This window comes from Aulonocara sp. 'chitande type north' Nkhata Bay, linkage group LG2 (assembly GCF_057382095.1).
Source record: "Aulonocara sp. 'chitande type north' Nkhata Bay isolate Kocher_YH1m ecotype deep benthic linkage group LG2, A_spYH_male_GT1.1, whole genome shotgun sequence".
Taxonomy (NCBI): Eukaryota; Metazoa; Chordata; class Actinopteri; order Cichliformes; family Cichlidae; genus Aulonocara; species Aulonocara sp. 'chitande type north' Nkhata Bay.
This window is the reverse complement of record NC_141345.1, coordinates 15,041,488-15,113,233: the sequence shown is the minus strand read 5'-3', so window position 1 is coordinate 15,113,233 and position 71,746 is coordinate 15,041,488. Positions and strand designations below refer to the sequence as shown.

General features: G+C 39.0%; 4 protein-coding genes and 1 long non-coding RNA gene across 8 annotated transcripts; all 5 read left to right on the top strand.

Annotated features, from left to right (window-relative positions):
- The first annotated feature begins 16,329 nt into the window (after positions 1-16,329).
- LOC147337509 (uncharacterized) lies at positions 16,330-21,470 on the top strand. The gene is made up of 3 exons (XR_015130942.1): positions 16,330-16,733; positions 20,765-20,924; positions 21,144-21,470. It is a non-coding gene; the product is annotated as an uncharacterized LOC147337509 (long non-coding RNA).
- Positions 21,471-30,385: 8,915 nt separating this feature from the next.
- Positions 30,386-38,099, top strand: LOC147337508 (uncharacterized). The gene is made up of 5 exons (XM_086308884.1): positions 30,386-30,623; positions 31,314-31,342; positions 31,771-36,100; positions 37,109-37,789; positions 38,092-38,099. Exons 3-5 carry the CDS (start codon positions 32,578-32,580, stop codon positions 38,097-38,099), a joined length of 4,212 nt encoding a protein of 1,403 aa, XP_086165010.1. The 5' UTR covers positions 30,386-30,623; positions 31,314-31,342; positions 31,771-32,577.
- A 266-nt stretch (positions 38,100-38,365) lies between these two features.
- Positions 38,366-43,292, top strand: LOC147337507 (ATP-dependent DNA helicase PIF1-like). 2 transcript variants are annotated; one of them, XM_086305381.1, is made up of 4 exons: positions 38,366-39,648; positions 41,307-41,423; positions 41,540-41,643; positions 41,746-43,292. In XM_086305381.1, the coding sequence occupies exons 1-2, from the start codon at positions 38,386-38,388 to the stop codon at positions 41,310-41,312; spliced, it is 1,269 nt and encodes a 422-aa protein (XP_086161507.1). In that variant the 5' UTR covers positions 38,366-38,385; the 3' UTR covers positions 41,313-41,423; positions 41,540-41,643; positions 41,746-43,292. The 2 variants fall into 2 exon arrangements, with proteins under 2 accessions (XP_086161507.1, XP_086161503.1); XM_086305377.1 differs by lacking the exons at positions 41,307-41,423; positions 41,540-41,643; positions 41,746-43,292 and adding an exon at positions 39,732-40,827.
- Positions 43,293-48,292: 5,000 nt separating this feature from the next.
- Positions 48,293-56,012, top strand: LOC147337506 (uncharacterized). Its single transcript, XM_086308872.1, has 5 exons — positions 48,293-48,530; positions 49,221-49,249; positions 49,678-54,013; positions 55,022-55,702; positions 56,005-56,012. The coding sequence occupies exons 3-5, from the start codon at positions 50,491-50,493 to the stop codon at positions 56,010-56,012; spliced, it is 4,212 nt and encodes a 1,403-aa protein (XP_086164998.1). The 5' UTR covers positions 48,293-48,530; positions 49,221-49,249; positions 49,678-50,490.
- Positions 56,013-56,278: 266 nt separating this feature from the next.
- On the top strand, positions 56,279-60,001 carry LOC147337505 (ATP-dependent DNA helicase PIF1-like). 3 transcript variants are annotated; one of them, XR_015130940.1, is made up of 4 exons: positions 56,279-57,561; positions 59,221-59,337; positions 59,454-59,557; positions 59,660-60,001. XR_015130940.1 is itself a non-coding variant. In XM_086305365.1 (2 exons), the coding sequence occupies exons 1-2, from the start codon at positions 56,299-56,301 to the stop codon at positions 59,224-59,226; spliced, it is 1,269 nt and encodes a 422-aa protein (XP_086161491.1). In that variant the 5' UTR covers positions 56,279-56,298; the 3' UTR covers positions 59,227-59,387. The 3 variants fall into 3 exon arrangements, 2 of the variants coding, with proteins under 2 accessions (XP_086161491.1, XP_086161478.1); XM_086305365.1 differs by lacking the exons at positions 59,454-59,557; positions 59,660-60,001 and having other exon boundaries at positions 59,221-59,387; XM_086305352.1 differs by lacking the exons at positions 59,221-59,337; positions 59,454-59,557; positions 59,660-60,001 and adding an exon at positions 57,645-58,740.
- The last annotated feature ends 11,745 nt before the right edge of the window (positions 60,002-71,746 follow it).

Sequence of the window (71,746 nt, the reverse complement as noted above, 5' to 3'; positions counted from 1 at the left end):
TTCTCTAACTGGATTAGCGTGGGCGCTCCTGCTGCTGTCACAGGCGAGATAGAGCAGCTATAGTGCTGCAAAGCTTCCTAGTGATGGGAGAACATCCAGAAGGGAAGGGGGCTGCTGTGGCCACATCCAAGCTTCATCTCAAGTCTCAAATTTGTAATCTCTTATTTTAGATATTTGGGAGTTGGGTCTCTCCAGGGCATGTCCACAACTTTTTTTTTCTTTTACCCCCAACACCAGGCGAAGAAAAAGCTGCCTCAATCACATTTTGTGCTGATCATGAAAACACTCAGCCAAGCACTTTCTTTCCATATGAGGAGCATTTTAACCATGATACCTGCTAAAATCAGCAAACACTACTTACATACAATCTAAACACTTCCAAACTCCCAACAAATCAGTGACTTTGTCACCTGAGGGGAAAACTTGAGGTGCATTTTAAGAAAGTTTAGACATCACTGAATGGATACCGAGTAGCTGCATAAAGATGGTCAAGGCCATAAGGGAAATGTATGTATTATGAATGGGTTATGATTTACACAGACTGTTAACCATCAAGAGCTTATGAATGTGATTTGACCACGACCCGTTTTCATTCTCCTCGTGTCTTTTGTGTTTTGTTTGCTATGTTTCCTGGAAACACACTGGGTGTGTGTCTGTGAGCACAAATCTCAGGCGAGGCTTCAAATCCCACTGGGAGCTTTTCAGAAGAGCAGCATTGGTGCTGAGCTTCATTATGAAATATAATGGGAGACCAGTAGATGTTATCATATAGGTTTATTAGTTCATGACTGATTGTGTGTAAATGCTCATTTAGCTTGCGGTTATGTTTTGGGATGATTCTTAATTGAGTTGAGTTGATATTTTGGGATTTAATATAGCAGTGGGAAGGAGAGGCCAGTCATCTATGTGAGAGTTCCTGGGGCAAACCAATGTGACATACCAAAATATTTGTTAATATAATGCAATATATGTGTTAGTTACGTGCAGGGATATATATATATATATATATATATATATATATATATATATATATATATATATATATATATATATATATATATATATATGTGTGTGTGTGTGTGTGTGTGTGTGTGTGTGTGTGTGTGTATATATTTGAGGTTTTGAACATTTGGCTTTTGGCACTGTTACCAAATTAGTTTCATGGGCTGATGCTTTGGGGCAAAAAAATACCACAAGTTGGTTGAGTTTTACTTCACTTTCATGCCTCTTTGTCAAAAACTTAAAGCTGCTGCCAGTGAAACTGACATGAAGATGGGATGAATCCCACTATGCCGTTCCTGCCTCTGACTTCCTGCTCTGCGCTGCTTAACACGGCTCCTGTGAAAAAAAATAGACCCGACTCTATTTTTAGCAACATGGACCGGAGCGCTGCTTCTGGGAAGTGTCTAAAACATTCTGTCTGGGGGAATCACAAGCATTTTCTTGAGTGGTGGCGATTAGCTCTGTTGCGCATATTTGAACAGCTGGGTCCAGGGTGGTTTTTGGGGTCACTGTGCAGAAATGTATAAATGTCAGCATGTCGATGCCTTACTGGTCTCCTTCAGTCAGCATCCATACCTGCTTCATACGATCATCACTAGCACTAAATGTCCCGCCACCTCCCGACTTACTGCTGTGTAGTAGATACAGGGTCAGTGCTAAGTTTGTTATGTTATTACATCAGCTCATCTATGACTGCATTCTCCAGCCTACCTCACTCACCTTTGGCCTTCTAGTCTGCCTGCCGGACCTCAGCCAATCGCACCACACTCCCAATCTACAGTCCTCTACCTGCTCGGCTATCTGCAACGCCAGGCCTTCAACCATCCACTCCATCTCCACTCCAGCAGCTATTTGAAGTCAGTGCCAGCCTGGGCTAAATTCCTGCTTGTGGGTCACTAAAATGTCTCTGACCTTAACAGAATTAGGGGAGATGGGAGTAAAGGAAGTGAAAGGTGCAAATGAGCCTGTTGAACTTCAGCATGTGCATTTGTGGTTTGCAGGGTTCAGTTACACTAAAATCAATTTCACTGCTATTTTAAAAACTGCCAGCAGGTGTTCATGTTTCTCAGCAGACGATGACTAATCCACGAGGGTTTTTTCTACCAATCCCTCAACTGTAGCTGAGAATCACCTCTTTTTATGTTTGAATTTGAGAGACAGTGACTGAAATGAGTCTGCTGATCTTGTAGTCTTCACATTTCTTTTGCTGCACGTATGCGCTTCGCTTGTGATTTTGATGATCCTCCTTCATTTCATTTCATTGAAATATCCACATCCACTCAACAGATTATTTCTCAAATTCACTGAATGACTTGCTCCCGTGAGGAGGAGCACACTTTATATTGTGCATTTCATTAGGTTTTATGAGAGCTATAAAGTTATCTGACTACACTTATCCTCATCCTCGTCATGCGTTTCCCCTTCCGTTGTTCAGATTCATGGTTTTAATTTTATCTGAAATTTTATTAACTCTAAAATTCCCTCTAAGTGTCATAATCAGTGAGGCGGGCCGTGCTTACACAGAACTCAAGAGATCAGATCTTTGTCAAGGGACAAATCCATAGTCTTTATTTACAAGGTCCATAGAAGGGGAAAGTCCATTAATGAGCTCAGCGCTCAAATCACATGAACAGGACCAGCATGTTCTGTAAAGAAGAGAAGAACAGGTAAGTGATCAGTGAGACAGGCCACAGGCTGATTGGAGCTGGTCTCACTAACGTGGTTACTTAAACACTCAGGTGAAGACTGAAGGTTCTCCCTAACAGTAGTGGGCGGCTGATCAGCGGATGGCAAACAGTTGCAGTGCAGGTTGGGAATCCTAGAAGGATTTTGCCCCTGAAAGGTAAGGAGTGGTTGGGAGCACACGCACATGCTTTAACATGCTCGCACCTTTCTGAAACAAGAACTTCAGATGGTTATGTCAACATGCTGTCTATCAAATTTGTGATAACACCTTTTGTTTCAGTTTCAGTTTACAGTAACACTTTGGAATTCATCCGATATAACATCAGTTTCTCATGATTGAATTAGAAATGACTTTTTAAACATGTGCACAAAGTTTTGTACAACATTTCCAGAAAATGTGTTTCATTGTTTAATGGACACAGCCCAAAATAATCACTCAGAACTCATATCTGGAAGTGGATAGAACATCCATTAAATGGGAAAGCTTCACAGTGCTACAGTTACATTTGGTTACACAGTGGTTGGGGACTGTAGCACAAACAAAATCACTGCAGCTGTGTTCAGTGAACTTAGAGTGTCTTCACCTTTCAAAAGCTTGCTTTAAAGATGGGGACCAGGTAACTTCAACCAGCAGCTTTAGTGACGGCAGTAAAACTGTTGAAGTCAGTCTGCTGTTAGTTTAATTAAATGGGATAAAGTTGGCAGTTGCATGTAAACTAGTTGCGATAATAGAAACCAGAAATTGTGACATAATTGCTGCAGAATGGTGAGAGGAAAAATAAAATAGGAACTCTGCAGCATTGCTTTTTCATATGAATATAACTAGAATAGGATAGTTGGGAACCAGATGAGTCAATGCCCTGATTGCAAAGAGACACTTTACAGAAGAGGAACGGGCTGACTTAGAATGATTGCAAAATATTAAACCAATTATATAAAAATTATTTGCAGCCCTTTGCCAATCTATCTGAGAGTGATTGCAGTTGATCTAAGTAAAATCCCGGCTGTTTGGAGACAGGTTGACTCCAACCAGAGGAACTATACCATTAAGAGTCACCTGAGACATTGAAACAAGCTGAAAACACTGAAACTCTTCAATGTCATCAATCAAGAGCAGAAACTTGAAAAAGGAAGAGACACAGGAGACGTAATCAAACCGGGAACTAAGGATTACAACAACAAATTAAAGCTGCAAGCAGCTTTAATTTTATGAGGGCCCTCGCACCCCCCGCGCATCGAGCCACGCCCAACACCTACAACCAGCACGTCCAATCTGATGTCACATTGATGGAATTTATGCATTTAACCACCAGCTAACATTTCATCTCATTCAATCATGATTATAGTCGTCCCACTAGGTGGCGCTCTAACCATTACTGACAAATGGCATAACAAACATTTCCGAGCTCGAGTCTCGTCACGCCTATGACCTTTGGGAGAGATTGAACATTGTTTTTTTGAGTGACAGCAGATTACTGCTTTTTGGCGAGTGATTGAAACTCTACGAGCCGCCATGACCACCCCGTTTCCCTGAATGTAAAAAGCTTCGCAATTTAACATCACAAAGGTCTTTAGATGCCACGCACTGCAGATCGGTCCAATCTGACGAAATCCCTTGGAGGAGTTAGTCAAAGAACGGTGCCTGAAAAGAGGGGAAAATGTCGCCAAAATTGCACATTAATTTTAAAATGGCTGACTTCCTGTTGGATGTGGGATATTGCTCCAAGAGACTTTTTTGTACATCTTGATATCTCCTATAAGCTTACCAGGTTTCAGACTCATACATAAAACACAGAGCAGGGGCTGATGTTTTGAAATTTTGTAGGGGGCGCTGTGGAGCCATTTTGGGATATAGGGCTTTGGAGTTGACATCACGCCGCAATGCATTATGGGAGCGCAGCGCCATTTTCAGGGTCTACGAATCAAACCAAACACACTGTGTTGGAACGACAACTACAAGAAAGATGCTTAAAAGCAGCTCAAAAGAGAATGAACTGTATAGAGACCGATTTCATTCAGAGGCGAAGCAGCGGTACTTGCAGAAAATAGCGTGCAATGGAAATGTGGACCAGTATGAAATAGGGCCGTGGAGTAGAAACCCTGAAGACCAACCGCTACTGACGTAGCCTGACATATTTTCGTACCTTATCTGTGGAATCAGCGCGTACAAGTCGTCATTCAAGCAAAGGTAAGTCAGCTCGAGTACTGCGAGTGAAATGTGTTTAATTTCCTTGCAAACATTCAGATTAGTGCAGCATAAATTCATTCATGAGGGGAAATTACAGTGAGAACATGTGGAGGCTGTTAGGTGGATAACATAGCGAGTTCAGTGCATTGATGTGACATTCTCCTGAAGGATTGTTATTCTTTATGGTTAAAGAAATTGCACTTTATTCATATTTATTATAAATAATCCTAATTAAACATCTTGCTTCCATGTTTGTATCTTGTGTCACTAAAAATACAATTTATTTTAATTTTATATATTGATCAATGACCTGCAGAATCTCCTTATCATATTAAGGGATTCATAATTGTCACTTTATGCTTTCTCCATCTCTAAAGTGATTACCGGTACATACTTTAGGTTCATTTTCTGCAGGCAGATTAACACTATAACATGCAACGTTCTATAGATGGACACATAAAGAAATGAAAAATTACATGTATGTGCTAACTTTCTAAACACTTTGTTACATTTATGATAAAGTAGATAAAACACATTTCACCAAGCATTTCACTACATATCGTACTGTGTATGACTGTGTACGTGACAAATAAAATTTGAATTTGAACATTTACGTCGGCCTTGGCTCATAGTTCTTGTCTTTAAATGAACTTTGTCTGTGTGTGTTTCAGGTCCTGCACTCTCAAAGACTGAATGAACCAGCATTGCAGCCATGGGTCAACGTGAGCATCGCAGGGAAGGTTGAAGCCGCCCACTGCACCTGTAAGGCCGGAGTCGCAGAGACCTGCAGCCATGTCGCTGCTCTTCTGTTTAATGTAGAAGCAACAGTGTTGATCCGTGGCACAAGGACTGTTACAGATGAACCTGCATACTGGGTTTTGCTGGGTAATATGACCAAGATACAGCCAGAGGTTGGCCATAAGATAGACTTCTCCTCTTCAGCTGCCCAAAAAAAGGCTCTTGATCAAAACCTAAACAGACCATCTGTAGTGACAGGTAAAAGGAGCCATCCTCAAAACAGAAAAATCCCACCTGCTACTTTGGAGGAGTTGTCACTGCTATTGGATACTTTGCTGGAACACAGTAAAGCTGTGGGTTGTGGGAATGACCCATAATGTTTTATCTAGGGGTCTACATTTATGCCTGTAGTGCACTGCCGTGTAAATAATTTGCATTTACTGGATATGTACTGACTGAGTACCACTGTTCAAAAGTTGAATAAAGAAACAAACTAATTTTTGCCTCTTTTTTTTTATTGAAACCACCTTATAGAACATCACAGCAGTTACAATGTAGAATCCATGTCATTTATAGTTTACAAATGACAAAATGTTTACACAAAATCATGAGTGTTTACATGACATCACCCACTACTAACATTACTTTATTTACTGTATCTTTTGAAAAAATACAGCAATTTTAACAGCACAAGACTTAAGAATATTTAACAGGAGCAGGTTTCATTCTTCCCTGGTTTTATTATCACACTGTTCACCAAAACGCAGCAAACCTTCACCATCTTATCCACAAGGGTCAACTCTTCACCCTCACATGGAAGAAGTAATCTGATTGGCATGGTGGTATGTTTGCAGCAGGTCCCTTGTGTAGCGCTGGAACCCAGTCACGATGTTTCATCCATTTCATAGGCTGGTTTGCTGCAATAATGCCAAATAATTAGCATCTCTATAGATAGAAGGTAGTTCTGCAAAATCACTCAGTAGGATGTTTGTTCAAATTTGCTATGAGCTCAGAGCGCATATAGATAGAAGGTAGTTCTGCAAAATCACTCAGTAGGATGTTTGTTCAAATTTGCTATGAGCTCAGAGCGCATATAGATAGAAGGTAGTTCTGCAAAATCACTCAGTAGGATGTTTGTTCAAATTTGCTATGACCTCAGAGCGCATAGAAAATAAAACTAATAGGCTATAAAGAGTGATATGAACATATTTAGAACTTACCGGAATGAAAATGTCTGGAGCACCAACAGATATTTGGAGATGGAAGAGAACTGCACGTCAGCTCGTCTCACAGCTGCTATCCAGGCTAGACGCCTTCGTTTGGTAACATCAATACACTGCTCATGTTGCTTCCAGGTTGGGAAAGAATGAAAAGATAAACCATTTTCAACCTTATTCTCTTGCCGGTCGTGTGATCGAACATTGCAGCCGACCACACAGCAAATATGAACCATGGCTGTTGTGTGTGACTTCGCTCCCTTTTCACTTGCGCTAGACCCCCAAAATGGCGGATCGGGCCAAAATCCTTTCCACGCCCACCCCCCGTGACATCACGCTCCAAAGCCCTATTCAATGAAAATGATCACATAACAAAAAAGCCCTCATCACTTTGGAGGTATGCACCAAATTTCAAGACTTTTTAAACTTTCCAAGCCCCTGAAAAGCAACGCCATTGTTCATGATGAACCGCGTTGCCATCAGGGTGCGCCATTCAGTTTAAAATCACAATTTTCACACTAAAGCATCATGAAGGACTGATGGTGATATTCACCGCTTTTGAGGTGGCCACGATGAACCTGTGAAAATCAGTACAACGAAATTAAAGCCATGATATTTCCTGTTGCCACTAGGTGGCGCTGTGCGTATTCCCAACAATGGGCACATCAATCTGTTCAGGGCGGGTCTGACATCATGCCTGTAAAGTCTGGTACTGATCAGACTGGATTTCATTGAGTTATACTAATTTGTGTCTTCATGGCGAGACATGAAAGTTCGCCATGCTGCTGGGGTAACACCCTTTCGCGAAAAGTCACAGTTTTCACTGTAACCCAAGACCAACTCCTTAAGGCTTTCCTGGAGAAATTTGAGGCTGCAAACAGAGCAGATACAATAGGGCCTTCGCACTCTCAGTGCTCGGGCCCTAATAAACGGAGCAGATACAATAGGGCTTCGCACTTTTAGTGCTCGGGCCCTAACAAGGATAATTTGAAAAAGGATAACGCTGCAATGTATGAAATAAATCAATAAAAGCTTCTTAGAAAATGCACTTTTCCATAGGCAGTGTTTTTGAATAAGTCATTAAATGAGGTTAGCACTATATATGTGTCCTCTAGGGTGTATTTTTTTTTGCAATACTTTTGTCAGAAATGCTCTCTCATGATGAAATAATTGCTGGCCTAATCGTTATTCAGTTGTTTTTTGTATATGTTGTGTTCAAGCAGCAGGGAGAGCAATCAAACCCCTGGAGATATACAGAGTGGGAGCAGCAGAAATTAATCACAGAGCTATGAAAAATGCATCATTTCAAGAGTCAGGTCTATAGAAACATGGTAGATGCTGACAGATAAGGAATTAAACAGGACAAGAGGAGCGAGTTAACAAAAAGCAGTAAGCAACATTATCCCAACCAGAGGTGAATGGGGTGCTGAAAATTGAAATCATCCACCTTGTTTCAGTGAATCATCAGTTTGAACTTGCTCTCCTCTGCTGAGCTCAGTAGGAGCATTTTGGGGTTGCGTTTTCTTGATGTTTGACCTTTTTTACTTTCTTTTTTTCTTATTTAACTTGCAAAACCAGGAAGCCAGTGAAGGTAAAGCCAAGGATGGTGGAAGTTGAAGAAGGAAGTATGTTCCTCAGAGTTCAGGTACAAGCTGAGACAGGCTCTGGGTGGTAGAGAAGAGATGGCTGATAACTTGGAAAGTAGAACTGTGGTGTTGAGAGAAACTCCCTAGAAAGTGTTTGGTGTGCCCTCTGGACAGAGGAACGAGGAGAAAGAGAGTTATTCAAAGAACGGAAGTAATGTGGGATAGCCAAACTAGACGGGAGTACTGGGAGGCTAGGTGTAGAACAAAGAGTGAGAGGGCAGAGGGAAATGGTAAGGGTTATATGTGAGGGTGTGCACTAAGGAAGGAGAAAAACAGTTGACATGAGAGACTGTGTTAACGAACTGATTATTGAAGAAACTCAGAGAGAAATAAGGATGGATGTAGGCAGTGATGGCAAGGCAGCTGGTCCTGATGACATCACTGTGGAGATGTTTGGCTAAGAGGGCAGATTAACCAGATTGTTTAGCCTGGAGTTCTGGAGAATTAGATGATGCCTGAAGAATAGAGAGGAAGTGTACTTGTACAGGTGATGTGCAGAGATGTAGTAGATGTAGTGGAGAAATACAGATGAAGGTCTGAAAGAGTTGCCCTTTGTCTTTGTGCATCTAGAGAAAGCATATGAGAAGGTGTCAACAGAGGAACTGTGGTACTTTATGAGGAATGCAGCCCTGGCAGGGATGTTTGACATGGTGGTGCAGGACACAAAGACAGCAGGGCAGTGGTTTTTCAGGCGGTGACACTAAGAAAAAGACGGGAGACAGAGCTGAAGATGTTAAGACTGAGACAGAGTGGACAAGATTAGAAATGAGTACATCAGAGAAACAGCTCAGGTTGAGGAGTTTGGAAACAACGTTAGAGAGGCGAGTCTGAGAAGATGTGGATGTTTGCATCTCTGAATAAATGTTCATATCAAAGACAAAGTATAAAGAACTGAGGGGTGCTCAGCTGACTACGATAAAGTAAGTGAAGGGATACACACTGGACAATTTAAATGAAGACATGTCACCGGTTACAGTACTGCAAACATAATAAAATGCTAAGATGCAATATCAGCATTTTCAGCAGCCTGCATCTTCCAGATTGTCTGACATGCATCACTGCACAGGTCCCACTCCTCTGGATTAGAACAAAGCAGTACAGACTCAGTGCAGGCATTCACCTCGAGATTCCTAATTATGCATCATATTATTACGGATTTGGGGAACATTTTACCTTTTTTTAGGGCACTGCAGGTCAGTTTGAGATGTTTCCTGTATTTATCTATCTGGTGGGAATATTATTCGTTTTAAAAGGTAATCCAATAGTGGTGCTACAGGATGTAATTACAGGCTAGACGATCACCAAATGTATTCCATTTCATCCTCGGATGAACAGAATGTGTGCACTTGATTCTAAAGCAATTCATACAATAGCTGCGATGCCTCACATTGGGCCAAAAATGTCAGTCTGATGCTGGTGGTGGAGTGAAACTCGGGGAATCCCATGAATATGTCATCTGGAACTAAGAATGTCTCAGCCAAAGTTTGTTCCAGTTAATCAATGAGATGTTTCTGTTTCTTTTGCATTGGAAGATCGAGTTGTTGATGGTACTAGGTAGTCTAGATGAGCACCAAAGACATTATGGCCTTTCGTCTTCTAGAACTTTGAATATTAATATTATGGAAAAACCATCAGATGTCAAGACGTTTCAGCCAGACGAATGTTCCATGTTCAGACTACATACAAACACATCAGTTACAGTGGACACCGCGTTAGAGTATCTCACTATAAAGTGTTTTCTATAAGCAGACATGAAGAGACTACTACACATAAACTTCATGAGTCATAAATGGGGATTAATCTAACTGACATATAAAGTGGTTGGGACTCGGCATATGTGACCAGCACACTGGGAAAGCTAAAAACCAGTGCACAGTAGGGGCCGTTAATTCTTAAATCCCGTTTTTTTGACCTTGAGTGAGAAAAGGATGCACACACACACACACACACACACACACACACACACACACACACACACACACACACACACACACACACACACACACACGCCTCTGAAGCAAAATACCTTAAACAGGTATTATTAGTATTCTGCAGGCTTAATGCAAATGGTTTTCTTTAAGGTGACAACAAGTGGCTTGTCAGGAAATCCACTAAAATGCCAAAAATGGACACTGAGACACATTGCAGAAGTATTTTGAATTTAAAATAGGAAAATCTATTAATAATTTATATTGAGTCAAAAGTGCACTTGGGTAAAAATCTATTTGCAATATGGTAAGAACACCACTAATGCTAAAGGTTAATATTCTGTGAAAGGTGGAAGCGCTACATTTAGACTCCAGCCTTCTTAATGCTTACATGACATCAGTGCATGGCACAGATGTAAGAGCGAGAAAGCTAAATATAAGCTTTGTGACAAAAGGTCCTGGAAATGCAGCAGGGCAGTGGAAAGAAACTGTCTGCACAGCCTGAGCACATGAGCACGTTATAAAAGCCTCTCAGGGTTGGAGTCATATAAAAGTTTTGAGTCTTGCTCTTAGAGGGTGACCCAGAAGGGTTGGGCCTGGGCGTCTTTGCTTTGACAGATCATTGTATACACACAGCAGTGGGGAGCTTCTATTTGTCAGATGACAGTTGTTACAGCAGGTTTTTCATTTGCCAAATTACCCAGAATAACTCTTCCTTGAAAAGAAGACAGAGATGAAGGAACCACAAACAGCAGTTTCTGTAGATGAAAACAATGAAACAGAGTTGATCTGTGCAGTGCTGACAAGAAGTGGAAAAAGCAGTCAACAGCAGCGGAGCAGGTATCAGGGGGTGACTGTGGGACTGGCAACGTAAAGAAGAGGCCTCGTTTTAAATCCAAAAACTGATTAGTGTTTTTGTAAATCAGGTGATTCGAGGTGGGTTTTAGCAGAACATATACACGGATCGCAGAATTTCTTAGGAAGAAACTCGTCTTATGGAATTACCGTTGCAAAATGGCATGCTGTAATCAAGTACTTTCACCTGAGTCCTTTCAAAAGCAGTTCCACACAAAAAACCCATATGAGGCCAGGCAATCTCAAAAAATGACACCTATGTCATTCAGTATTCTGCAAACTGAGGAATTCATTTTATTGGACGCCTCAACATGAAAATAATACAAACAATCAGTTCCTTAGTCTGAGCTCTCAGCCAGCAGAAGTGAGCTGTGTATTCATTCAGCCTAGCTGGATTTTAACAATGCCTGTCTGGAAATGGTATTAGGATTGTGTGTGCGTGTGTGTGGCTCATTGAGGAATAGGAAAAAAAAACAAAACGGAATGAAAAAGAGGTAAATGTGAGGAATAGACAGCAAGACTTACCCAGCCAACATGTATATATGGGCCCCACCTGGTTTTTGCTCGGGCTGGATGGGTACCATGTGGGCATGGGCTCAAACTGGGCTTTTTGTATGGGGCCTACTTGGGTTCTTCACATTAAACCCATATGGGCCATCCCAAGTGAGCACTTTTAGTAGGTCCTAGCTGGGTCAAACATGGGAAACACTTAACTTGGTCCAAAATGGGAAACACATGTAGGACCCACTTGGGTTTTCCACCTGGGATAGACATGGGCAAACACAGTCATTTAAGGATAGGCTGTTGTTGTGTGCCCCAGGTGGGGCAAAGTTAGGTAATCAATATATGTTTTAGTATCGATGACACAGGTGGGCCCCACCTGGTCAAACTAAATGGGTCACACATGGGCAAATGCAAGTCAGACCCTGAAAACATGTCTATGTGGGCCCCAGGTGGGGCAAAGTTAGGTAATCAATATATTTTTTTAGCACTGATGACATAGGTGGGGCCCACCTGGTCAAACTATATGGGTCGCACATGGGCAAATGCAAGTCAGACCCTGAAACATGTCTATGTGGGCCCCAGGTGGGGCAAAGTTAGGTAATCAATATATTTTTTTAGCACTGATGACATAGGTGGGGCCCACCTGGTCAAACTATATGGGTCACACATGGGCAAATGCAAGTTAGACCCTGAAAACATGTCTATGTAGGCCCCATATGGGTTATGTTAAGTTAATATGGGCATATATTTTATGTGGGCTCAAGATTGTTTAGTATATATGGGACCCACTTGGGTTTCTCACATGAAAGCCATATGGGCAAAACCAAGTGGGAACATATAGTAGGTCCTGGCTGGGTCAAACATGGGAAACACTTCACTTGTTTCAAAATGGGAAACACACGTAGGACCCACTTGGGTTTTTCACCTGGGTTAGACATGGGCAAACACAGTCATTTAAAGAAAAGCGTTTGCTGTGTGCCCCAGGTGGGGCAAAGTTAGGTAATCAGTATATATTTTTTAGTACTGATGACACAGGTGGGGCCTACCTGGCCAAACTATATGGGTCACACATGGGCAAATGCAAGTCAGACCCTGAAAACATGTCTATGTGGGCCCCATATGGGTTATGTTAAGTTAATATGGGCATATATTTTATGTGGGCTCAAGATTGTTTAGTATATATGGGACCCACTTAGGTTTCTCACATTAAAGCCATATGGGCAAAACCGAGTGGAAACATATAGTAGGTCCTGGCTGGGTCAAACATGGGAAACACTTCACTTGTTTCAAAATGGGAAACACACGTAGGACCCACTTGGGTTTTTCACCTGGGTTAGACATGGGCAAACACAGTCATTTAAAGAAAAGCATTTGCTGTGTGCCCCAGGTGGGGCAAAGTGAGGTAATCGGTATATATTTTTTGGTACTGATGACATAGGTGGGGCCCACCTGGTCAAACTATATGTGTCACACATGGGCAAATGCAAGTCAGACCCTGAAAACATGTCTATGTGGGCCCCAAATGGGTTGTGTTAAATTAATATGGGCATATATTTTACATGGGCTCAAGATTGTTTAGTATATATGGGACCCACTTGCGTTTCTAACATCAAATCCATATGGGTGGGCATCCAATGTAGGTCCTAGTTGGGTTAGTGATGGTAAATGTGTACATTGGTTCAAAATGGTAGCACATGCTTATGTGAGGATTCTTCTTCTGTGAAGAGCCTGAGAAAGTGTTATTTGAATAAAGGAGGATTTATTCCAAACAAGCCCATCACAGATTGCGCACAACCCAGGGAGTTCTGAAAGTCAAATTGTAAAAATAATCTCAAAAGAAAGTATGAACATAACTCTCTTTTATAACCTGCAGACGGCACCCATGTGGTACCATTCTCTAAGAAATCACCCTAACTTTAACATATTTGGCACAACCTCAGTCTATCACTTTTGCTACCCTTACGTACAGTCAGATGTTCTTGACCCTTCATTTTTGACCCTCTCAGTATTTAGCCTTGGCTAGCAAATGTACTCAAAGTCCACATTGAGACCTCAAGATGTTATGTGTTATCAGACACTACAACCCAGCTGTCAAGTGAGACTATAGGAACTTTGGTGTTTTTGAACATTCAATGTTACTCAAAACACTCTGCACACTATTCCAAATAACTGGTTTGAAACTGGTTACTTTTTAATTTTAGATTTCATTTTATGTACTTAATGTGAACTCTGCATGGTAGGCTGCATGGTGAGGCTCAGATAAGATAAAATAAGGACTTCATGATTCTTCTTAGGTAAATTCACTTGTCACAGCAGCAATAATAAGTGATTAAAACGGACACAAGAGTAGAAAAAAAGAAAAGCAAAAAATACGAATAAAAAACCTAAGATAAAAGTGAATTACACAGACAAAATCCAGATTTGGCATTTGCAAATTAAGGATTACTGGTTGTTCAAACAATTAAGACTATTTACTTGAGCAAACATGCAGTTGAGGATTTTTAGTAGATCAGACACACTCTACTGTATTAGAGAAAAGACAGTTAGTTACATGGAAGATGGAAGTTTTGGTTAATCAGATCCAGTAAAGCTCCTGAAGTATATTACCGATCTGTTAAAATGTTACTCTTCAAACTTGTGCCCTCAAATTATATAACCAGAAATAATTTATATTTTCTTTGAACTAGTGGAAAGGAGAGGGAATGGGGTCTTTCAAGCAGTCACACTTCAACTGTGAAACTCCCTTGTCCTTATGGTGTATTGACACTATTGAAACTTTTCAAAACCAGTCTAATGTTAGAAGAGCTTTTAGGTAAACTGTTATTCTTCTTCTTATCATTATTATATTTTTATTAATTATATTTTTATTATGATGTTGATTTGGGTGACACTTTTTGATAAATATTATATATTACTTTTTAAAACATATTAACCATCCCTATGCTTAAAAAACTTTTAAAAATAAAATTGTTCTTTTAAACTTGTGCATTGTTTGACTTTTAAAATTTTTGTATCAGGTGTAAAACGACTTTTTAAATAAAGTTGTTTTTAATGTGAGCAGCTCCTATTGGCTCGTTTAAAAAGAGGGAGGAGCAGATTGCACCGCCTAGCGTCTAGTCTTCGCGGTCTTTCGTCTGTTGCGCCTTTTCTCTCCCTGGTGTTTAAGAACGTGGAGGACAAAAGGATACCAAAGAATCGAAAACTATGAGAAAGGTAAATACTTAAAGTTTGATACGTTTTCATCAATGGTTATTTTAGTAACTTTCTATAGTCGTCCTAAACGGTATAAGGGGGAGAAGCATAACATCTTTAGCTAGCAGGTAGAACTGGGTTAATTTGCTGCATTGTCTTTGGCAAACATAATTTAAAGTTAATTAAAAAACTCTTACTGCCTATATTCTACTCAATAAAGTTCATCTTATCTTATTCTGTTTTCATTGCACCATTCTCTCTATACAGTTTTTGAATTTACACACTATAACGTACACGGCAGTTTTTTTCTGTGCTTCTGCAACTGTTTCTTGGGTTTTCCTATAAGGTTTTTGTAATTAATTTAAAAAATTTATATTATTTTTTTGGCTTTAGTGGATTCCTGCTCAGCTAACTCGGCCATTATGCACTACCCAGTAAACAAAATGGCTGAACAGTATCTTAAATGTCTGAACATGAGCTAGTCATACCATGTTACGTAATATTCATGTGCAGTGTAGCAAGGTGATTGTTTAAATTACAGGAGTAGATGCCTGCAGCTGAAACGGTTTTCTGATCTGAATACGGTAATGTTACCAGATATGCATTGTACTATGGGAAAACGGTGGTGGATCAGTGTGTAAAAAGCCCCCAAAAGAAACACACAGCGTCTTTAGCTCAAACACTGTCTGATCACTCTCTTAGATACTGTGCTGTTCCATCTAGTTATTGGTTACTGAGAAATGTTAGGTCATTAATTAATTAAGAGAGTGCAGCTGTTCAGATCAGATGGTGAAGTAGGAAAATGCAGAACATGTTATTATAGCTGAATGCTGTGTAAAATACTAGTAATAAATCTAACTCCCATTTATGGCTTTTACTACTGTGGGGCTAAATAAAAAATTACAGACATAATGAAATCTGCTACAATTACAAAGCTTAAGTTTAAAACAATTATTATATATTAAGCATTTTTTTGCTCTTTTTTTTTTTTATTCTTTTTGCTAATAATGGACTCAATTTTATTATCAACTTCAAAGACCTATTAAACTTTTAAACCATTAAATCCAGGAAATTAGATGCCCGTAAATGTACGAGACCCTCTTTATGTCTAGTATCCCCAAATATTTAATAATCCTTTCTAAAAGTACACAAATTTTGTTCTTTTCAATTAAATATTGCATGTTCAATGTATTCTTGAGCAGGTAAAAATTCCACTAAATTAGTTTTTGCATATTTTTAAGTATAATCAAATTTTTATAGTTTGCGAGTACTTTTAATTTGGAGATTTTGCCACTTGATTTGAAGTTTGGATAGTGCTTTATAGTAATTTGTAAATGTTTTGAAGTCATCTGGCTTCTTAATAATTTAATAAAAAATTAACAAGCCATGTAATAATTTGAAAACCACTAGGGACCACTTATAAAAAAGTAATTCCTTTTTTACTTAAAGGAATTTAGGATTTATGTCTGTCAAGTCATTTGTTCTGGCATAAGTCACCATTTTGATATATCTTCCTGTGACTTTAAAGTCTGTCAGCTAGTTAGATACATTTTTGCACTGCTAGTGTTTGCTGCTTGAATTAGTCAGTTTATCATATAAACACATGCAGTGCCTTTCAAACTTTTAATTACACTGTTCATTTTGTGCATTAGTAAGAGAATCTTTTATATTGAATTATCCTGGGAAAAAACAAAAATGTTTGTATTTTCTCATGCACTTTCTTTCATTTCCTTATCACGTTTAGATTCTTCAAGATCACAAGCACCATCTTTGACATGTAAGTAACTTTCATATTATTTGTATTACTTATTATTATTATTATTATTTTTGAAAAGTGATGGTCTTTGGGGCATCCTTTTTTTTTTATTGGTATTAAGTATATATATTTATTTAGGCACAGGAGGCAATGATCTATTTTAAAATTTAACATTTATTTAATTTTCATCTTTTATGCTAACAATAATGCCAACAGTGTTCTCTTCACTTGACCCACAACTCTGACAGTTTTGGTCCTCTGCTCTCCTCACAATTGGCTGATTTCCATCTGAGCTGCTACTGTCAACTGCATTAAACTGATTTTACATTGCCTTGTTATTCTAATCTTTATCTGCGTTTTGGACTCCAAACATTCACACCTGCTGTTAGTAACCAGAGCTCACAAGAGTGTAAGGCGTGTAGTTCAATAAAGTGATCGATGTGTTCACTAGCTGATTTCAATAAACTGGTAACTTATCAAATCCATATTTTATAGGAAGTACATTACTGATAAAAGTGGTAATAAACACGGTAACCAATAAAAATTTAAATTTCCTGTTATAAAAAAAAATACTGCAGTGAGCTCGGTTTTCTAACACCAGGTGTGAACATCTACAGTCTTTAAGCGCTGGTAAAGATTTAAAAATAAAAGCATTCAATAACATAACATTAAACAGTAAATTAGTTTGATGGTGTTGACTGCAGCAGCTCAATGTTAATCAGCTGATGGTGATGGAAGCAGATGAGCGTTTTTCATCATGGTTGTTAGTGATGTGTTGGTCAAAACGAAACGGCTCTTTGAAGTGAACGACACAAGCGTGTTTTTTCTCTCTCTCTCACCCTCTCTCTCGCACTTTTTTTCCCGCTTCACTCTGCACGCGAGCCTTGTGCTTTGCGCTGGGAAGAGGGGGGAGGGGCGGTTGTTACACACGCAGTAGCACAGGAACAGAGCAGGAGGGAGAGAGAGAGAAAGAGAGCCAGGGACAACAACGTCACATTAGAAAGGTATAGTAATCATCCACAACTATTTTCAATTGCGGATGATAAAGGATTCAGAAAGTTTATTCATGCAGGCCCATATGACAGAGAATATGCATCTTCTGTTTGTTTTCATATTATAATTTATATTTAATTGTGTTGTGGTTTGCAGTGTTTTGTGTTGTTTCACTTTAAATTTGTTTAAAAGGAAAAAGCTGAAAATTTAAATAGTTAAAAGTTGAAATGTAAATAGTTGTTTTTTTTTGTATTATATGATTTATTTATTACATTTTATGTGGAGAGAATAAATAAAAGTATATTTACGGTGGCTGCTAGAGACAAAGCACGTACAAACCCCAAAACACGTAAAAACTCCATAGCACGTACAAACTCCAAAGCACGTACAAAACACAACAGAAGTGCTCCAGGATGCTAGGCACAGTGTTGAGATTTTGTTACCTAGTGGCTACACAAGCCAGGAAGTACCAACGACCGGATTTGGTGTGTGGTAGTAACAGGTAAATGAACAGCTTTTGGAATTTTTTATGAATATATATGAGTGCTTGTGTATAAATACACAAAAAATACACATATGATTTCAATTGTGTAAATTAAGTGATCTAGATAGCTCTGTTTTGGAAGTTCAGTTGACGCTAGAAATGGGTTTTGGAGTTTGTACATGCTTTGTCTCTAGGGGCCACCATATATATTTATATATAAACATATATAAATAAAACCACGTTTCTTTTTTTACATTAGTAATTCCTTTTGTTCATAATTTTATATTGTTGTTAATAATAAATTAATTAAAGCAACAAAACAACCTGAAGAGCCGGTTGGGAGCCGAAAGAGCCGGCTTTCTAAAAAGAGACGAAAATCCCATCACTAGTTGTGTAATATGCTGGTATTGATATGATCAAAAATGAACTGAGTTGTTTCGTATTCTATAGAAATTGTACATCTAATTAATAACAAGGCTTTCTGCTGATGTTATTAATTAGAAATTTATTGTTTTATTTTTAAGCAACAACTTTTTAGCATGCAATCAGTCCATGCTGTACAGGACAGATTTGTAAACTGTGCATACAAAAATAGACTATTTTACAAAATTGCTCTTTCAACAAATGTAAATCACAGCAGATTTTTTTTGTTGTAGGTGCACTGTCACAACTAGAAATGTGGGGGGAAGTCCTCAAAGTTGAAGGCAGAACAGGAAAATACATGGAAATAACAATTTTCCTTTAAATGGTAAATGGCCTGCATTTTTATAGCGCTTTTCTAGTCCCTAAGGACCCCAAAGCGCTTCACACTACATTCAGTCATTCACCCATTCACACACACAATCACACACTGGCGATGGCAAGCTACATTGTAGCCACAGCTACCCTGGGGCGCACTGACAGAGCACATCAGTAAAGGTCGATCTGGATACTTGATAACTGTTGGTATAGGTATGACATGAATTTGAATCTCCATTATCACAGGTTTTAATTGGGAGGGAACATGCAGATATACAGGAGGACTATAAACAGCAATTCCTATTGCATACAACTGTTTTAGAAAATACCAACAACACTGTTAATTTATCACTTGCTGGTCTGTGGATGGATGGAAAATCCATCTGGCTCCACTCTGGCTGAATTGGTGCTACAAACAACTCTGCGCTCGGCTTTCCTGGCTGTGTGTGGATTTATACTTACACATCCAAATTTTGACCCTATTTTTCTTCCTTTCAGCTGATTGGTCAATTTCATGTCAATCACCAATTAAACAATCCAATCAGAGAACATCTCCAGAAGTTGATTCTGTTCATTTGGACGTAGCATTTTCAGTGGGAGAAAATGCTGCAAGCGCTACGTCCAGATGAACAGAATCAACTTTTGGAGATTTACTTACCTGGATGATTGAGCATGCATCAAGACAATCAGAGAACAGATAGGTTTGGCTGTTGGAGGGCTGCATTACGGAGCTTCAGGTCCTGGAAGAATAAATTCCCTTTTACATACCAGACCAGCATTTTTCTTCATTAGCACGAAGGAAAACAGTCTGTGCGTGTCAGAGTTCTGTGGTTTTTGTGTCACAGGGCTTATAATATGTGTAAAAATCTGGCCAGGGACCATCACATCACACTGCTATCATATTTTTCTGTTGCTATCATGTTTCTTTTCTGAGATGTTGTTACTTTTATGACAGATGTAACGAGAAATCTTCCAGAAAGTTAAATTTTTTATTCTATTCAAATATTTGATTCTGATAACAGATAAAGATTTTTTTTTTTACTTTTGTTCTGCTATTTCATAGTTTATACAAATTTTGGCCAATTCCTATTTATTTTAACCCTTTAGCCCCCAAAAAGTCGCCAGCGACAGGTTTTTCCAAACCTGTCTCGTCAAACCTGAGCTCTGCCAGGGGCCCAACACGCCTGGACTTTTAGAAGAAAAGAGATGTCCGAAAATAAACCACAGGGTCAAATACTTAATTTTGTTCAGTGTTTTAGAGTTATTAATTTGAATTGACTAATTTAAATATTTTATTCATGTACATTTTGATTGCCTTTAGTAAAAATGGCAAAATTTCAATTTCTTTTTTCTTTCTGTTATTAATCCTTGATTACATTCATATAGTATACAGTAGAGGAAAAAACCTACCAGACCTACCAGTTATCCTGCGTAACATTATTGGGGATAAAGGGTTAAGGAAGCGCAATTAATTTTTTTAGTTTAGCTTGTGTTTACTACCATTCTTTTTTTATCACCACACAGTAAACATTAAGTAATATGTAAAGTGTCCATTTATCCTCCATTCCGGTCCATTATCTTAAGCTTAGGCTGCTGCCCCTCGACCCAATCCGGTACTAAGTAGAGAGGCCCAGACTTCGCTCTCTCCAGGCACTTGGCCCAGCTCTTCCGGGGGAATCCCAAGGCATTCCCAGGCCAGCCGAAAAACATAGTCCCTCCAGCATGTCCTGGGTGTTCTGGGTCTCTTCCTGGTGGGACGTGCCCAAAACACCTCACCAGGGAGGCATCCTAACCAGATGCCAGTATCTAATCTGTCCTTTTTGTATATTCCCCTCAGGTTGCCATGGTAGCAGATACAGGGGAAACAAGTGTAGACGATGCCACAAGAAGGATGATGAAATTCCTCATATCACCTGAGCTGGCTGTGGAGTACAACATGCTTGGCCGACATGGGGAAAAAAAGTTCAGAGATTTGCGTCTTTTTAATGTTGTGTATGGTAAGTTAGTTTCACTTGAGACATTTGAACTTTAGAAAACTAAACTTTTTTAATAAAGTGTTTGAAAGTGTAACTGAGATTGGTTATCATGCAATTTGTATATATTTTTTGAGGCAATAAAGTGAAATAAACATTGTTCTTTGAAAATCATCACCAAATGAAGTAAGCTAAGATTAACTTTACTTTGGCTTGCCCGTTTTTCTTCTTCTTCATTTGCAGAGGCACTGAAGAATTATTTAACATCAAAAGTCAACTTGCAAGAAGCAGAGAAGGCTCTGTCCAAGTGGTTCAGTGGAGCTAAAGACAGAGGAGGACCGAGGGCTGCAAGGGTACAAACTAGACTTACGGCTCTGTAAAAAAACAAACCCTGCTGATTCAAGATAAGCTTTTGAGTTTTCCATCTGACTTTTTCCCCATGTTGCTACAGTTCCAAATATCTAAGGAATTTTGCTGTAGTTTGACATTTCTAGTTTTTAAACGTTTACGCACTTTGGAATACAGTTACGTAAAATCACAGTTGTTGGACAAAATAAATGTGAAAAATGTTGTTTTGTGTACCCTCGTGATTTTTGAAATGGTTTTATTTACAAACTAGATTTTGTTTGCGGTCAGCTTTAATATATTTGGTGTCTTTGTGTCACAGAACCCGTATTAGCCGTCTGAAAAATTGATTTTGTGACTGTTTTACTACATGGGGCCCACTCAGTGCCAGAACTTAGTCAATTCAAACTAGAAATAAGATGTAAATACAGAACCCACTGCTAATGCCATTCCAACTTTTTAGCTCATGTTTTCCTCATGTTGTACCCACTAAGAACTTGAAAAATGGGGCCTAGGTGGGTTTCAGTGTACTTTGCCCAGTTGGGGTCCATTTAGTTCCCAGATTTTACCTATATAACACCGAGATGGGCTTATAAAATGGGGCCATTATGGAACCCGCGGACAATCCCACTTAAAACCCACTTTTTAGCCTATGTGGTACTCACATGGTACCCACAAAACAACTTGAAAGGTGGGGCCTGGGTGGGTTTCTTTGTACTTTGCCCAGTTGGGGTCCATTTAGTTCCCAGATTATACCAATATAACACCGAGATGGGCTTACAAAATGGGGCCATTATGGAACCCGCGGACAATCCCACTTAAAACCCACTTTTTAGCCTATGTGGTACTCACATGGTACCCACAAAACAACTTGAAAGGTGGGGCCCGGGTGGGTTTCTGTGTACTTTGCCTAGTTGGGGCCCATTTAGTTCCCAGATTTTACCAATATAACACCGAGATGGGCTTATAAAATGGGGCCATTACGGAACCCGCGGACAATCCCACTTAAAACCCACTTTTTAGCCTATGTGGTGCCCACATGGTACCCACAAAAACTTGAAAGATGGGGCCCGGGTGGGTTTCTGTGTACTTTGCCCAGTTGGGGTCCATCTAGTTCCCAGATTTTACCAATATAATACCGAGATGGGCTTATAAAATGGGGCCATTATGGAACCCGCGGACAATCCCACTTAAAACCCACTTTTTAGCCTATGTGGTGCCCACATGGTACCCACAAAAAACTTGAAAGATGGGGCCCAGGTGGGTTTCTGTGTACTTTGCCCAGTTGGGGCACATTTAGTTCCCAGATTTTACCAATATAATACCGAGATGGGCTTATAAAATGGGGCCATTATGGAACCTGCGGACAATCCCACTTAAAACCCACTTTTTAGCCTATGTGGTGCCCACATGGTACCCACAAAAACTTGAAAGATGGGGCCCGGGTGGGTTTCTTTGTACTTTTCCCAGTTGGGGCCCATTTAGTTCCCAGATTTTCCTAACATAACACCTATATGGGCATTTAATATGGGGCCATTACGGAACCCGCGGACAATCCTATATGGGGCCCATTTTTCAGCCCATTTCCAAACCATATGGGCCCCACATATAAATGTTGGCTGGGTAGTGGGAGAGGAAGTCAGAGAAAATGATGGATAGCAAGGAGAGAAAAATATGAATGCGACTGTGACTGGGCCAAACAAGAACCTGGATGTATTTTGGAGATTATAATGGCCCCTGTTCCAGACCTCATTTATTTTTGTTTGTAGGATGTCACATCTCTTTTTAAGCACCCTGGTGCACACTTTATCTATTTTCTTTCTTTACCTGACTGTGTTTCAACCATTCCTTTCCCTTAATTTTTTTTATCAAATTCCCCCTTTTCCCCATCGCGGCGGGGCATTCTTCCCTGTCTCTGTCGTACTTACTCTTTCCCAGCCTTTTCCCTGAGAGGTTACTGTCTGCCTCGAGCACAACCAACTTCATTTTAAAGAAGTCATGCTGTATCTTATTCTTTGAATTCCAGCCAATTACATGTAATTTTCATCTGCAGTGCCTGCACTTCTTGCTGTACAGTGAAAGCAGCAGGCTGCGTCTTGTTTTCATGTGTTAAGCTGAAGCAGGTTGTAATCTAGGTTAGACTAGGAGTCCTGGACCACAAAGATCAAGGTGTAGTTCAAAGCATTTGTTGTAAATTTGAACCACTCAATGAAACCGTGAGCAGATATTTGTTTTGTGAAGGGACCTCGGTTTTAAATGTTGAGCTTGATTTTGTATTGAGCTCATCTGTTCTTAATAGCTTTCTGTTTTCTTCTTTGTCAGCACAGCGAGACAGTCGTTAGCACTGAGGCCCCATAGCAAGAGGGATTGAATCCAGTGGTCAGCTTAAAACCAGTTAGGGTAACATGGTGGTGGAGTTTGCTTGTTTTCCCCATGTTTGCATGGGTTCTTGCATTCACTCTGGCTTCTTCCACAGTTCAATGATTTGCAGTTAGTCTGGCTATTCTAAATTGCCCGTAGGTGTGAGTGTGAATGGCTGTCTGTCTCTCTGGTTACCCTGAATAAACCTGTCTAAGATGTACCCTGCCCTATGGTAGCTGGGGTTGGCTCCAGTGACCCTGATAGGGATAAGTGGAAGAGAATGAATGGATGGAGGTTCAAAACAATAATGCAGGAGGGGAAGTGGATGGATAAAAAATGGATAGATGCTTCCATTTCTTCTCTTTTAAGGAGAATAATCCCAACGAGAAATGTGATATTAGTCCATGAAAGAATGTAAGACTTCACATTTTTAGATACAAACCAAATGAGTTAGAACTATACAAGAATGTGACTGACACTGGCTTTAAATGGAAAGGACATTCATGGTTTTTAGCACTAGAGTGGTGCCAATCTGTAATAAGATCCTTGACAATAATTCTTTCCACTATGCAATCAAAATTATATGGATGCAATTACTTTCAGGGATGTCAAATCTTCCTTTAGGAAAACAACTATGTGACTATGTGACACTGTAAAACACAGAAATCAATAACTCATGTCAGTGAATGAGTGCACTAGTGCAGCTCATCCTGACTGAACTGGATTGCAGTTTGGATCATCATGTCACGGGGAAGAACCAGAGGTGTGGACTCGAGTCACATGACTTGGACTCGAGTCAGACTCGAGTCATTAATTTTATGACTTTAGACTTGACTTGAAAAAATGTTCTAAGACTTGTGACTTGACTTGGACTTTTACACCAATGACTTGGGACTTGAATTGGACTTGAACCGGTTTACTTGAAAAGACTTGATATTTCACCCCAAATATAAAATTTAACATGCATATTATATAGAGATTGAAAATGTGACATCATTCAGGGGTAAAACCGCAAAGGATTCTGGGAACTCGTGGCAAGAAGTACTAGCGCACGCAGGCTTTCAATTTAAATCAGTCACACAGCGATAAAAAGAAACACAAAAATGGCAAGAAGCTGTTGTATTATTAACCGCAATAGCCGGTCGCATGACAGCCACGGGAAGCCGACGGGTAAAGAGATCTGTTGTTATCGGATTACGTCGTTGAAGAGAAATTGTTCGAGCCATGTTTCCGAAGTGACAAACAGGCGACGGATGGCCTGGATTGCAGCCATTCAAAGATCAAATATAACGTCCCAGAACACTCCAGCTCACAGGTTAGTCTGCTCCAAGCATTTCCACAAAGGTCAGTCTGCTGTAGTAGTTAATACGTCATTTTCATAACATAATTGGTGATATAGGTTACAAGCAAGTCTGGTGCTGAACAGAAATTGTCGCGCTATGCTCCTTTGTTTATTGTGCATAAATAGTGAATTGTCCTGACAGAATATTGTGTTTCGCTTCTGTTATTATGGTACATTGACAAAAACATATACTTTTATTCACAGGATAAAACAGTTTTTTGTATCACCAATTGCCCAGTACGATTACAGCATACAGTATTATTGTCACTGCTACATTTCTGTGATGCGTACCAGAAATTATTTCCACTGCTAATTAATTACCGTTGAGCTCAAAGGTCCTATTAATAAACGTTTAACGAATGTGAATTCATGAAGACGATTTGTGAGACTGGTAAACTTATGATAGGTACGATGGTCTTTCGTTCTACACGGTGCATTTCAAGGTCCTGTACCCATCCGTTGGTAAACGGTACCTGGGCTTGTTGTAGTGACCTGAAGTTACTAAACTTCATGAGTGTGTGCACTCACTCCAAGAACCATATAATTATAAATATGCATATAAATATGCTACAATGAGATAGCTGACTTCATCTAACTAGCAAATGTTGTCCAGGCCACGTTGGTGATGCAGTTGTTTTTAATGTGTATGATATTTTTGTCATGCGATTTTAAAGCCGGTCCTACAACCGCATCCAAGAATAACATGCAGCTTATCTCAGAACTGTCGGTGAAAATTATTGTTGGAGCTAGGTTTAATTGAGCTGCATTTTAAAGAGGTGCAATTTCACAATTTGTGTATATTTTCTAAGTTCAATATTTTGTCATGTGTTGAGAAAAACACAGATTTAAAAATTACATGGTCTAATATTTACATTTAGCATAACTGCAACATTCTTTTTTCGTTTTTTTTTTTTAAAGACTCGAAAGGACTTGAAATTAAAAATTTCAGACTTGTGACTTTACTCGGACTTTTACACCAGTGATTTGAGACTCGACTCTGACTTGCCTGACATTACTTGAGACTTGAGGATAAAGACTTGAGACTTACTTGAGACTTGCAAAACAATGACTTGGTCCCACCTCTGGGAAGAACTAACATGTTCAAAAATTCAAATATGGCATTTTCCACATACTTTATACAGTACATGATGTGTTGCAAAGGTTTGAAACTTTTTTTTCTACTTTTCATTCATTGTTTGTTCCAGTCCCAGTGACATCTTGACATATGTGCATCTTCCTCTGACCTTGTCACATTTTTGAAAATGGTTATCAAAGGACACAATATGCAGGCACAAGGACTGGCAGGCAGGTGCACTGACATGAACATTTAATGTAGCTACACATACCAATGCATGATGCCAGTAGGGGGATAGGAATATCCAATAAATAAATAAAATCCAAAAAGCAACAGGATCTATCCAAAAGGCAGGGAACACATGCAGGAACGCAGGGACATATAAACATTAGAAAGAGCAACAAAGAGCACACAGAGGTAAGGATAATAACAGGTTAACTCAATATAGACAGAGGAAAGTAAAAAATGAAAGGCTAAAATATCAGTCATCCAGTGCTCAGTGAAGTTACCAAAGTGGCAATAATTCAAAGCTATGCTAACTGCATGGCTCATGTTAGACTACAGTCAGTGTCAGCTGATAGCCAGATGTTGCAGGGGTTGCAGTGCTGCTGCATTACCACAGAGGATGACTCCACAAAAGAAACTGAAATACAATCTGAAAACAATTAAAATCACGTCAATAAAATCATTAATAAAAGGCAAATTACTCCACACAAGCAGAAATGAGATAAAATGATAATTCAGGATCTAGTCAACTGAAACTGAGCATAAAAATTTTAGTGCTTTTAAACACTGATGATGTTGGAGCACATCCAATATGATGGGTGAGCTCAAGCAATTTAGAAAAGGTAAAACAAAATGATTGAGCAATGTGGCTTGTGATGACTTTTCAGTGTGTACTATTAGGATAATAACAAAGAATCTTAATCATCTTAATCTTTGTAATAATGTCAGATTCTGTAAACATCACTGCTCCTGTAACATTACTGTGTATTCATTCTATTGTTTTTTATTACAGTATGCTTCTGATTGTACAAAATATACATAGGTAACAGTGAGCATCCAGTTATATACACTTTTTCACTGCATAATCTCATTTATTAGTGTGAATGCTTGAAAAGCATTCACAGTATTGTTCTTCTAATCTTTATTAGTGTGAATGCTTGAAAAGCATTCACAGTATTGTTATTCGAATCTTTATTATTATTAGTGTGAATGCTTGAAAAGCATTCACAGTATTGTTATTCGAATCTTTATTATTAGTGTGAATGCTTGAAAAGCATTCACAGTATTGTTCTTCTAATCTTTATTATTATTATATTTTCTTATTCCGTACGTTTTTTGAAAGCCTACTCCTTCAAAACCGTTCAACTTAGAAAAACCATTCAAACATCGTTAGATTCCTATTATTTTGGACATGACTGCTTCTATTTTTCTCATTTTTAACATTTATATTTTTAATTTTATTCAACTTTATTCAACAAAAATTTCCCATGTATTTCAATGGGGAGACCCTTCAAATTCTCATTCAACTTACTCATTTTTAAACTCTTACTACTTCCACATACATTGACATAGAGCCACCATTCAAACTTTAAAACGAAGACAAGACATTCAACTATTCAACTTGTATTTATCTTTTCAATATCTATTATACTTTTTCTTCAGTTCCAGTTTAAGTTTCATGATGTTTTTTCACCCATTTCAGAGTTTATAATGGGTGTGTATGGGACGGAATGTTGGGGCTAGAGTGAGGCAGCTCAACTGCTAGAGTGAGAGGAGCAAAAAAATTAATCTTAAAATCTTTTTTAAAACTGCTGCTGTGTCCGCAGCGTTTGCTCTACAGGTATGATTTTACCCTCAAAACGTAGCCATGGCTGTCCTCTTTCATCCAATGTGTTTACTATTGTCCTAGGTGTTATGGTTCTTTCATAAATGTCACCAATGCACAGCCTCCTCCCTCCAACTCTTCCATAGACTCTAATGTTAAAATGGCTCAGAAGGTTCGTTTGAAAATCAGAAGAGCATGGTGTCTTTCCACTGTCACCACGTCCATATAATAAACTCCACAGGCATGAAAACTGAGAATTCAGTAGACTAGAAGCTGCTGTCGCTCACGGTGAAAGAATTTCGTCAATACGACTTGTACTTTTCATATGGGAACGATTTGTTTCGGCCTGACTTTTCTGTTCATTTTAAGCAGCAAAAGTGAGGTGCATGTCTGTGTCCGTGTGTATGGAGCCATTGGGTGCGGTCACTATAGCAACCAGGCTCACACCTGCCTGCTTAACGAGCTCTCTCTGCCACTCTGCCAAAATTAATCTTAAACACTTCTCTTTCAACTGCTGCTGTGTCCACAGTGTTAAAGCCATCATTTTACCCTCAAAACGTCGCCATCGTTGTTCTTTTTCCAACATCTTGTCTTTCAAAGCTCAGAGATGTAAACTTTTTAAACTGTGTGGGTCCAAGTGGAGGGATCACATTTTCTTCATTCAGTGATTCAAAGAATATGACCTTTTAATATTCATTCAGATGTTTTCTGACTCTAAATGTTCTTTTCTCATTTCTTAGGTTTTTCTAATTTACAATTAAAACATTTTCAGCTTTTTTCCAACTTCTTCTTCTGTGTAACCTTCAGCTTTTAGCAGTTCAGCACTTTTGTTTTCAGGTTAAATTCTGTATTTTTCATCTCATTCAAAATTTTTAACTCAAAATTCAGCAATTAATTCATTTCAGTGCATACATTCAGATTCAAGCATTCACACTGCAGTTTCTTCAGAAAATGCACTTTCTAGAGTATAGACTAGACATTGCTGTCGCTCACGGTGAAGGAATTTCATCAAGTCGATTTCTACTTTTCATTTGGGAACGATTTGTTTCGGCCTGACTTTTCTGTTCATTTTAAGCAGCAAAAGTGAGGCGCATGTCTGTGTCGTGTGTATGGAGCCATTGGGTGCAGTCACTATAGCAACCAGGCTCACACCTGCCTGCCTAATGAGCTCTGTCTCACTCTGCCAAGATTCATCTTAAACACTTCTCTTTCAACTGCTACTGTGTCCACAGTGTTTGCTTTACAGCCATCATTTTACCATCAAAACGTAGCCATTGTTGTTCTCTTTCCAACACCGTGTCTTTCAAAACTTAGAGATGTAAACTTTTTGAACTGTGTAGATCCAAGTAGATAGATAACCTCCTAACTGACCCATAGAAATACATTGTTTTCAGTCAGGAGTTTGTCTCAACAGCAGAAAAGACCCCACCTTTTACATTACTCCTGTGACCACATTTTTGACAGCGGGAACATAAAGAACATGCTGTTGTGTAGAAAAATTCCTCTGGATCTCCATGGTTTAAAAGCTGGCTTGACAGGAATCTTGGATTTAGAAGCAGTTTTTCCAATAGATGCCATTAAGCAGATTTGAAAGGGGTCACAGAATAATAGTGTCATTGTCCAGAGTCTGTGACTCCGTGTTTATGTTTAAGTTTATTATTATTATGAGTTTTTGTGCTCCTTTTTCACATTTCATGTTCCTATGTTCTGTGTCCCCCAGTCTGTGTTAAGTTTGTGTGGGTTTTGTTCTGTCGGTGTGTTTCCTGTTTTACTGTCAAGGTCCGTGTCTAATCTCAGTGTGTTCAGTTTACATTTCCCCTGTTATGTCTGACAGGGAAAATGTCAGACAATCATGTCTGATTACTCCCAGCTTTGCCCTCCTTCTGTGTCTCATTTCCTCGTTATCCCTCTGTGTCTTTAAGCCTTGTGTTTGCCTCTGTTTGTGGCTGGTTCATCTGTGTATCGTCCTCCGTTGCCCTGTGTGGCTTCCCTATGTTTTCTACGTCTCCCTGCATCTCTGTTTCATGTTTGTTTTTGCTTAGCCTTTTCCAGTTTAGGTTACTCTTAGGTGTTTTTTGTACACCACGTTCCTGTTTGTTTCGCCTTCGTGTTTATAAAGCTCGCTCTCTACTTAAGCAGTCTGCATCTTGGCTCCGTTAATAATTCAGACAAATAGTATGTCAGTAGTTAGTGTAGGCCAACTGAATAGAGCATTCTGATTGCCCTGCTAAATTCAAGCTGATTGTGTATTGGTGGACTTGTCTTCTGCACACAGGTTTTTCAGATCTGGAGTCAGTTGATGACTTTAAAATAATCTTTTCTGACTGGATAATTAAAGCTCACAGCATCTACCTGTCTGTAGTGGATTTTCCCACATCTTAAATAATCTAATCTCATTTAATGTCTCTGTTTTTAGTCTGTATAGTTTATCTCCCCACGAATACACTCAAAGTAGTCTTAAAATAAAACCCATAAAACAGTTCAAGATGACATACTTTTTATTTGCTCGTTTAATGCCAGTTGCCCTCTTTCTCTGTGCGTCACTCATTCGCTTATACTCGGGCAAAAAGTACCCATTTGTATACTAGTCTAGTGTATTTTTCCCTCTCTCTCTATGTCTCACACACACAGACCAACACACAGTCATGTATATGCTCATTAATGCTGTTCAACCTGATGATCAAATTTCCAAGCACCACCTGAACGCCTCATCTGTTTTTAACCCATCACTGGACCAACTGTCGTCATTCCGCTTTGCTCTCTGCTGTGGTAAGTATAGTACACTCAGTACTGCAGTGTTTTATTTTTATGATGGTAAAAATACATTTGACATTTAAACTCAGATATCAAGTCCAACAGAGTTCAAAAGAGTTCAAAGAATAAAGAAGAAAAAAAAAAGAATAACCTTTACTATCATTTATACAGGTTTATGATGTTTTGCTGTTAGCAGCAGTGCTAACGCTAGCTTCAATGCTAATGCTAACGCCAGCTATAGTGCTAACACTAGCCTTAGCGGTTGTTAACTGACAAAAAGAATATTCCTGTGATATTTATTGGCAGTCAGTGAGACAAAAGTAACAAATGAGCTTCATTATTGCCATTGTGGCTCAGTTTTAACACTAAGAATGCTAACGCTAGCTGCGATGCTAACGCTAGCTGCGATGCTAACGCTAGCTGCAGTGCTAACATTAACTGAAGTGCTAATGCTAGCTGGAATGCTAGCGCTATCAGCAATGCTAAGGCTAATAACAGTCTAACAGTAGCCTTACATAAGTGGCAATACTTCAGGTAATTAGTTTGAATTATAAAATGGTTGCTGTGTCTTTTAGTGTGCTGTATAACCTGTATAACCTGCTAATTATAAGTTCAGTGTATCATGGTGTGTGGGCTTTGTATTTCTGTTAGTCTGATAACACTGTACAGACAACTAACATATTATTTCTGCTCTTACACTTTCAGGAACTTGACTGACATCTGTGCTTTGCCTGGTAGGTGTGCACATACTGTAAGAGAAGTAGACCAAAATAAAAAAAATAATCGGAATAATATAAACTGTAAAGTGTGGGTTCAAAGTTTTTGCTAGACCTTTTAAACACAATTTTATAACAAATACACACAAGTACAGCTTAACAATTGGGCTAAAATATTTTTTTTCGTACATTTTTGTAGTCACACTACATGTGATTAGTTAATGATTCACTCAATCATATTTGTATTTAAAAATATTATTGCTGAATTTAATTAAATATTCTTTTAAAAAGTGCCCAATTATGCAACTTTTTGCACATGGCAGCCGACAACAGTTTAGCTTGAATATTTGTTTTGTCCTTTTTCAGTAGTCACAATTAGTTCATACAATTGCCATGTGATATTATTTTAATAAAATTATTATATTTTTCTTGTTTTTTGTTCACAGTGTGAAGAAGAAGAAGAAGAAGAAGGACCAGATCTCCAGTCTTCTCTCTTACATCCCAACCCCCCAACCCCTCTATCCTCTGTCCTGCTCCACCTATTGTCTCTGCCTTCTTTCCATCTGTATTTCACCCTGTGGTTTGTGAGAAATTTTGCCAAACCAAGAATCTTATTGCGGTTTGATTTCAAAGCCGTGTCTCTCCTGCTCTGTCTGTTCTCTCTGCTAAATTTTCTCTCTACCTGTTTTTCACTCTTGGCTTGCTGCTGAAAAACGCCAAGCCAATAAAGCAATAAAGAGTGCATATTTTGCCTCAACCTATGAACAAACTGAACAAACAAAGAAAACTCTGCGGTTTGATTTAAAGCCGTGTCTCTCCTGCTCTGCCTGTTCTCTCTGCTAAATTTTCTCTCTACCTCTTTTTCACTCTTGGCTTGCTGCTGAAAAACGCCAAGCCATTAAAGCAATAAGGAGTGCATATATTGCCTCTACCTGAGAACGAACTGAACAAAGAAAACTCTAATTCACGGTGTGATTGTGATTTCCCAACCGTGTCTCTCCTGCTCTGCCTGTTCTCTCTTCTAAATTTTCTCTCTACCTGTTTTTCACTTTGCGCTTGCTGCTAAGTTGTGCCAAGCCAATAAAGAGAGTGCATAATATTCTCTTGACTGAAGAACAAACTGTCAAACGAAAGACAACTGTTTCAGACAAATAAAAACTGAAATATAAAGACAAAGAGAACATCTCCTGCTGTGTGCCACTCTTATTTTATAAACATATTTTCTAAAGACTAAGAGAAACACTTGTGTAAAAATGCCAAGGAAGCAGAAAAAGTCACAAGCTGCAAAACAACGCTGGAAGAAGTTCCATGAGTTTCACAGTGTGCCAACATGTGAACAAGCTGAGTGTGATTTTCCTCAGAGCTCTGCAGAAGACAGTGTGTCTGCAAAGACCAATGCTGATGGTGTCAAACAGGCAGGTCAACATGTTCCTGCACATGTACAACAGGTATCTTATGCTGATGCTGTAAAGAGTGGACTGCAGCATAAAGTTAATGAACAACATGAGGTGTCAAGTGCCCCACAGGTGGGTTATGCTGATTTTTTGAAAAGAGGCTGTCACAATGATGTGGCAGGACAATCTCATGCAGAAAGAGAGAACCTTGAAAATCAGCCATCTGTTACACAGGTCTGTGCATCTCACAGCCAGGCACATCCTAAATATGGAGACTCCAGAAACAAGCAGTGCACATGTAACTCACTCACATTTCTTGCATTCCTTCATGAGAATGAAAACATGACTACAGCTGACCTTAATCTGGTCTTGGATAAAGGTGATGTGATGTACAAAGAGGCCAAGAAAAGATTTCCTAAAAATATTCATTTGGCAACCGATGAGCTGCCAGACAAAGTTGATGCTCGCAGGTCTATGTATGATGTCGACATGACACAGCCTTCCCGGTATGGGACATTTGAAGAACCTCCAGAGGAGGCAGTAGATACCTTTCTCAGCTTAGAAGCAGGACTGAGCTGCCTGTTGTCAGATGTGCAGTATGCCTTATTGATTATGAGTGGATTGTGTATCGCAGTGTTCAGATCCACATCGGGCAAATATGGTTTCTTTGATCCACACTCCAGAACAGCCAGTGGTCTTCCTCTACTACTACAGTCACGTAATCGTGGTACAGCAGTGATGCTGAAATTCACACTCCTCAGTGACATGATTAAGAGGATCCAAGATTCTTATGAAATGATGGAGATATCACCTTCTTGTAACTATGAACTGAAGCCTGTGCAGTTCTACAGTATGAGCACAGTCAACCTGAGTGATACTATCACAGACACAGTCTGCAGACCAACAGCTGCCACTGCTGTGGCACCTACTCACTCTGATACAACTGTTGATGAAGCAAACTCCTCTTCTCCAAGGAGAAACACAACCACTGATCTGACTGAGAACATCTTTTTTCAAATGTCCATTTGTACGCCACTGGTGGAACAAAAAGAAGACCATATGACTCAGTTCACATCATATGAAGATCAGAATGAACCTCCTAATATACCAACTGAAGAACTATGCAGTGAATTAAATTTCTTTCCATCGAATGATGCTTTTTCATGTCAATCAAATGCTGCAATAAAAAATGTTGCTGCCTGTGATGTTTCTGATATAGTTTTACAAAAACTGAAAAAAGTTAATAAACAACAAAGGCAAAAAATGAAAAGAAGATTAATGGCATCAGAGAAACCCAGAAATCAGAGAAAAGAAAACCAAAAAAGGAAAGAACGACAAAAGTACGCTTCAAATAAAGATTACAAAGAAAAGAAAAAATCTTGCACAAGCGAGGCATATAAAAACAATCCTGAAGTCAGACAGAAAAAACAACAGTATATGAAAAGACGTTATTGTGAGAATGATGAATTCAGACAGAAAAAAAACCAATATGTTAAAAGACGTTTTTCTGAGAATGCTACAGTTAGAAAGAAACAACAACAATATATTAAAAGACGCTACTGTGAGAACGATGAATTCAGAAAGAAACAACAACAATATATTAAAAGACGCTACTGTGACAATGCTGAATTTAGACAAAAACAAAAAAACTATATCACTAAAAGGTATCAAGAAAACCCTGAATTCAGAGAGAGACAGAGATCTCGAGTGACTCAGCGTTATGCACGTGATGACGCATTCAGAGTAAGACACAGACAACTAATGAAACAACTAATGCGAGACAGGTATCAAAGTAATCTTGCCTTCAGGATTATGCACAATATGAGATGTGCAATGAAAATAAAAAGGAAATACAGATGGGTGAACAGACAAACCCAAGAGAGTGACAACAGTGTGATTAACGAGGCCATATCTGTGTTCAAATCACAAATCAAAGTTGGACCATCATACCCATGTACTGTATGCTTCAAGGCTTCATTTCCAAACCAAGTACGACCCTGCACAAGGTCAAATTATGTCAAAAACCCACATGTGGTTGCAACATGTTTGACAGGAAAGTTTGTTCATGTTTGTGATGAAAACTGCAGAAATGAGCAGTGCAATGTTCCCGATGAGAGAAAGAGAGAGTGGATTTGTCACACCTGCCACGATCATCTTAAAAATGGATTCATGCCAGCACTTGCTGTTGCCAATACACTAGAGCTTGCTGATATTCCACCTGAACTGTCTGATCTCAACATACTGGAGAGACATCTCATAGCCAAGTGCATACCATTTGCCAAGATCATTCCTCTTCCCAAAGGCAGACAAAGAGCAATTAGAGGAAATGTGGTCTGTGTCCCATCCGAGGTACAGGAAACTGTTGAAGCATTGCCTCGATTGAGAATTAATTCTCAGATCATGAGAGTGAAACTGAAGAGACGCTTGTCTTACAAAGGTCATCAGCTGTTTCAGACTGTAAGCTGGTCTAAACTTGTGCAAGCACTGCATAAACTCAAGCAGATTCATCCACAGTATAAGGATGTGAGCATCAGAGATGATGCTGAGCTGTGTGATCCAACACTTCCTGATGAAGATGATGATGATGATGATGATGAAAACATGAATGAGGACGATTATGATGAGGCTGATTTAATGGAAATTGACAGCTGTGAGAAAAATGCACTGAGTGAAGCACAAAATAAAAATGAACAGGACATTGACACGTTACCCTGTGATGGTGAACAATCGCATGAACAGATGAGAGATGATTCAGAGCAAGCAGATGGACTGACTAATGGTGGTTTTGCACTCGAGTCCTGTTTACAGCCCCCTGATGTGGCTGAGGAGATATTATGTTTCAGTGAAGGAATCTACTCTGTTGCTCCTGCAGAGAGAAACAATCCAATAAGTTTTTTCAAAACACCTAAACTGGAGGCCATGGCCTTCCCTGTGCAGTTTCCTACAGGCCAAAACACACTTGATGAAAGAAGGCTGATCAAAGTATCCCCCAGTGGGTATTTCAAATCAAGACTTTTCTGCATTGATGATCGTTTTGCCAAAGACACAAACTATTTGTTCTTTGCACAGTTTGTGACTGAAATACACTTGGCTACTTCCAGCATGACGATACAGTTAAGAAAGGCAAAGCCTCTGACCAGAGATGGGAGAAAAATAACCTCAGGCATGTTACAAGATAAACATGAGGTGGAGAAACTGGTGCGAAATAAAGACGCAGTGAGATTCATGCAGCCTCTGAGAGGAACCCCAGCCTATTGGGAGAAAACAACAAGAGATCTTTTTGCCATGATCAGACAGTTGGGAACTCCCACGTTCTTTTGCACATTTTCAGCTGCTGAAATGCGCTGGCCTGAAGTGATCGAGGCAATAACAAGGCAGCAAGGTGAACAAGTGAATTTTGAAGGACTTGACTGGTCAGCAAAGTGTGACATCCTGAGAAGCAATCCTGTCACAACAATGCGCATGTTTGACAAGAGAGTTGAAGCATTATTCAGAGATTTACTCTTATCTCCCGCAGAGCCACTTGGCAAAGTCATTGACTACTTTTACAGAGTTGAGTTTCAGCACAGAGGAAGCCCACACATACACTGTCTCCTGTGGGTAGAAGGTGCTCCTGTGTTTGAGGAGGATGATGAGCAAACTGTTCTTGATTTTATAAACAAATACATCACAGCTCAGCTGCCTGATCCACATAAACAACCTGAACTGTACAAGAAAGTAACAGAAGTGCAAAAACATAGTAAGAACCACACAAAGACGTGCTTTAGGAGTTTAAGCTCCGGGTGCCGTTTTGGTTTTCCCAAACCACCCTGCAATGAGACAATGATCACAAGACCCAGTGAGGATGATGCACTGGAAGTAGAAACAGCAAAGAACAAGCTCAGACCACTGAACCAGCTGCTGAATGAACCTGAAACTGCTTCCATGAGTTTAGAGCAGCTCTTGGCAAGATGCAACTTGACACATGCAGAATATCAGAGATACCTGAATAAAATGAACATGAGGAGTACGATCATACTAAAGCGTGATCCAAAAGACTCTTGGATAAATGGCTATAATCCACATTTGCTTGAAGCCTGGAACAGTAATATCGACATAAGCTTTGTTTTAGATGCTTTTGGTGCTGCAAATTATTTAATGAAATATATATCAAAAAAAGAGGGCGGGCTATCTGAGTACCTGAAAACTGTCATTGAGAACTCCCATAAGGACAGTGTAAATGAGTGCGATGAAATGAGAGCCGTCATGCAGGCATATTCAAAGAAGCGAGAGATCAGTGCACAAGAATGTGTTGCTCGTGCATGTGGTCTTCACATGAAGCAATGTTCACGTGCTGTAATATTCATACCAACTGATGATAATCCTGTGAAAATGAGTCGTCCCCTGTCAGTTCTGGACAACACAACACCTGAGTCTTCCAATGTTTGGATGACATCTTTGAATGACAAATACAAAGCCAGACCTGAAACACCAGAGTATGAGGAGATGTGCATGGCAGACTTTGCTGCTACTTGCAGGATTGTCTATGGCCAACAGAAAAAAGGTAAAGATGTTTTGCCCCTTCTCAATGAGATGGGGTTTGTGCAAAGGCGCAAAAACAATAAGCCTGCTATCATCAGATTTCACCGCTGCTCACAAGAAAAACATCCAGAGCAATATTACGGAAGACTGCTTAAACTGTACCTTCCTCATCGTTCAGACCACGAACTGAAAACACCATCGTTGCCAACCTATCAGGCTTTCTATGGTGCTGGCTGTGTACAGCTACCAGGTACTGACCATCTTGAGTACGTGCAACACATTGTCAAAAGAAACAGAGAAAAATATGAGAAAAACAGTGAGGAGATCGAGAGCGCTGTTGAGGAATATGAGCAGAACAGAGGTGTGACTGACGAATGGTGTAATCTGGCACCTGAATCAGATCTCGTAAGGTTGCCACTTGTTGAACAAGAAAGAGAGCGAGACAATGAAAATGAACAGGAAGATGTGCCCGACTACAGCCGTCAGGCTGATGCTTCAACAGAAGTCAGAGCCATCAGGGAACCCCCTGCTATTGATCCCACATTGTTACGTCAGATGTTTCAGAATCTGAACAAGAAGCAAGCCTGCATATTTTATGCAGTTAGAGACTGGTGCATTAAAAGAGTCTGTGCTCTAAATCCAGAGCAGTTTTTCTTTTATATTAATGGTGGTGCTGGAACAGGAAAATCACATCTTATCAAATGCATCTACTCAGAAGCATCTAAGATACTGAGCAAAGTGCCCAGATATGCAGACGACGTTGACATATCAAAACCCACTGTCCTGTTAACTGCTTTCACTGGGACTGCAGCTTTTAACATTTCTGGAACAACACTGCATTCTCTTCTCAAGCTGCCTAGAAGCTTAAAACCTCCCATTCAGGGACTTGGCAATCAGCTGGATGAAGTCAGATCAGAACTTTTGAATGCTGAAATAATCGTCATTGACGAAGTGTCTATGGTGTCAAGACATCTGTTTGCATATGTAGATGCAAGACTCAAACAGATCAAAGGGACTCGGAGACCCTTTGGAGGCATGTCAGTCCTTGCTGTCGGAGACTTCTATCAGCTACCCCCAGTGCGACAGTCTAAACCTCTCTGTGTGCACGACCCGTCCGAGATCGACCTGTGGCGGGAGCATTTTCAGATGATCACTCTGACTGAGATTATGCGTCAGAAAGATGATGTTGTCTTTGCAGAGATGCTGAACAGAATTCGTGTGAAAGGAAAGTTGGATGAGCTTTGCGAAGCAGATAGAAATTTGTTGTCACAGGCCATAACTGAACCAGCCCATTGTCCAACTGATGCGTTGCACATTTTTGCAACTAATAAAGAAGTGGATGCACACAACTCTGCAACACTGGCTCTGCTCCACACTCATATCATTGACATCCATGCAGATGATTATAGAAAAGATCCTAGAACTGGCAGAATGGCACTTCAAGACAGACCATTGAAAGGAGGTAAAAACGAGTTACCAGACACACTGAAAGTTGCAGAAGGAGCTCGTGTCATGCTCACCAGAAACATTGACATACAAAATGGTTTGGTTAATGGAGCTTTTGGAATACTACTTAGAGTAGTTCACTCTGAAAACGACCAACACATCATCAAGCTTGGACTTAAAATGGATAATGAGACATCTGGAAAGAATAACCGCACACCAGCAGACGACATGGTGTACATTGAGAGAGCAGAGGAGAATCTGAAGCAGAAAGGAGTGGTACGAAGACAGTTCCCAGTGAAGCTGGCCTTTGCATGTACAATACATAAGGTACAGGGTATGACAACTACATCAGCTGTTGTCTCTCTTAAGAGCATTTTTGAGCCCGGCATGGCCTACGTAGCTGTCAGTAGAGTGACGTCTCTCAGTGGACTGTATCTTCTTGATATGGAGGAGAAAAAAATATTCACCAACCCAGAAATCACTGCAGCGCTTGAGAACATGAGACAAGCCAACCTTGATGACATGATGCCTCTTCTACACGTGAGGCAAACACTGAGCAGGTCAGAGGTTTTCACCATTGTTCATCATAATACAGAGGGACTGCCAGCTCACATTAATGACATCAAAAGTCACCATGAATTGTGTCTAGCAGATGTTTTGTGCCTAACAGAAACACACCTGCGGGGCTCTTTTGTCGCAGAGAGTCTCCACTTGGAAAATTACAATTTGTTCAAACGCAACAGACACCTGTCCTACACAAACTTTCCCCAGATGGCAAACAGAAGTGGTGGTGGAGTTGCTGTTTATGTGAAAAGTGACATTCAAGTGCATGAAAAACAGTACATCCATAATGTAACTGACCTTGAATTTCTGGCTTTAAAGGTTGAAGCACCAGTCAGTGCTCTGATTGCAGTTGTATACAGACCTCCAGACTACACTCTGAGGCCATTCCTGAAAAACCTGGTAAGCCTATTAGACTCATTGGAGATCATGGACTGTCATCCCATCATAGTTTGTGGTGATTTTAATGAGAATGTTTTATCCAGTGCAAACAAACCAATCCTGGAGCTGTTTGAGTCTAGGGGATACGCACAGGTCATCACTGCCCCTACCACAGAGAAGAACACACTGCTTGACCTAATTTTCATTTCTCAGTCAGATCGATGTCTCCATTCTGGAGTCATGAAGACCTACCATAGTTACCATGACCCAGTATACTGTGTATTGTCCTGTGATGATTCATGATCTAGATCTTTGAATACAGTAAGTAATATCTATATTTTTGAATGACTTAAGAAAGTAGAGCGATGCTTGAACTCCAGAAAGAAGTCCAGACGCTTTTCTTTGCAAGCTCCTTTGACTACGATGACCTGGATGACTGAGAACCTTCACAGACATAAAGTAGAGCGATATTTAAAAGTTGACGCCCTGCATTGCAGTATAATGTTTGAATTGTTTACATAAAATACAATTACATGAATTAAGTAATGATATCAGTAAAAGATGACAATTTTATTTATTACAGAAAATCTAAAATTCACTAACAGTAACCTATAAATGTCAGAAAAATCAAATATAGCAGTTTAAAATGAATAGTGTAGGCATATCCTCTCTGCAGCCAGGCTTCAACATCCTGCCAGGCTGCCCCAGTCTCACTGTGGCTGGGAGGGAGGGAGGGTGGACCAGAGGATTGCCTACACAACACATAAATGTTCAACAGCTTCTTCATTGTTTCTGAGAGAACAATAATGACTAAAGGTTGCTATTTAAAAAAACAAACAAACAAACAAACAAACCTAATTACAGCAATAATGACAGTTAAGCCACTTTATGTGTGCCTCTATTTTGAAATACTATTTACAAAAATGTTATTATTTTGGTTCGTTATAAACTTTAAACTTTTTCAAAAGTATACGATTATATTTTTGGACCAATTTTACTATGAAACATAAATTTTTATGAGCTTTTATCATGTTTCTGGCCAGTGCAATCATCAGGGTGGGTCTGGGTTGATAACTGCACATTTCTGGCCAGAAATGTTTCAGCAGTGTTACATATGTAGTGCATATGTTACACTTGCTTTCTGTTACCAGCTGATACCCTACATTTGTATAGACATTGGATGGTGTGAGGTTGGGGAGTTGAGTGGGAGGGGGGGGGAGGGGAGGGTACGGTGGGAGTTGAGGGGGGGGGGTTTCCTTTCCTGTTAGGTTTCCTTTTTTTTTCTTTTTTTTTTTTTAAGCAAGACACAGTCCTCCTGTGTCTTCTCCAAGCTTCACATGTAAAATCCAACAATGTGAAGCACATAGCAGCCAGAAACTGTAATGCCACAGATCAGAGAAACTTCATCATCACCATCTTCATCGCCATACGATCAGAGCGTGAGACTTCACATCTGGAGCACAGGAGAGATTCTGTGATAAGTCCTCCTTCTAGCTTGTCCCACAAGCAGTCGGTGAGATTTACTCACAACAAAAAGGGTTAATGACATAATTTCCATGAAAACATGTATTCATTCTTTGTGAAGTGTTTAAATTGTGTTTTCACTTGACCTTAGGAGTGTTAGAGTGTATTGTAATGTCTGTACTCAGGTGTTTCCCTCTGTGATCCATCCCCTTCAGAGCTGAGACACTCAGGACTGAACAGACGGCACAGTTTCTGTGACTGAGCCTCCAAAACACCTTCTTTGAAACCACTCATGATAGAAGGGCTTCATATTTGCAGCAGCACTACTACAGGTATTCAGTTTATTACAGGATGTGTTTGTTTCTTAGGACCAGCTCTGAGTGCACACTACCTAACATATACACCTTTCTGTTTATTACAAACCAACTACTCTGGATCATATGGCCAGTTGGCAGGAATGTTGCTGCAGGAAAACATCCCTGGAGATCACCATCATTGTCAGACTGACTGTGCCTCCTCTGTGCAGTGTCAAGATCCTCCCTAAATGAGTGTGTAAGTTAACATTTTCATTATTTTATTCCCTTTGACAAGACAAGTATCACTGATATTTACATTTACAACTACATATTCCTGTTTTCTGCTCTTCTTTTAAAGTCCTCAGCTATCCTGCTTCTGTGCTGCTTGCCACACATCAAACACTGGCCGGATGACAGGGAGGATCCACTCTGAAGTCACTGGACATGATGAGGATCATATGGGACTTCATAGTTTCACAGAAACATTGTGCTCTGTGATTACAGGTTTTAAATGGACATAATGACTGCCTCTCTCTGATCAACAGGCTAAAGGATTGTTGTCATTGTTAGTGCTCTGTACAATGTATGCTTATTTAGTATTTCATCACAGAGCAAACCTTTTTTTCTTTAACATATTTTTATTTTTTTATTTGTGGGGATAGGTTAATTGATTAATCCAAATTGTCACTAGGTGTGAATGTGCGAGTGAATGTGAGTGTGAATGGTTGTCTGTCCCTGTGTGTTGGCCCTGTGACAGACTGGCGACCTGTCCAGGGTGTACCCCGCCTTTCGCCCTATGACAGCTGGGATAGGCTCCAGCGCCCCCCGCGACCCTGGAAAGGATAAGCGGAAGCGAATGGATGGATGGATGGATATTTTTATTTTGTTCTAATGTTGAATTAACTGTGGGGATTTTTTTTAAGTGGGCACTCTGGATGTCATATGACCAGAAATGTGGTAACTGGAATTCAACAGTATGGAAGAAAAAATCTGCTAAGAACAAAACACACACAAAACCCCCCAAGAAAATTCAAATTCATTCCATGTAATCCAATCTAAAACATTTTAAACTGCTGAACAGCAACACAAACAGCGTTAAAAAACAGTGTTAACAGAATGATTATGATGATTTTGTACCAAAGTTTCAGGTCACATGGCACACCTAGTGTGTAGTGTGGGGTATCAGCTGGTAAGTATAGTTTTTTTTTTTTCATATTTGTGTCCTTAGAGTTCAGATAGATAAAGCCTTGTGTATAATAATTAGTCATAACCACAACTCAAAGTCAGGGACTAACTAATTTTGGGACTTTGTGTCTGAGCCCAGGTTAAAACAATGTGTAAAAAAGCATTTAGTGGCATGGCTGAACAATGCTGTATTGATACTTATTTATCCATGTTCACAAAAAGGACTAATGTGTTTATTTGATTATTTGCATGTGTTAAACTGTGTCACCACCTTACGCTTTCATTTGACTTTACTCAAAAATCTCTATACAGTTCTCTTTTACCACTGTGTGGACTCTGTTTACATTAAAACATAAAGAAGAATGAGTAATAAAAAGATGTGTAGACAGATTAAGTAGGACGATAGAAACAGCTGTTCAGCCATGTTCTAAGAAACCAACACAATTTAAAGGTTCAGGATTGTGGTTTTAAAAGTTGAATTTTCATGTATTTCATATCTTGCTTATTATTTTTTATTTAGTTATTTAATTTAGTTATTTTTTATTTATTCTACTAGTCCTTTTCAGAAAGAAGCTGTAAAATATGACTTAAGATTTTTATGTTATTTTCTATGACATACAAAACAAATTGATGTATGTAATACTATTAAACATGATATACACATGTGTATATGTCTGAAAAACATTATGCTGTATATTAAAGTTTGTATTTTCTCCAGAATTTTTGTTCATCTTTTAAGTTCATTTCAATTAGAAGAATTTGAACTTTTAATATTCATTCAGAGGTTTTCTGACTCTAAATTTTCTTTTGTCATTACTCATCTTTTTATTATTTACATTTTAAACATGTTTAGCTTTTTTCCAACTTCTTCTGTGTGAACATCAGCTTTCAAAAGTTCTGCACTTTTGTTTTCAGGTGAAAATTTCTGTATTTTCCAGCTCATTCGGAATTTTTAACTTAACATTCAGCAATTAATTCATTTCAGTGCATACATTCAGATTCAAGCATTCACACTGCAGTTTCTTCAGAAAATGCACTTTCTAGTTAGTGTGAATGCTTGAAAAGCATTCACAGTATTGTTCTTCTAATCTTTATTATTATTATTCTATTTTATTATTATTATCTATTCCGTACGTTTTTTGTAATCCTATAACTTCAAAACCGTTCAACTTAGAAAAACCATTCAAACACCGTTAGATTCCTATTCTTTTGGACAACACTGCTTCTATTTTTCATATTTTTAACATTTATATTTTTAATTTTATTCAACTTTATTCAACAAAAATTTATAATGTATTTCAATGGGGAGACCCTTCAAATCCTCATTCAACTTACTCATTTTTAAACTCTTACTACTTCCACATACATTGACATAGAGCCACCATTCAAACTTTAAAACGAAGACAAGACATTCAACTATTCAACTTGTATTTATCTTTTCAATATCTATTATACTTTTTCTTCAGTTCCAGTTTAAGTTTCATGATGTTTTTTCACCCGTTTCAGAGTTTATAATGGGTGTGTATGGGACGGAATGTTGCCGCTAGAGTGAGACAGCTCAACTGCTAGAGTGAGAGGAGCAAAAAAATTAATCTTAAAATCTTTTTTAAAACTGCTGCTGTGTCCACAGCGTTTGCTCTACAGGTATGATTTTACCCTCAAAACGTAGCCATGGCTGTCCTCTTTCATCCAATGTGTTTACTATTGTACTAGGTGTTATGGTTCTTTCATAAATGTCACCAATGCACAGCCTCCTCCCTCCAACTCTTCCATAGACTCTAATGTTAAAATGGCTCAGAAGGTTCGTTTGAAAATCAGAAGAGCATGGTGTCTTTACACTGTCACCACGTCCATATAATAAACTCCACAGGCATGAAAACTGAGAATTAGGTAGACTAGACATGGCTGTCGCTCACGGTGAAAGAATTTTGTCAATACGACATGTACTTTTCATTTGGGAAGAATTTGTTTGGGCCTGACTTTTCTGTTCATTTTAAGCAGCAAAAGTGAGGCGCATGTCTGTGTACGTGTGTATGGAGCCCTTGGGTGCGGTCACTATAGCAACCAGGCTCACACCTGCCTGCTTAACGAGCTCTGCCTGCCACTGTACCAAGATTCATCTTAAGCACTTCTCTTTCAACTGCTGCTGTGTCCACAGTGTTACAGCCATCATTTTACCCTCAAATTGTCGCCATTATTGTTCTCTTTCCAACACTGTATCTTTCAAAGCTCAGGCATTTAAACTTTTTAAACTGTGTGGATCAAAGTGGAGGGATCACATTTGAGTCATTCAGTGATTCAAAGAATATGACCTTTTAATATTCATTCAGATGTTTTCTGACTCTAAATGTTCTTTTCTCATTTCTTAGGGTTTTCTAATTTACATTTAAAACATTTTCAGTTTTTTTCCAACTCCTTCTTCTGTGTAACCTTCAGCTTTTAGCAGTTCAGCACCTTTGTTTTCAGGTTAAATTCTTTTTTTTTTTTGGTTTTTTTTTTAATCTCATTCAATATTTTTAACTCAAAATTCAGCAATTAATTCATTTCAGTGCATACATTCAGATTCAAGCATTCACACTGCAGTTTCTTCAGAAAATGCACTTTCTAGTTATTATTATTAGTGTGAATGCTTGAAAAGCATTCACAGTATTGTTCTTCTAATCTTTATTATTATTATATTTTCTTATTCCGTACGTTTTTTGAAAGCCTACTCCTTCAAAACCGTTCAACTTAGAAAAACCATTCAAACATCGTTAGATTCCTATTATTTTGGACATGACTGCTTCTATTTTTCTCATTTTTAACATTTATATTTTTAATTTTATTCAACTTTATTCAACAAAAATTTCCCATGTATTTCAATGGGGAGACCCTTCAAATTCTCATTCAACTTACTCATTTTTAAACTCTTACTACTTCCACATACATTGACATAGAGCCACCATTCAAACTTTAAAACGAAGACAAGACATTCAACTATTCAACTTGTATTTATCTTTTCAATATCTATTATACTTTTTCTTCAGTTCCAGTTTAAGTTTCATGATGTTTTTTCACCCATTTCAGAGTTTATAATGGGTGTGTATGGGACGGAATGTTGGGGCTAGAGTGAGGCAGCTCAACTGCTAGAGTGAGAGGAGCAAAAAAATTAATCTTAAAATCTTTTTTAAAACTGCTGCTGTGTCCGCAGCGTTTGCTCTACAGGTATGATTTTACCCTCAAAACGTAGCCATGGCTGTCCTCTTTCATCCAATGTGTTTACTATTGTCCTAGGTGTTATGGTTCTTTCATAAATGTCACCAATGCACAGCCTCCTCCCTCCAACTCTTCCATAGACTCTAATGTTAAAATGGCTCAGAAGGTTCGTTTGAAAATCAGAAGAGCATGGTGTCTTTCCACTGTCACCACGTCCATATAATAAACTCCACAGGCATGAAAACTGAGAATTCAGTAGACTAGAAGCTGCTGTCGCTCACGGTGAAAGAATTTCGTCAATACGACTTGTACTTTTCATATGGGAACGATTTGTTTCGGCCTGACTTTTCTGTTCATTTTAAGCAGCAAAAGTGAGGTGCATGTCTGTGTCCGTGTGTATGGAGCCATTGGGTGCGGTCACTATAGCAACCAGGCTCACACCTGCCTGCTTAACGAGCTCTCTCTGCCACTCTGCCAAAATTAATCTTAAACACTTCTCTTTCAACTGCTGCTGTGTCCACAGTGTTAAAGCCATCATTTTACCCTCAAAACGTCGCCATCGTTGTTCTTTTTCCAACATCTTGTCTTTCAAAGCTCAGAGATGTAAACTTTTTAAACTGTGTGGGTCCAAGTGGAGGGATCACATTTTCTTCATTCAGTGATTCAAAGAATATGACCTTTTAATATTCATTCAGATGTTTTCTGACTCTAAATGTTCTTTTCTCATTTCTTAGGTTTTTCTAATTTACAATTAAAACATTTTCAGCTTTTTTCCAACTTCTTCTTCTGTGTAACCTTCAGCTTTTAGCAGTTCAGCACTTTTGTTTTCAGGTTAAATTCTGTATTTTTCATCTCATTCAAAATTTTTAACTCAAAATTCAGCAATTAATTCATTTCAGTGCATACATTCAGATTCAAGCATTCACACTGCAGTTTCTTCAGAAAATGCACTTTCTAGAGTATAGACTAGACATTGCTGTCGCTCACGGTGAAGGAATTTCATCAAGTCGATTTCTACTTTTCATTTGGGAACGATTTGTTTCGGCCTGACTTTTCTGTTCATTTTAAGCAGCAAAAGTGAGGCGCATGTCTGTGTCGTGTGTATGGAGCCATTGGGTGCAGTCACTATAGCAACCAGGCTCACACCTGCCTGCCTAATGAGCTCTGTCTCACTCTGCCAAGATTCATCTTAAACACTTCTCTTTCAACTGCTACTGTGTCCACAGTGTTTGCTTTACAGCCATCATTTTACCATCAAAACGTAGCCATTGTTGTTCTCTTTCCAACACCGTGTCTTTCAAAACTTAGAGATGTAAACTTTTTGAACTGTGTAGATCCAAGTAGATAGATAACCTCCTAACTGACCCATAGAAATACATTGTTTTCAGTCAGGAGTTTGTCTCAACAGCAGAAAAGACCCCACCTTTTACATTACTCCTGTGACCACATTTTTGACAGCGGGAACATAAAGAACATGCTGTTGTGTAGAAAAATTCCTCTGGATCTCCATGGTTTAAAAGCTGGCTTGACAGGAATCTTGGATTTAGAAGCAGTTTTTCCAATAGATGCCATTAAGCAGATTTGAAAGGGGTCACAGAATAATAGTGTCATTGTCCAGAGTCTGTGACTCCGTGTTTATGTTTAAGTTTATTATTATTATGAGTTTTTGTGCTCCTTTTTCACATTTCATGTTCCTATGTTCTGTGTCCCCCAGTCTGTGTTAAGTTTGTGTGGGTTTTGTTCTGTCGGTGTGTTTCCTGTTTTACTGTCAAGGTCCGTGTCTAATCTCAGTGTGTTCAGTTTACATTTCCCCTGTTATGTCTGACAGGGAAAATGTCAGACAATCATGTCTGATTACTCCCAGCTTTGCCCTCCTTCTGTGTCTCATTTCCTCGTTATCCCTCTGTGTCTTTAAGCCTTGTGTTTGCCTCTGTTTGTGGCTGGTTCATCTGTGTATCGTCCTCCGTTGCCCTGTGTGGCTTCCCTATGTTTTCTACGTCTCCCTGCATCTCTGTTTCATGTTTGTTTTTGCTTAGCCTTTTCCAGTTTAGGTTACTCTTAGGTGTTTTTTGTACACCACGTTCCTGTTTGTTTCGCCTTCGTGTTTATAAAGCTCGCTCTCTACTTAAGCAGTCTGCATCTTGGCTCCGTTAATAATTCAGACAAATAGTATGTCAGTAGTTAGTGTAGGCCAACTGAATAGAGCATTCTGATTGCCCTGCTAAATTCAAGCTGATTGTGTATTGGTGGACTTGTCTTCTGCACACAGGTTTTTCAGATCTGGAGTCAGTTGATGACTTTAAAATAATCTTTTCTGACTGGATAATTAAAGCTCACAGCATCTACCTGTCTGTAGTGGATTTTCCCACATCTTAAATAATCTAATCTCATTTAATGTCTCTGTTTTTAGTCTGTATAGTTTATCTCCCCACGAATACACTCAAAGTAGTCTTAAAATAAAACCCATAAAACAGTTCAAGATGACATACTTTTTATTTGCTCGTTTAATGCCAGTTGCCCTCTTTCTCTGTGCGTCACTCATTCGCTTATACTCGGGCAAAAAGTACCCATTTGTATACTAGTCTAGTGTATTTTTCCCTCTCTCTCTATGTCTCACACACACAGACCAACACACAGTCATGTATATGCTCATTAATGCTGTTCAACCTGATGATCAAATTTCCAAGCACCACCTGAACGCCTCATCTGTTTTTAACCCATCACTGGACCAACTGTCGTCATTCCGCTTTGCTCTCTGCTGTGGTAAGTATAGTACACTCAGTACTGCAGTGTTTTATTTTTATGATGGTAAAAATACATTTGACATTTAAACTCAGATATCAAGTCCAACAGAGTTCAAAAGAGTTCAAAGAATAAAGAAGAAAAAAAAAAGAATAACCTTTACTATCATTTATACAGGTTTATGATGTTTTGCTGTTAGCAGCAGTGCTAACGCTAGCTTCAATGCTAATGCTAACGCCAGCTATAGTGCTAACACTAGCCTTAGCGGTTGTTAACTGACAAAAAGAATATTCCTGTGATATTTATTGGCAGTCAGTGAGACAAAAGTAACAAATGAGCTTCATTATTGCCATTGTGGCTCAGTTTTAACACTAAGAATGCTAACGCTAGCTGCGATGCTAACGCTAGCTGCGATGCTAACGCTAGCTGCAGTGCTAACATTAACTGAAGTGCTAATGCTAGCTGGAATGCTAGCGCTATCAGCAATGCTAAGGCTAATAACAGTCTAACAGTAGCCTTACATAAGTGGCAATACTTCAGGTAATTAGTTTGAATTATAAAATGGTTGCTGTGTCTTTTAGTGTGCTGTATAACCTGTATAACCTGCTAATTATAAGTTCAGTGTATCATGGTGTGTGGGCTTTGTATTTCTGTTAGTCTGATAACACTGTACAGACAACTAACATATTATTTCTGCTCTTACACTTTCAGGAACTTGACTGACATCTGTGCTTTGCCTGGTAGGTGTGCACATACTGTAAGAGAAGTAGACCAAAATAAAAAAAATAATCGGAATAATATAAACTGTAAAGTGTGGGTTCAAAGTTTTTGCTAGACCTTTTAAACACAATTTTATAACAAATACACACAAGTACAGCTTAACAATTGGGCTAAAATATTTTTTTTCGTACATTTTTGTAGTCACACTACATGTGATTAGTTAATGATTCACTCAATCATATTTGTATTTAAAAATATTATTGCTGAATTTAATTAAATATTCTTTTAAAAAGTGCCCAATTATGCAACTTTTTGCACATGGCAGCCGACAACAGTTTAGCTTGAATATTTGTTTTGTCCTTTTTCAGTAGTCACAATTAGTTCATACAATTGCCATGTGATATTATTTTAATAAAATTATTATATTTTTCTTGTTTTTTGTTCACAGTGTGAAGAAGAAGAAGAAGAAGAAGAAGAAGGACCAGATCTCCAGTCTTCTCTCTTACATCCCAACCCCCCAACCCCTCTATCCTCTGTCCTGCTCCACCTATTGTCTCTGCCTTCTTTCCATCTGTATTTCACCCTGTGGTTTGTGAGAAATTTTGCCAAACCAAGAATCTTATTGCGGTTTGATTTCAAAGCCGTGTCTCTCCTGCTCTGTCTGTTCTCTCTGCTAAATTTTCTCTCTACCTGTTTTTCACTCTTGGCTTGCTGCTGAAAAACGCCAAGCCAATAAAGCAATAAAGAGTGCATATTTTGCCTCAACCTATGAACAAACTGAACAAACAAAGAAAACTCTGCGGTTTGATTTAAAGCCGTGTCTCTCCTGCTCTGCCTGTTCTCTCTGCTAAATTTTCTCTCTACCTCTTTTTCACTCTTGGCTTGCTGCTGAAAAACGCCAAGCCATTAAAGCAATAAGGAGTGCATATATTGCCTCTACCTGAGAACGAACTGAACAAAGAAAACTCTAATTCACGGTGTGATTGTGATTTCCCAACCGTGTCTCTCCTGCTCTGCCTGTTCTCTCTTCTAAATTTTCTCTCTACCTGTTTTTCACTTTGCGCTTGCTGCTAAGTTGTGCCAAGCCAATAAAGAGAGTGCATAATATTCTCTTGACTGAAGAACAAACTGTCAAACGAAAGACAACTGTTTCAGACAAATAAAAACTGAAATATAAAGACAAAGAGAACATCTCCTGCTGTGTGCCACTCTTATTTTATAAACATATTTTCTAAAGACTAAGAGAAACACTTGTGTAAAAATGCCAAGGAAGCAGAAAAAGTCACAAGCTGCAAAACAACGCTGGAAGAAGTTCCATGAGTTTCACAGTGTGCCAACATGTGAACAAGCTGAGTGTGATTTTCCTCAGAGCTCTGCAGAAGACAGTGTGTCTGCAAAGACCAATGCTGATGGTGTCAAACAGGCAGGTCAACATGTTCCTGCACATGTACAACAGGTATCTTATGCTGATGCTGTAAAGAGTGGACTGCAGCATAAAGTTAATGAACAACATGAGGTGTCAAGTGCCCCACAGGTGGGTTATGCTGATTTTTTGAAAAGAGGCTGTCACAATGATGTGGCAGGACAATCTCATGCAGAAAGAGAGAACCTTGAAAATCAGCCATCTGTTACACAGGTCTGTGCATCTCACAGCCAGGCACATCCTAAATATGGAGACTCCAGAAACAAGCAGTGCACATGTAACTCACTCACATTTCTTGCATTCCTTCATGAGAATGAAAACATGACTACAGCTGACCTTAATCTGGTCTTGGATAAAGGTGATGTGATGTACAAAGAGGCCAAGAAAAGATTTCCTAAAAATATTCATTTGGCAACCGATGAGCTGCCAGACAAAGTTGATGCTCGCAGGTCTATGTATGATGTCGACATGACACAGCCTTCCCGGTATGGGACATTTGAAGAACCTCCAGAGGAGGCAGTAGATACCTTTCTCAGCTTAGAAGCAGGACTGAGCTGCCTGTTGTCAGATGTGCAGTATGCCTTATTGATTATGAGTGGATTGTGTATCGCAGTGTTCAGATCCACATCGGGCAAATATGGTTTCTTTGATCCACACTCCAGAACAGCCAGTGGTCTTCCTCTACTACTACAGTCACGTAATCGTGGTACAGCAGTGATGCTGAAATTCACACTCCTCAGTGACATGATTAAGAGGATCCAAGATTCTTATGAAATGATGGAGATATCACCTTCTTGTAACTATGAACTGAAGCCTGTGCAGTTCTACAGTATGAGCACAGTCAACCTGAGTGATACTATCACAGACACAGTCTGCAGACCAACAGCTGCCACTGCTGTGGCACCTACTCACTCTGATACAACTGTTGATGAAGCAAACTCCTCTTCTCCAAGGAGAAACACAACCACTGATCTGACTGAGAACATCTTTTTTCAAATGTCCATTTGTACGCCACTGGTGGAACAAAAAGAAGACCATATGACTCAGTTCACATCATATGAAGATCAGAATGAACCTCCTAATATACCAACTGAAGAACTATGCAGTGAATTAAATTTCTTTCCATCGAATGATGCTTTTTCATGTCAATCAAATGCTGCAATAAAAAATGTTGCTGCCTGTGATGTTTCTGATATAGTTTTACAAAAACTGAAAAAAGTTAATAAACAACAAAGGCAAAAAATGAAAAGAAGATTAATGGCATCAGAGAAACCCAGAAATCAGAGAAAAGAAAACCAAAAAAGGAAAGAACGACAAAAGTACGCTTCAAATAAAGATTACAAAGAAAAGAAAAAATCTTGCACAAGCGAGGCATATAAAAACAATCCTGAAGTCAGACAGAAAAAACAACAGTATATGAAAAGACGTTATTGTGAGAATGATGAATTCAGACAGAAAAAAAACCAATATGTTAAAAGACGTTTTTCTGAGAATGCTACAGTTAGAAAGAAACAACAACAATATATTAAAAGACGCTACTGTGAGAACGATGAATTCAGAAAGAAACAACAACAATATATTAAAAGACGCTACTGTGACAATGCTGAATTTAGACAAAAACAAAAAAACTATATCACTAAAAGGTATCAAGAAAACCCTGAATTCAGAGAGAGACAGAGATCTCGAGTGACTCAGCGTTATGCACGTGATGACGCATTCAGAGTAAGACACAGACAACTAATGAAACAACTAATGCGAGACAGGTATCAAAGTAATCTTGCCTTCAGGATTATGCACAATATGAGATGTGCAATGAAAATAAAAAGGAAATACAGATGGGTGAACAGACAAACCCAAGAGAGTGACAACAGTGTGATTAACGAGGCCATATCTGTGTTCAAATCACAAATCAAAGTTGGACCATCATACCCATGTACTGTATGCTTCAAGGCTTCATTTCCAAACCAAGTACGACCCTGCACAAGGTCAAATTATGTCAAAAACCCACATGTGGTTGCAACATGTTTGACAGGAAAGTTTGTTCATGTTTGTGATGAAAACTGCAGAAATGAGCAGTGCAATGTTCCCGATGAGAGAAAGAGAGAGTGGATTTGTCACACCTGCCACGATCATCTTAAAAATGGATTCATGCCAGCACTTGCTGTTGCCAATACACTAGAGCTTGCTGATATTCCACCTGAACTGTCTGATCTCAACATACTGGAGAGACATCTCATAGCCAAGTGCATACCATTTGCCAAGATCATTCCTCTTCCCAAAGGCAGACAAAGAGCAATTAGAGGAAATGTGGTCTGTGTCCCATCCGAGGTACAGGAAACTGTTGAAGCATTGCCTCGATTGAGAATTAATTCTCAGATCATGAGAGTGAAACTGAAGAGACGCTTGTCTTACAAAGGTCATCAGCTGTTTCAGACTGTAAGCTGGTCTAAACTTGTGCAAGCACTGCATAAACTCAAGCAGATTCATCCACAGTATAAGGATGTGAGCATCAGAGATGATGCTGAGCTGTGTGATCCAACACTTCCTGATGAAGATGATGATGATGATGATGATGAAAACATGAATGAGGACGATTATGATGAGGCTGATTTAATGGAAATTGACAGCTGTGAGAAAAATGCACTGAGTGAAGCACAAAATAAAAATGAACAGGACATTGACACGTTACCCTGTGATGGTGAACAATCGCATGAACAGATGAGAGATGATTCAGAGCAAGCAGATGGACTGACTAATGGTGGTTTTGCACTCGAGTCCTGTTTACAGCCCCCTGATGTGGCTGAGGAGATATTATGTTTCAGTGAAGGAATCTACTCTGTTGCTCCTGCAGAGAGAAACAATCCAATAAGTTTTTTCAAAACACCTAAACTGGAGGCCATGGCCTTCCCTGTGCAGTTTCCTACAGGCCAAAACACACTTGATGAAAGAAGGCTGATCAAAGTATCCCCCAGTGGGTATTTCAAATCAAGACTTTTCTGCATTGATGATCGTTTTGCCAAAGACACAAACTATTTGTTCTTTGCACAGTTTGTGACTGAAATACACTTGGCTACTTCCAGCATGACGATACAGTTAAGAAAGGCAAAGCCTCTGACCAGAGATGGGAGAAAAATAACCTCAGGCATGTTACAAGATAAACATGAGGTGGAGAAACTGGTGCGAAATAAAGACGCAGTGAGATTCATGCAGCCTCTGAGAGGAACCCCAGCCTATTGGGAGAAAACAACAAGAGATCTTTTTGCCATGATCAGACAGTTGGGAACTCCCACGTTCTTTTGCACATTTTCAGCTGCTGAAATGCGCTGGCCTGAAGTGATCGAGGCAATAACAAGGCAGCAAGGTGAACAAGTGAATTTTGAAGGACTTGACTGGTCAGCAAAGTGTGACATCCTGAGAAGCAATCCTGTCACAACAATGCGCATGTTTGACAAGAGAGTTGAAGCATTATTCAGAGATTTACTCTTATCTCCCGCAGAGCCACTTGGCAAAGTCATTGACTACTTTTACAGAGTTGAGTTTCAGCACAGAGGAAGCCCACACATACACTGTCTCCTGTGGGTAGAAGGTGCTCCTGTGTTTGAGGAGGATGATGAGCAAACTGTTCTTGATTTTATAAACAAATACATCACAGCTCAGCTGCCTGATCCACATAAACAACCTGAACTGTACAAGAAAGTAACAGAAGTGCAAAAACATAGTAAGAACCACACAAAGACGTGCTTTAGGAGTTTAAGCTCCGGGTGCCGTTTTGGTTTTCCCAAACCACCCTGCAATGAGACAATGATCACAAGACCCAGTGAGGATGATGCACTGGAAGTAGAAACAGCAAAGAACAAGCTCAGACCACTGAACCAGCTGCTGAATGAACCTGAAACTGCTTCCATGAGTTTAGAGCAGCTCTTGGCAAGATGCAACTTGACACATGCAGAATATCAGAGATACCTGAATAAAATGAACATGAGGAGTACGATCATACTAAAGCGTGATCCAAAAGACTCTTGGATAAATGGCTATAATCCACATTTGCTTGAAGCCTGGAACAGTAATATCGACATAAGCTTTGTTTTAGATGCTTTTGGTGCTGCAAATTATTTAATGAAATATATATCAAAAAAAGAGGGCGGGCTATCTGAGTACCTGAAAACTGTCATTGAGAACTCCCATAAGGACAGTGTAAATGAGTGCGATGAAATGAGAGCCGTCATGCAGGCATATTCAAAGAAGCGAGAGATCAGTGCACAAGAATGTGTTGCTCGTGCATGTGGTCTTCACATGAAGCAATGTTCACGTGCTGTAATATTCATACCAACTGATGATAATCCTGTGAAAATGAGTCGTCCCCTGTCAGTTCTGGACAACACAACACCTGAGTCTTCCAATGTTTGGATGACATCTTTGAATGACAAATACAAAGCCAGACCTGAAACACCAGAGTATGAGGAGATGTGCATGGCAGACTTTGCTGCTACTTGCAGGATTGTCTATGGCCAACAGAAAAAAGGTAAAGATGTTTTGCCCCTTCTCAATGAGATGGGGTTTGTGCAAAGGCGCAAAAACAATAAGCCTGCTATCATCAGATTTCACCGCTGCTCACAAGAAAAACATCCAGAGCAATATTACGGAAGACTGCTTAAACTGTACCTTCCTCATCGTTCAGACCACGAACTGAAAACACCATCGTTGCCAACCTATCAGGCTTTCTATGGTGCTGGCTGTGTACAGCTACCAGGTACTGACCATCTTGAGTACGTGCAACACATTGTCAAAAGAAACAGAGAAAAATATGAGAAAAACAGTGAGGAGATCGAGAGCGCTGTTGAGGAATATGAGCAGAACAGAGGTGTGACTGACGAATGGTGTAATCTGGCACCTGAATCAGATCTCGTAAGGTTGCCACTTGTCGAACAAGAAAGAGAGCGAGACAATGAAAATGAACAGGAAGATGTGCCCGACTACAGCCGTCAGGCTGATGCTTCAACAGAAGTCAGAGCCATCAGGGAACCCCCTGCTATTGATCCCACATTGTTACGTCAGATGTTTCAGAATCTGAACAAGAAGCAAGCCTGCATATTTTATGCAGTTAGAGACTGGTGCATTAAAAGAGTCTGTGCTCTAAATCCAGAGCAGTTTTTCTTTTATATTAATGGTGGTGCTGGAACAGGAAAATCACATCTTATCAAATGCATCTACTCAGAAGCATCTAAGATACTGAGCAAAGTGCCCAGATATGCAGACGACGTTGACATATCAAAACCCACTGTCCTGTTAACTGCTTTCACTGGGACTGCAGCTTTTAACATTTCTGGAACAACACTGCATTCTCTTCTCAAGCTGCCTAGAAGCTTAAAACCTCCCATTCAGGGACTTGGCAATCAGCTGGATGAAGTCAGATCAGAACTTTTGAATGCTGAAATAATCGTCATTGACGAAGTGTCTATGGTGTCAAGACATCTGTTTGCATATGTAGATGCAAGACTCAAACAGATCAAAGGGACTCGGAGACCCTTTGGAGGCATGTCAGTCCTTGCTGTCGGAGACTTCTATCAGCTACCCCCAGTGCGACAGTCTAAACCTCTCTGTGTGCACGACCCGTCCGAGATCGACCTGTGGCGGGAGCATTTTCAGATGATCACTCTGACTGAGATTATGCGTCAGAAAGATGATGTTGTCTTTGCAGAGATGCTGAACAGAATTCGTGTGAAAGGAAAGTTGGATGAGCTTTGCGAAGCAGATAGAAATTTGTTGTCACAGGCCATAACTGAACCAGCCCATTGTCCAACTGATGCGTTGCACATTTTTGCAACTAATAAAGAAGTGGATGCACACAACTCTGCAACACTGGCTCTGCTCCACACTCATATCATTGACATCCATGCAGATGATTATAGAAAAGATCCTAGAACTGGCAGAATGGCACTTCAAGACAGACCATTGAAAGGAGGTAAAAACGAGTTACCAGACACACTGAAAGTTGCAGAAGGAGCTCGTGTCATGCTCACCAGAAACATTGACATACAAAATGGTTTGGTTAATGGAGCTTTTGGAATACTACTTAGAGTAGTTCACTCTGAAAACGACCAACACATCATCAAGCTTGGACTTAAAATGGATAATGAGACATCTGGAAAGAATAACCGCACACCAGCAGACGACATGGTGTACATTGAGAGAGCAGAGGAGAATCTGAAGCAGAAAGGAGTGGTACGAAGACAGTTCCCAGTGAAGCTGGCCTTTGCATGTACAATACATAAGGTACAGGGTATGACAACTACATCAGCTGTTGTCTCTCTTAAGAGCATTTTTGAGCCCGGCATGGCCTACGTAGCTGTCAGTAGAGTGACGTCTCTCAGTGGACTGTATCTTCTTGATATGGAGGAGAAAAAAATATTCACCAACCCAGAAATCACTGCAGCGCTTGAGAACATGAGACAAGCCAACCTTGATGACATGATGCCTCTTCTACACGTGAGGCAAACACTGAGCAGGTCAGAGGTTTTCACCATTGTTCATCATAATACAGAGGGACTGCCAGCTCACATTAATGACATCAAAAGTCACCATGAATTGTGTCTAGCAGATGTTTTGTGCCTAACAGAAACACACCTGCGGGGCTCTTTTGTCGCAGAGAGTCTCCACTTGGAAAATTACAATTTGTTCAAACGCAACAGACACCTGTCCTACACAAACTTTCCCCAGATGGCAAACAGAAGTGGTGGTGGAGTTGCTGTTTATGTGAAAAGTGACATTCAAGTGCATGAAAAACAGTACATCCATAATGTAACTGACCTTGAATTTCTGGCTTTAAAGGTTGAAGCACCAGTCAGTGCTCTGATTGCAGTTGTATACAGACCTCCAGACTACACTCTGAGGCCATTCCTGAAAAACCTGGTAAGCCTATTAGACTCATTGGAGATCATGGACTGTCATCCCATCATAGTTTGTGGTGATTTTAATGAGAATGTTTTATCCAGTGCAAACAAACCAATCCTGGAGCTGTTTGAGTCTAGGGGATACGCACAGGTCATCACTGCCCCTACCACAGAGAAGAACACACTGCTTGACCTAATTTTCATTTCTCAGTCAGATCGATGTCTCCATTCTGGAGTCATGAAGACCTACCATAGTTACCATGACCCAGTATACTGTGTATTGTCCTGTGATGATTCATGATCTAGATCTTTGAATACAGTAAGTAATATCTATATTTTTGAATGACTTAAGAAAGTAGAGCGATGCTTGAACTCCAGAAAGAAGTCCAGACGCTTTTCTTTGCAAGCTCCTTTGACTACGATGACCTGGATGACTGAGAACCTTCACAGACATAAAGTAGAGCGATATTTAAAAGTTGACGCCCTGCATTGCAGTATAATGTTTGAATTGTTTACATAAAATACAATTACATGAATTAAGTAATGATATCAGTAAAAGATGACAATTTTATTTATTACAGAAAATCTAAAATTCACTAACAGTAACCTATAAATGTCAGAAAAATCAAATATAGCAGTTTAAAATGAATAGTGTAGGCATATCCTCTCTGCAGCCAGGCTTCAACATCCTGCCAGGCTGCCCCAGTCTCACTGTGGCTGGGAGGGAGGGAGGGTGGACCAGAGGATTGCCTACACAACACATAAATGTTCAACAGCTTCTTCATTGTTTCTGAGAGAACAATAATGACTAAAGGTTGCTATTTAAAAAAACAAACAAACAAACAAACAAACCTAATTACAGCAATAATGACAGTTAAGCCACTTTATGTGTGCCTCTATTTTGAAATACTATTTACAAAAATGTTATTATTTTGGTTCGTTATAAACTTTAAACTTTTTCAAAAGTATACGATTATATTTTTGGACCAATTTTACTATGAAACATAAATTTTTATGAGCTTTTATCATGTTTCTGGCCAGTGCAATCATCAGGGTGGGTCTGGGTTGATAACTGCACATTTCTGGCCAGAAATGTTTCAGCAGTGTTACATATGTAGTGCATATGTTACACTTGCTTTCTGTTACCAGCTGATACCCTACATTTGTATAGACATTGGATGGTGTGAGGTTGGGGAGTTGAGTGGGAGGGGGGGGGAGGGGAGGGTACGGTGGGAGTTGAGGGGGGGGGGTTTCCTTTCCTGTTAGGTTTCCTTTTTTTTTCTTTTCTTTTTTTTTAAGCAAGACACAGTCCTCCTGTGTCTTCTCCAAGCTTCACATGTAAAATCCAACAATGTGAAGCACATAGCAGCCAGAAACTGTAATGCCACAGATCAGAGAAACTTCATCATCACCATCTTCATCGCCATACGATCAGAGCGTGAGACTTCACATCTGGAGCACAGGAGAGATTCTGTGATAAGTCCTCCTTCTAGCTTGTCCCACAAGCAGTCGGTGAGATTTACTCACAACAAAAAGGGTTAATGACATAATTTCCATGAAAACATGTATTCATTCTTTGTGAAGTGTTTAAATTGTGTTTTCACTTGACCTTAGGAGTGTTAGAGTGTATTGTAATGTCTGTACTCAGGTGTTTCCCTCTGTGATCCATCCCCTTCAGAGCTGAGACACTCAGGACTGAACAGACGGCACAGTTTCTGTGACTGAGCCTCCAAAACACCTTCTTTGAAACCACTCATGATAGAAGGGCTTCATATTTGCAGCAGCACTACTACAGGTATTCAGTTTATTACAGGATGTGTTTGTTTCTTAGGACCAGCTCTGAGTGCACACTACCTAACATATACACCTTTCTGTTTATTACAAACCAACTACTCTGGATCATATGGCCAGTTGGCAGGAATGTTGCTGCAGGAAAACATCCCTGGAGATCACCATCATTGTCAGACTGACTGTGCCTCCTCTGTGCAGTGTCAAGATCCTCCCTAAATGAGTGTGTAAGTTAACATTTTCATTATTTTATTCCCTTTGACAAGACAAGTATCACTGATATTTACATTTACAACTACATATTCCTGTTTTCTGCTCTTCTTTTAAAGTCCTCAGCTATCCTGCTTCTGTGCTGCTTGCCACACATCAAACACTGGCCGGATGACAGGGAGGATCCACTCTGAAGTCACTGGACATGATGAGGATCATATGGGACTTCATAGTTTCACAGAAACATTGTGCTCTGTGATTACAGGTTTTAAATGGACATAATGACTGCCTCTCTCTGATCAACAGGCTAAAGGATTGTTGTCATTGTTAGTGCTCTGTACAATGTATGCTTATTTAGTATTTCATCACAGAGCAAACCTTTTTTTCTTTAACATATTTTTATTTTTTTATTTGTGGGGATAGGTTAATTGATTAATCCAAATTGTCACTAGGTGTGAATGTGCGAGTGAATCTGAGTGTGAATGGTTGTCTGTCCCTGTGTGTTGGCCCTGTGACAGACTGGCGACCTGTCCAGGGTGTACCCCGCCTTTCGCCCTATGACAGCTGGGATAGGCTCCAGCGCCCCCCGCGACCCTGGAAAGGATAAGCGGAAGCGAATGGATGGATGGATGGATATTTTTATTTTGTTCTAATGTTGAATTAACTGTGGGGATTTTTTTTAAGTGGGCACTCTGGATGTCATATGACCAGAAATGTGGTAACTGGAATTCAACAGTATGGAAGAAAAAATCTGCTAAGAACAAAACACACACAAAACCCCCCAAGAAAATTCAAATTCATTCCATGTAATCCAATCTAAAACATTTTAAACTGCTGAACAGCAACACAAACAGCGTTAAAAAACAGTGTTAACAGAATGATTATGATGATTTTGTACCAAAGTTTCAGGTCACATGGCACACCTAGTGTGTAGTGTGGGGTATCAGCTGGTAAGTATAGTTTTTTTTTTTTCATATTTGTGTCCTTAGAGTTCAGATAGATAAAGCCTTGTGTATAATAATTAGTCATAACCACAACTCAAAGTCAGGGACTAACTAATTTTGGGACTTTGTGTCTGAGCCCAGGTTAAAACAATGTGTAAAAAAGCATTTAGTGGCATGGCTGAACAATGCTGTATTGATACTTATTTATCCATGTTCACAAAAAGGACTAATGTGTTTATTTGATTATTTGCATGTGTTAAACTGTGTCACCACCTTACGCTTTCATTTGACTTTACTCAAAAATCTCTATACAGTTCTCTTTTACCACTGTGTGGACTCTGTTTACATTAAAACATAAAGAAGAATGAGTAATAAAAAGATGTGTAGACAGATTAAGTAGGACGATAGAAACAGCTGTTCAGCCATGTTCTAAGAAACCAACACAATTTAAAGGTTCAGGATTGTGGTTTTAAAAGTTGAATTTTCATGTATTTCATATCTTGCTTATTATTTTTTATTTAGTTATTTAATTTAGTTATTTTTTATTTATTCTACTAGTCCTTTTCAGAAAGAAGCTGTAAAATATGACTTAAGATTTTTATGTTATTTTCTATGACATACAAAACAAATTGATGTATGTAATACTATTAAACATGATATACACATGTGTATATGTCTGAAAAACATTATGCTGTATATTAAAGTTTGTATTTTCTCCAGAATTTTTGTTCATCTTTTAAGTTCATTTCAATTAGAAGAATTTGAACTTTTAATATTCATTCAGAGGTTTTCTGACTCTAAATTTTCTTTTGTCATTACTCATCTTTTTATTATTTACATTTTAAACATGTTTAGCTTTTTTCCAACTTCTTCTGTGTGAACATCAGCTTTCAAAAGTTCTGCACTTTTGTTTTCAGGTGAAAATTTCTGTATTTTCCAGCTCATTCGGAATTTTTAACTTAACATTCAGCAATTAATTCATTTCAGTGCATACATTCAGATTCAAGCATTCACACTGCAGTTTCTTCAGAAAATGCACTTTCTAGTTAGTGTGAATGCTTGAAAAGCATTCACAGTATTGTTCTTCTAATCTTTATTATTATTATTATTATTATTATATTTTATTTTTCCGTACGTTTTTTCAAAGCCTACTCCTTCAAAACCGTTCAACTTAGAAAAACCATTCAAACATCGTTAGATTCCTATTATTTTGGACATGACTGCTTCTAATTTTCTCATTTTTAACATTTATATTTTTAATTTTATTCAACTTTATTCAACAAAAATTTATAATGTATTTCAATGGGGAGACCCTTCAAATTCTCATTCAACTTACTCATTTTTAAACTCTTACTACTTCCACATACATTGACATAGAGCCACCATTCAAACTTTAAAACGAAGACAAGATATTCAACTATTCAACTTGTATTTATCTTTTCAATATCTATTATACTTTTTCTTCAGTTCCAGTTTAAGTTTCATGATGTTTTTTCACCCGTTTCAGAGTTTATAATGGGTGTGTATGGGACGGAATGTTGGGGCTAGAGTGAGGCAGCTCAACTGCTAGAGTGAGAGGAGCAAAAAAATTAATCTTAAAATCTTTTTTAAAACTGCTGCTGTGTCCGCAGCGTTTGCTCTACAGGTATGATTTTACCCTCAAAACGTAGCCATCGCTGTCCTCTTTCATCCAATGTGTTTACTATTGTCCTAGGTGTTATGGTTCTTTCATAAATGTCACCAATGCACAGCCTCCTCCCTCCAACTCTTCCATAGACTCTAATGTTAAAATGGCTCAGAAGGTTCGTTTGAAAATCAGAAGAGCATGGTGTCTTTCCACTGTCACCACGTCCATATAATAAGCTCCACAGGCATGAAAACTGAGAATTAGGTAGACTAGACATTGCTGTCGCTCACGGTGAAAGAATTTCGTCAATACGACTTTTACTTTTCATTTGGGAACGATTTGTTTCGGCCTGACTTTTCTGTTCATTTTAAGCAGCAAAAGTGAGGCGCATGTCTGTGTACGTGTGTATGGAGCCATTGGGTGCGGTCACTATAGCAACCAGGCTCACACCTGCCTGCTTAACGAGCTCTCTCTGCCACTCTGCCAAGATTCATCTTAAGCACTTCTCTTTCAACTGCTGCTGTGTCCACAGTGTTACAGCCATCATTTTACCCTCAAATTGTCGCCATTATTGTTCTCTTTCCAACACCGTATCTTTCAAAGCTCAGGCATTTAAACTTTTTAAACTGTGTGGATCAAAGTGGAGGGATCACATTTTAGTCATTCAGTGATTCAAAGAATATGACCTTTTAATATTCATTCAGATGTTTTCTGACTCTAAATGTTCTTTTCTCATTTCTTAGGGTTTTCTAATTTACATTTAAAACATTTTCAGTTTTTTTCCAACTCCTTCTTCTGTGTAACCTTCAGCTTTTAGCAGTTCAGCACCTTTGTTTTCAGGTTAAATTCGTTTGTTTTTTTGTTTTTTTTTTAATCTCATTCAATATTTTTAACTCAAAACTCAGCAATTAATTCATTTCAGTGCATACATTCAGATTCAAGCATTCACACTGCAGTTTCTTCAGAAAATGCACTTTCTAGTTATTATTATTATTATATTTTATTTTTCCGTACGTTTTTTCAAAGCCTACTCCTTCAAAACCGTTCAACTTAGAAAAACCATTCAAACACCGTTAGATTCCTATTCTTTTGGACAACACTGCTTCTATTTTTCATATTTTTAACATTTATATTTTTAATTTTATTCAACTTTATTCAACAAAAATTTATAATGTATTTCAATGGGGAGACCCTTCAAATCCTCATTCAACTTACTCATTTTTAAACTCTTACTACTTCCACATACATTGACATAGAGCCACCATTCAAACTTTAAAACGAAGACAAGACATTCAACTATTCAACTTGTATTTATCTTTTCAATATCTATTATACTTTTTCTTCAGTTCCAGTTTAAGTTTCATGATGTTTTTTCACCCGTTTCAGAGTTTATAATGGGTGTGTATGGGACGGAATGTTGGGGCTAGAGTGAGACAGCTCAACTGCTAGAGTGAGAGGAGCAAAAAAATTAATCTTAAAATCTTTTTTAAAACTGCTGCTGTGTCCACAGCGTTTGCTCTACAGGTATGATTTTACCCTCAAAACGTAGCCATGGCTGTCCTCTTTCATCCAATGTGTTTACTATTGTACTAGGTGTTATGGTTCTTTCATAAATGTCACCAATGCACAGCCTCCTCCCTCCAACTCTTCCATAGACTCTAATGTTAAAATGGCTCAGAAGGTTCGTTTGAAAATCAGAAGAGCATGGTGTCTTTACACTGTCACCACGTCCATATAATAAACTCCACAGGCATGAAAACTGAGAATTAGGTAGACTAGACATGGCTGTCGCTCACGGTGAAAGAATTTTGTCAATACGACATGTACTTTTCATTTGGGAAGAATTTGTTTGGGCCTGACTTTTCTGTTCATTTTAAGCAGCAAAAGTGAGGTGCATGTCTGTGTACGTGTGTATGGAGCCATTGGGTGCAGTCACTATAGCAACCAGGCTCACACCTGCCTGCTTAACGAGCTCTGCCTGCCACTGTGCCAAGATTCATCTTAAGCACTTCTCTTTCAACTGCTGCTGTGTCCACAGTGTTACAGCCATCATTTTACCCTCAAATTGTCGCCATTATTGTTCTCTTTCCAACACCGTGTCTTTCAAAGCTCAGGCATTTAAACTTTTTAAACTGTGTGGATCAAAGTGGAGGGATCACATTTGAGTCATTCAGTGATTCAAAGAATATGACCTTTTAATATTCATTCAGATGTTTTCTGACTCTAAATGTTCTTTTCTCATTTCTTAGGGTTTTCTAATTTACATTTAAAACATTTTCAGTTTTTTTCCAACTCCTTCTTCTGTGTAACCTTCAGCTTTTAGCAGTTCAGCACTTTTGTTTTCAGGTTAAATTCGGGTTTTTTTTTTTTTATCTCATTCAATATTTTTAACTCAAAATTCAGTAATTAATTCATTTCAGTGCATACATTCAGATTCAAGCATTCACACTGCAGTTTCTTCAGAAAATGCACTTTCTAGTTATTATTATTATTATTATTATATATTCCGTACGTTTTTTGGCATCTCACTCCTTCAAAACCGCTCAACTTAGAAAAACCATTCAAACACCGTTAGATTCCTATTCTTTTGGACATGAATGCTTCTACTTTTCTCATTTTTAACATTTATATTTTTAATTTTATTCAACTTTATTTAACAAAAATTTATAATGTATTTCAATGGAGAGACCCTTCAAATTCTCATTCAACTTCCTCCTCTTTAAACTCTTACTACTTCCACATACGTTCACATAGAGCCTCCATTCAAACTTTAAAACGAAGACAAGACATTCAACTATTCAACTTGTATTTATCTTTTCAATATCTATTATACTTTTTCTTCAGTTCCAGTTTAAGTTTCATGATGTTTTTTCACCCGTTTCAGAGTTTATAATGGGTGTGTATGGGACGGAATGTTGGGGCTAGAGTGAGACAGCTCAACTGCTAGAGTGAGAGGAGCAAAAAAATTTATCTTAAAATCTTTTTTAAAACTGCTGCTGTGTCCGCAGCGTTTGCTCTACAGGTATGATTTTACCCTCAAAATGTAGCCATCGCTGTCCTCTTTCATCCAATGTGTTTACTATTGTACTAGGTGTTATGGTTTTTTCATAAATGCCACCAATGCACAGCCTCCTCCCTCCAACTCTTCCATAGACTCTAATGTTAAAATGGCTCAGAAGGTTCGTTTGAAAATCAGAAGAGCATGGTGTCTTTACACTGTCACCACGTCCATATAATAAGCTCCACAGGCATGAAAACTGAGAATTAGGTAGACTAGACATTGCTGTCGCTCACGGTGAAAGAATTTCGTCAATACGACTTTTACTTTTCATTTGGGAACGATTTGTTTCGGCCTGACTTTTCTGTTCATTTTAAGCAGCAAAAGTGAGGCGCATGTCTGTGTACGTGTGTATGGAGCCATTGGGTGCGGTCACTATAGCAACCAGGCTCACACCTGCCTGCTTAACGAGCTCTGCCTGCCACTCTGCCAAGATTCATCTTAAGCACTTCTCTTTCAACTGCTGCTGTGTCCACAGTGTTACAGCCATCATTTTACCCTCAAAACGTCGCCATCGTTGTTCTCTTTCCAACATCTTGTCTTTCAAAGCTCAGACATTTAAACTTTTTAAACTGTGTGGATCCAAGTGGAGGGATCACATTTTAGTCATTCAGTGATTCAAAGAATATGACCTTTTAATATTCTTTCAGATGTTTTCTGACTCTAAATGTTCTTTTCTCATTTCTTAGGTTTTTCTAATTTGCAATTAAAACATTTTCAGCTTTTTTCCAACTTCTTCTTCTGTGTAACGTCCAGCTTTTAGCAGTTCAGCACCTTTGTTTTCAGGTTAAATTCATTTTTTTTTGTTTTGTTTATCTCATTCAATATTTTTAACTCAAAATTCAGCAATTAATTCATTTCAGTGCATACATTCAGATTCAAGCATTCACACTGCAGTTTCTTCAGAAAATGCACTTTCTAGTTATTATTTTTTCCTATTCCGTACGTTTTTCGCCGACTATCTCCTTCAAAACCGTTCAACTTAGAAAAACCATTCAAACACCATTAGATTCCTCTTCTTTTGGAATGGTGTGCTTCTATTTTTCTCATTTTTAACATTTATATTTTTAATTTTATTCAACTTTATTCAACAAAAATTTCCCATGTATTTCAATGGGGAGACCCTTCAAATTCTCATTCAATTCACTCATTTTTAAACCCTTACTACTTCCACATACATTGACATAGAGCCACCATTCAAACTTTAAAACGAAGACAAGACATTCAACTATTCAACTTGTATTTATCTTTTCAATATCTATTATACTTTTTCTTCAGTTCCAGTTTAAGTTTCATGATGTTTTTTCACCCGTTTCAGAGTTTATAATGGGTGTGTATGGGACGGAATGTTGGGGCTAGAGTGAGACAGCTCAACTGCTAGAGTGAGAGGAGCAAAAAAATTTATCTTAAAATCTTTTTTAAAACTGCTGCTGTGTCCACAGCGTTTGCTCTACAGGTATGATTTTACCCTCAAAACGTAGCCATCGCTGTCCTCTTTCATCCAATGTGTTTACTATTGTCCTAGGTGTTACGGTTCTCTCATAAATGTCACCAATGCACAGCCTCCTCCTTCCAACTCTTCCATAGACTCTAATGTTAAAATGGCTCAGAAGGTTCGTTTGAAAATCAGAAGAGCATGGTGTCTTTCCACTGTCACCACGTCCATATAATAAACTCCACAGACATGAAAACTGAGAATTAGGTAGACTAGACATTGCTGTCGCTCACGGTGAAAGAATTTTGTCAATACGACTTTTACTTTTCATTTGGGAGCGATTTGTTTCGGCCTGACTTTTCTGTTCATTTTAAGCAGCAAAAGTGAGGTGCATGTCTGTGTACGTGTGTATGGAGCCCTTGGGTGCAGTCACTATAGCAACCAGGCTCACACCTGCCTGCTTAACGAGCTCTCTCTCTCACTCTGCCAAGATTCATCTTAAACACTTCTCTTTCAACTGCTGCTGTGTCCACAGTGTTAAAGCCATCATTTTACCCTCAAAACGTCGCCATCGTTGTTCTTTTTCCAACATCTTGTCTTTCAAAGCTCAGAGATGTAAACTTTTTAAACTGTGTGGGTCCAAGTGGAGGGATCACATTTTAGTCATTCAGTGATTCAAAGAATATGACCTTTTAATATTCTTTCAGATGTTTTCTGACTCTAAATGTTCTTTTCTCATTTCTTAGGTTTTTCTAATTTACAATTAAAACATTTTCAGCTATTTTCCAACTTCTTCTATGTTAAACGTCAGCTTTTAGCACTTCAGCACTTTTGTTTTCAGGTTAAAAATTCTGTTTTTTTTTTCATCTCATTCAACATTTTTAACTTAGAATTCAGCAATTAATTCATTTCAGTGCATATATTCAGACTGAAGCATTCACACTGTAGTTTCTTCAGAAAATGGACTTTCTGTTGTGTGTATGGAGTCATTGGATGGAGTCACTATAGCAACCAGGCTCACACCTGCCTGCTTAACGAGCTCTCTCTGCCACTCTGCCAAGATTCATCTTAAAAATTTCTGTTACAACTAAGCAGTTGGAGTTAGATTAAGTCAACAAGTCAATAAGTCAGATTTGACAGGGTTTTGCCACAGATTAACAGTATGTCAGTATAGGCCAACTAAATAGAGCATTCTCATTGGCCTGGTAAATTCAAGCTGATTGTGTATTGGTGGACTTGTCTTCTGCACACAGGTTTTTCAGATCTGGGCAGTTGCAGTCAGTTGATGACTTTAAAATAATCTTTTTCTGACTGGATAATTAAAGCTCACAGCATCTACCTGTCTGTAGTGGATTTTCCCACATTTTAAATGATCTAATCTCATTTAATGTCTCTGTTTTTAGTCTGTATAGTTTATCTCCCCACGAATACACCCAAAGTAGTCTTAAAATAAAACCCATGAAACAGTTCAAGATGACATACTTTTTATTTGCTCGTTTAATGTCAGTTGGCCTCTTTCTCTGTATGTCACTCATTCGCTTATACTCAGGAAAAAGTACCAATTTGTATGCTGATGAGTCTTGTGTATTTTTTTTCTCTGTCTCTCTATGACAGAGAAATGTATATGCTCAATATTGCTGTTCAAACTGATGCTCAAATTTCCAAGCACCACCTGAATGCCTCATCGGTCTTTAACTAATCACTGCACCAACTGTTGTCATTCCGCTTTGCTCTCTGCTGTGGTAAGTACAATACACTCAGTACAGCACTGTTTTATTTTTATGATGGTAAAAATACATGTTTGACATCTAAACTCACATATCAAGTCTTTTTAAAGTTCAACAGAGTTCAAAGATTAAAGAAAGCAAAACAAGAATAACCTTCGCTATCATTTATATAGGTTTATGACTTTTGCTGTTAGCAGCAGTGCTAACGCTAGCATCAATGCTAATGCTAGCAACAATGCTAACGCTAGCTATAGTGCTAACACTAGCCTTAGCAGTTGTTAACTGACAAAAAGAATATTCCTGTGATATTCCTGTGATATTTATTGGCAGTCAGTGAGACAAAAGTAACAAATGGGCTTTATTATTGCCATTGTGGCTCAGTTTTAACAGTAAGAGTGCTTTATGACTTTTGCTGGTAGCAGCAGTGCTAACGCTAGCTACAATGCTAATGCTAGCGTCAATGCTAACGCTAGCAATAATGCTAACGCTAGCTATAGTGCTAACACTAGCCTTAGCAGTTGTTAACTGACAGGAATGCAGGAATTCTAGCTGGAATGCTAGCGCTAGCAGCAATGCTAAGGCTAGTAACAGTCTAACCTTACATAAGTGGAAATACTTCAGTTAATTAGTTTGAATTATAAAATGGCTGCTGTGTGAGCTAGTGTGCTATATAACTCTATAATTACCCTGCTGACTATAAGTTCAGTGTATCATGTCGTGTGGGCTTTGTATTTCTGTTAGTCTGATAACACTGTACAGACAACTAACATATTATTTCTTGTCTTACACTTTCAGGAACTTGACTGACACCTGTGCTTTGCGTGGTAGGTGTGCACATGCTCTAAGAAAAGTAGACCAAAATAAAAAAATAATCTGACTAATATAAGCTGTAAAGTGATGGGTTCAAACTTTGTGCTAGACCTTTTAAACACAATTTTATAATAAATACACATAAGTTCAGCTTAACAATTGGGCTAAAATATTTTTTTCGTACATTTTTGCACATTACATGTGATTAGTTAACAATTCACTCAATCATATTTGTATTTAAAAATATTATTGCTGAATTTAATTAAATATTTATTCTTTTAAAAAGTGCCAAATTGTGCAACTTTTTGCACATGGCAGCCGACAACAGTTTAGCTTGAATATTTGTTTTGTCCTTTTTCAGTAGTCACAATTAGTTCATACAATTACCATGTGATATCATTTTATTAAAATTATTTTTTTTTCTTGTTTTTTGTTCACAGTGTGCAGAAGAAGAACAAGGACCAGATCTCCAGTCTTCTATCTCACATCCCAACCCCCCAACCCCTCTATCTTCTGTCCTACTCCACCTGTTGTCTCTGCCTTCTTTCCATCTGTATTTCACCCTGTGGTTTGTGAGAAATTTTGCCAAACCAAGAATCTTATTGCGGTTTGATTTAAAGCCGTGTCTCTCCTGCTCTGTCTGTTCTCTCTGCTAAATTTTCTCTCTACCTGTTTTTCACTCTTTGGCTTGCTGCTGAAAAATGCACAAGCCAATAAAACAATAAAGAGTGCATATTTTGCCTCAACCTGAGAACAAACTGAACAAACAAAGAAAACTCTGCGGTTTGATTTAAAGCCGTGTCTCTCCTGCTCTGTCTGTTCTCTCTGCTAAATTTTCTCTCTACCTGTTTTTCACTCTTGGCTTGCTGCTGAAAAACGCCAAGCCATTAAAGCAATAAAGAGTGCATATTGCCTCTACCTGAGAACAAACTGAACAAATAAAGAAAACTCTAATTCACGGTTTGATTGTGATTTCCCAGCCGTGTTTCTCCTGCTCTGTCTGTTCTCTCTTCTAAATTTTCTCTCTAGCTGTTTTTCACTTTGCGCTTGCTGCTAAGTTGTGCCAAGCCAATAAAGAGAGTGCATATTATTCTCTCGACTGACAAACTGTCAAACAAACAAAGACATCTGTTTCTGAGAAATAAAAACTGAAATATAAAGACAAAGAAAACATCTCCTGCTCTGTGCCACTCTTATTTTATAAACATATTTTCTAAAGACTAAGAGAAACACTTGTGTAAAAATGCCAAGGAAGCAGAAAAAGTCACAAGCTGCAAAACAACGCTGGAAGAAGTTCCATGAGTTTCATGAAGTACCAACATGTGAACAAGCTGAGTGTGATTTTCCTCAGAGCTCTGCAGAAGACTTTGTGTCTGCAAAGACCAATGCTGATGGTGTCAAACAGGCAGGTCAACATGTTCCTGCACATGTACAACAGGTATCCTATGCAGATGCTGTAAAGATTGGATTGCAGCATGAATTTAATGATCATCAGGTAAACCATAGAGACCAACCTGAGGTGTCAAGTGCCCCACAGGTGGGTTATGCTGATATTGTAAAAAGAGGCCGTCACAGTGATGTGGCAGGACCATCTCATGCAGAAAGAGTGAACTTTGAAAACCAGCCCTCTGTTACACATATCTGTGCATCTCACAGCCAGGCTCATCCCAAATATGGAGACTCCAGAAACAAGCAGTGCACATGTAACTCACTCACATTTCTTGCTTTCCTTCATGAGAATGATAACATGACTACAGCTGACCTTAATCTGGTCTTGGATAAAGGTGATGTGATGTACAAAGAGGCCAAGAAAAGATTTCCTAAAAATATTCATTTGGCAACCGATGAGCTGCCAGACAAAGTTGATGCTCGCTGGTCTATGTATGATGTCGACATGACACAGCCTTCCCGGTATGGGACATTTGAAGAACCTCCAGAGGAGGCAGTAGATACCTTTCTCAGCTTAGAAGCAGGACTGAGCTGCCTGTTGTCAGATGTGCAGTATGCCTTATTGATTATGAGTGGATTGTGTATCGCAGTGTTCAGATCCACATCAGGCAAATATGGTTTCTTTGATCCACACTCCAGAACACCCAGTGGTCTTCCTCTACTACTACAGTCACGTAATCGTGGTACAGCAGTGATGCTGAAATTCACACTCCTCAGTGACATGATTAAGAGGATCCAAGATTCTTATGAAATGATGGAGATATCACCCTCTTGTAACTATGAACTGAAGCCTGTGCAGTTCTACAGTATGAGCACAGTCAACCTGAGTGATACTATCACAGACACAGTCTGCAGACCAACAGCTGCCGCTGCTGTGGCACCTACTCACTCTGATAAAACTGTTGATGAAGCAAACTCCTCTACTCCAAGGAGAAACACACCATCTGTAAAACCACAAACTGAATCAGTACCACCCAGTGAATGTAATTTCCTACCAGAGAATGACATTTCATGCAGCCAGTTAAACTCTTCTGCAGTAAATAATGCAGTAGCCTGTGATCTTTCCTGTACTGCTTTAAAGAAAATCTACAAAATGACCAAAGTTAATAAACAACGAAGACAAAAAATGAAAAGAAGATTAATGGCATCAGAAAAA

Coding starts and splice junctions, on each gene's coding strand:
- LOC147337508 (XM_086308884.1), top strand. CDS start 32,578: ATGCCAAGGAAGCAGAAAAAGTCACAAGCTGCAAAACAACGCTGGAAG. Junction 36,101..37,108: donor GGCAATAACAAGGCAGCAAG/GTGAACAAGTGA, acceptor GTCCCCTGTCAG/TTCTGGACAACACAACACCT.
- LOC147337507 (XM_086305377.1), top strand. CDS start 38,386: ATGATCACTCTGACTGAGATTATGCGTCAGAAAGATGATGTTGTCTTT. Junction 39,649..39,731: donor GGCCATTCCTGAAAAACCTG/GTAAGCCTATTA, acceptor TGTTTTATCCAG/TGCAAACAAACCAATCCTGG.
- LOC147337506 (XM_086308872.1), top strand. CDS start 50,491: ATGCCAAGGAAGCAGAAAAAGTCACAAGCTGCAAAACAACGCTGGAAG. Junction 54,014..55,021: donor GGCAATAACAAGGCAGCAAG/GTGAACAAGTGA, acceptor GTCCCCTGTCAG/TTCTGGACAACACAACACCT.
- LOC147337505 (XM_086305352.1), top strand. CDS start 56,299: ATGATCACTCTGACTGAGATTATGCGTCAGAAAGATGATGTTGTCTTT. Junction 57,562..57,644: donor GGCCATTCCTGAAAAACCTG/GTAAGCCTATTA, acceptor TGTTTTATCCAG/TGCAAACAAACCAATCCTGG.